The sequence below is a fragment of the Sceloporus occidentalis genome, unplaced genomic scaffold (assembly GCF_023333645.1).
Source record: "Sceloporus occidentalis isolate IW3139 unplaced genomic scaffold, rSceOcc1.0.p SCAF_7, whole genome shotgun sequence".
NCBI classification, from domain to species: domain Eukaryota; kingdom Metazoa; phylum Chordata; class Lepidosauria; order Squamata; family Phrynosomatidae; genus Sceloporus; species Sceloporus occidentalis.
Genome location: NW_028316987.1, coordinates 52,997,291 through 53,069,379, shown reverse-complemented (window position 1 = coordinate 53,069,379; position 72,089 = coordinate 52,997,291). Strand labels below are relative to the sequence as shown.

At 39.6% G+C, this 72,089-nt stretch overlaps 3 protein-coding genes across 5 annotated transcripts in view; 1 reads left to right on the top strand and 2 right to left on the bottom strand.

The window, feature by feature from the left end:
• EFHB (EF-hand domain family member B) overlaps positions 1 to 20,670 on the bottom strand; it is a 25,630-nt gene extending 4,960 nt beyond the window's left edge. The window contains exons 1-10 of the mRNA XM_089531333.1: positions 20,523 to 20,670; positions 17,506 to 17,568; positions 15,495 to 15,638; positions 12,465 to 12,645; positions 11,384 to 11,494; positions 9,445 to 9,574; positions 7,211 to 7,294; positions 4,842 to 4,909; positions 3,222 to 3,376; positions 1,361 to 1,568 (exon numbers count right to left, since the gene is read on the bottom strand). Coding sequence (XP_089387459.1) covers positions 1,361 to 1,568; positions 3,222 to 3,376; positions 4,842 to 4,909; positions 7,211 to 7,294; positions 9,445 to 9,574; positions 11,384 to 11,494; positions 12,465 to 12,645; positions 15,495 to 15,638; positions 17,506 to 17,568; positions 20,523 to 20,615 — 1,237 coding nt within the window. The 5' untranslated portion in view covers positions 20,616 to 20,670. The remainder of the gene's footprint in view (positions 1 to 1,360; positions 1,569 to 3,221; positions 3,377 to 4,841; positions 4,910 to 7,210; positions 7,295 to 9,444; positions 9,575 to 11,383; positions 11,495 to 12,464; positions 12,646 to 15,494; positions 15,639 to 17,505; positions 17,569 to 20,522) is intronic.
• An 11,386-nt stretch (positions 20,671 to 32,056) lies between these two features.
• Positions 32,057 to 55,710, top strand: RAB5A (RAB5A, member RAS oncogene family). Of its 2 annotated transcripts, none has more exons than XM_089532955.1 (6): positions 32,057 to 32,149; positions 45,412 to 45,660; positions 49,058 to 49,209; positions 52,076 to 52,198; positions 53,257 to 53,350; positions 54,250 to 55,710. In XM_089532955.1, exons 2-6 carry the CDS (start codon positions 45,498 to 45,500, stop codon positions 54,363 to 54,365), a joined length of 648 nt encoding a protein of 215 aa, XP_089389081.1. In that variant the 5' UTR covers positions 32,057 to 32,149; positions 45,412 to 45,497; the 3' UTR covers positions 54,366 to 55,710. The 2 variants fall into 2 exon arrangements, with proteins under 2 accessions (XP_089389081.1, XP_089389083.1); XM_089532957.1 differs by lacking the exon at positions 32,057 to 32,149 and adding an exon at positions 43,983 to 44,072.
• Positions 55,708 to 71,768, bottom strand: PP2D1 (protein phosphatase 2C like domain containing 1). Of its 2 annotated transcripts, none has more exons than XM_089532953.1 (3): positions 71,692 to 71,768; positions 59,712 to 61,468; positions 55,708 to 56,731 (listed from the first exon to the last, which is right to left on the bottom strand). In XM_089532953.1, exons 2-3 carry the CDS (start codon positions 61,465 to 61,467, stop codon positions 55,836 to 55,838), a joined length of 2,652 nt encoding a protein of 883 aa, XP_089389079.1. In that variant the 5' UTR covers position 61,468; positions 71,692 to 71,768; the 3' UTR covers positions 55,708 to 55,835. The 2 variants fall into 2 exon arrangements, with proteins under 2 accessions (XP_089389079.1, XP_089389080.1); XM_089532954.1 differs by lacking the exon at positions 71,692 to 71,768 and adding an exon at positions 66,343 to 66,359.
• Between the last annotated feature and the right edge of the window lie 321 nt (positions 71,769 to 72,089).

Below are 72,089 nucleotides of genomic sequence, written 5' to 3'. Positions count from 1 at the left end.
AACTAGATGTAGGTGTAGATGTCTATACTTGAACTGTCACTACTCATTTGTTTACTTTCTACCAAGCATCTGCTTCATCATAAAATCATGTTCTCTTTCTGGATTTCACTGAATCCAAGAGTAAAAATTAAAAATACATTTAAAACACTCATAACGATATGTTGGGATTAAGAGAACAAGCTATTAAAACAGGAGCCAACAGCCTTAGTAGGGGCCCATTTCTCCACACTGCCCATTTTTCAACCCAAAATTACAACTGAAAGTAATTTCTAGTTGTGGTTTTTACATATTCCAGGCAGTGTGGGGGAGACAGGAGGTATTTTAAGGAAATCTGTTATTCTAGGTGTGGTGATTGACCAGGGACAGTGTTATTTCACCTGAGGTTTTTTTGAAGATTCGGGAGCTTCTGGAAGTTTAGGAATTTAGGAATTTGGACAGCTGCAAAAAAAGTTTTGGGGGCCACATTCTGCCCACAGGCCATACATTTCATGACCCTATACTAAAAGATGCACATGTGGGAGGGCAGAAGCCATGTTAATGAATTATTAATTAAGGAGTAGCCAGGAGAAGCAGAAGCCATTGCAAATCACATGTGGATTAAGGGATTGCTGGTGCTTGGCCTTTGGCATGAACTAAATCCTACAGAAGATGAGGAGAAAGGAAAGGAAAGGAAAGGAAAGGAAAGGAAAGGAAAGGAAAGGAAAGGAAAGGGGGGGGGAGGCCTTTCTTAGGCAAAGAAGAGGCAGTGCTGATAAAGGTACTTTCCAGGATGGCTGGGAAATTGCCACCAGCCACTTTCCATTCTTGTCCCCTAGACCTTTCTATTACACTGGAGAAAAAAAAATGCAGTAAAGCAAGTCTAGTTGCTAAAAAAAGGACTCTGTTAGTATCTATTGGAAAACTAAAAGAGTGGGCATGAGTTCCCACCACCACTGAGACCTGGGTTTCTTTGCTTCCAAGACAAGGGAAGGCAGACACAATGGGGAATAGATCAGTGGGTGTTTTGGAGAGCTGAGGGCATTTTCAAATGCCTGATAATGTCAACCTCTGATATGAACTCTATCTATACACAACTTAGAATGAATCAAATTATTCAATATTGTCATGAACTCCAAATCTTCAGTTTACTTTAGAAAACATTCCCTGAATCATATCATCATGCTAGAATCAAAAGAGATGAGGGTTCTAACCTCAGTGGGTAACCTTGGACACATCACACTCTCTCAGCATCAGAGGAAAGCAACACCAGCCTTTCTCTTAATAAATCTTGTTTTAAAAAAAACTGTGATAGGTTTACTTTGGGATTGCCATAAATCAGAAATGACTCAAAAGCTCACAACAAAAAGCACTTACAACTTACCTTTAGTAATGATTTTTTCTTCACACTCCAGAAGGGGCATTTTTTCTTTCCAGTTAAGGAAGTTCACAAATTCCAGATAGTCTATAAAACCATCTTTATCCAAATCACAGTAATCAAATAAAGCATCCTGAAGTTCATCATCCAAGTTCAAGTTGAGCTGAAAGCAGGTCTTTTTCAAATCTTCCCTGTTTATTTTCCTATCACCATCCTAATTAAATAACATAACATATGTAAGAGAAATAAAGGCAGACTGTGCTAGTCAAAACCATGACTCTTGGTTTTCTAAACCAATGTTCAAATAATTTAAGAAATTACACCCTCAAGTTAAAAATATATATTATTTTTGACGAGAACATGAATTTGCAAGAATAAAGTGTAACCGTGGGTATATACAAACTGATTTTTTTAAAAAAACAAACCCAGAACATTCCAGATTTTGTTCCTGTTCTTTCTGATATTATTGAACTCTTTACACATTTTGTTTATTCCAGAATAAGGGAAAAGGGAAGAAGGCAAAGGGTGGAATATATACTCACAGATGCATGATTTGAAAAATTGGAAGCATGACAGCTCTATAGTGCTAGATAGTTTCAAGGCAAATTGAGTTCAAGGCATGTGGACGTGCCCCAGGTGCCTCTACCGAAAGCATAAAATTGTGCTTTTGGTGTGCTTGGAATTTGTTTTGGAATCCCTAGCTCACTGACTTACATAATGCCAGTAGGTCTAACCAATCCTGTTTTGCAGGTTAGTTTTGGGAGCTACAGCATGATGATATGCCCAGGGTTACAATGCAAGACATGGCCTCTTCCATAATTGCTACCAAACAAGCTGCATTCCATGGGTTATTGCCATGGCAAGTGAGTATTCATATCTGTGGGTGGAAACTGTTATCTGTACTTCTACAATCTTCAGTTGTTGTTAACTACCCTCATGTCATAGCGACCTTGTGGATAAGACATCTATCTCCACCACTCCCTATCTTCCACTGCTCTGATTAGGTCCTGTAAAGTCATGCCTGTGAGCTCCTTAATAAAGTCTATCTATCTAGCATATGGTCTTCCTCTCTTTCTACATCCCTCTACCTTTCCTAGCATTATTGTCTTTTCCAGTGAGTCATTCCCTCTCATGATGTGACCAAAGTATGACAACCTCAGCTTTATCATCTTGGCTTCCAGGGAGACCCATTTGTTTGTCTTTTGGGCTGTCCATGGTATCTTCAGCACTCTTCTCCAGCACTACATCTTAAATTAATTGGTTTTCCTCCTATCTGCTTTCCTCATTGTCAAACTCTTGCAACTGTACATGATAACAAGGAAAATAATGGCTTGTACAATTCTAACTTTTGTACACAATTGTATATAATTACATTTTTGAATTTTTTAACAAATTCTTTTATAGCTGCCCTTCTCATTCCTAGTCTTCTTCTGATTTTTTGACTGCATTCCCCATTCTGATTAATGTTTGATTCAAAATATGGGAACTATTTTACTATTTCAATTTCCTCATTGTCTAGGTTGAATCTGTTTAGATCTTCCATGGTCATTAATTTTGTTTTCTTTATGTTGAGCAGTAAGCTTGTCTTTGCACTTTCTTCTTTGATCTTTCTTAGTAGTTGTTCCAGGTCTGTGATATTTTCTCCTAGTAGTATGGTGTCATCTGCATATCCAAGATTACTCATATGCAATGAATAATCTATACATCTCTAATTATATTATCATTAAAAAACTTTATGTAGAAATAGCTATTTATGACACCAATATTTCTGTTCTTGAAGCACAGCACTCAGAGCTCACATGTATAAATACTGTATTTAACACAGCATTCTCAGGAGGTACACATGACATTTTGACACAACACAAACCTTATCATAATGCCTGAATGCTTGTAATAATGTGTCAAAGTTGTGGTAATTAACTTTCTTCAAATGCTGTCGAACTGCAGTGAAGACAGCTCGCTCTCTGTCTTTACCACGAAGGTATTCACTAGGAAGCCTGCAATGAAGAAGGTCCCCAACACCTATACAAGAAAGAAACTTAATCAAAACTTGGTTTGACCACATTTTACTTTATACTTCCACAAGATCCTTCACAATCTCAGCTGTTCCATATCACATCTGTATCAAATGGAGGCAGGAAATAACAAACTACTATCAGTTTGTTATAAGCTTTTACACCCATTTTTCCATCATCCCAAGCCATTTTTCAATAAAAAAAATACTGTGAGTTCTAACAACAAAAAATAAGTGGAAATCATAAGGTCCTCCAAATGCTGTTGGACTTCAACTTCCAGAATTCTTAACTTTGTATGCTGGCTAGGACTGATGGAACTTGCAGTCTAGCAACATTGGAAAGAGTTGCAGTTTCCATTACTGGAATAATATAACTGGTTAACAAATGTAAAAAAAAAAAAGCAGTAAGAGCTATTGGAAACAAATACACAGAAGCTGCATGAAAATGCACATCTCAAGATTAAATTTAAAAGTATTAAAAATTTAAAGGTCCAGGAGAAAATAAAAAAGGTATTAATTTGGAACAGAAAAGACATTAGAGCTGCTTGGAGAAGAGTTTCAACAAACAGTGCAACACCCCCCAAAAAGTCTTCTCTTCAATTGCTCCCTGCTTCTTCCCAGGAGAACCTATGGCAATAACTTTAACAGAAAAGGAGGTCTATGTGGAGGTAAAGCACCTCTTTAGGTACCTAGGGCTCTACCACTGAGAGCTTTAGAGGTATGCACCACCACCTTGAATAGACACATACCAGCTAGCAATTGTTGAAACTTGGGCTGTATCCGCACTGCAGAAATAATCCAGTTGACACCACTTTAACTGTCATGGCTCAATGCTATGGAATTCTAGGAAATGTAGTTTGTTGTGGTACCAGAGCTCTCTGACAAAGAAGGCTAGATGTCTTATGAAACTACAATTCCAGGATGTCTCATGAAATTACAATTGAGCTGTGGCAGTTAAAGTGGTGTCCACCTATACTATTTCTGCAGTGTGAATGCAGCCTAATTTGAGGTTGGTGAGATATATCTGGTATATGCTCATTGGATATACCAGACCCAATGATATACTTATACATCATATTGGAATTTTCTTCCCCTCCTCCTCCTGGCCTCCCAGAGCATGTTTTTAGGATATAGGCAATGGGAGCTGCAAGGGGGAAAGGATTCTGGTGCAATCTGGAGGATCCAATAAAAGTAAATCAAGGGATTCTGGCCAGTGATTCCTCCCTGCCACTCGGTGAGTAATTTTGCTGCTGTGTTTTGGAACTAGATGAGTTTTGGAGCAGTATTGCAAGGCAGCCCCATGTACTGTAACAGGCTTTTCTGGGGTTTACAAGAATACACATAACTTAGACCAATGTATCCCTTTTAAATTTAACTTGTGAGGCACATTGCCTGCATGCAGAAAAAAAAATGAAAAAGAGCAGTAACTCCTAAATTATAAAATGAAGTGAAACAAACAAAGATTGTACTTGCCATACTCGTCAGGACGAACAAGCACTCCAAAGGTATGATCTGGAGGAACGTTGAGCGTATCAGCTATTCTGAACATGAAAAGAATCTATTAGATAAATGTTTGATTTTTTCAACCAAGCATAATCTTTGTCATAGGCATGAAAGATATATTTGTCTGTCAGTTCACCTCCTGTATTTTATTTAAAAGATTAAAAGCAACTGATGAAAACATTTAGTAAGAGATCATCTGAAATGTGTTCACTGGGACTTTGCTACATAAATCAAAGCCAGCCCCACTGATCATCCTTTTCTTTTACAACCTCTTTTCTTTGAGTACACAGTAAGAACTGTCAAAAATATTTGCACAGCAGGCAATAAATGTCTTTGATCATGATGCTTAGATTTCTTGGGGGGGAGGGAGAGTTTGAGAGAAAGAATGAACCCCAACAGCCTAAATAAGCTATTTCTTATTTAACAGATATACATGTGCACATAGTTTTCTTCATATTTCTGCCAAGATAGAAATATTGTTTCTTCCCTAAAATATCAAGGCTGGGGAGTAAGAGTAGAAGTAAGGTGTAAAGGAGCAATAGGTTTTTACAGGATTAGGAGTAGGAGTGACATTTTTAAAAAAATCTCACTCCAGAGTTGCAATTGCAGCAGTAGGACAAGGGGTAACCCCCAAATCACCACTACTCCCCAGCCCTGTATTAATCAGGGCTGGGGCGTAAGAATAAGGAGTATAGTAAGAGGTTTTTACAGGAGTAACATTAAGAAAAAATATCTTACTCCAGAGTAAGACAAGGAGTAACCCCCAAATCACCACTACTTCCCAGCCCTGCCAAATATGTTAAACAAACATGGCAACTTAACAAAACTGGATATAGAAGGAAGGAAGGAAGGAAGGAAGGAAGGAAGGAAGGAAGGAAGAGAAATTTATTGGCTACAGCAGAAATAAGGTAGATATAATCCTCCAAATGTTATTTGATTGCAGCTCCCATCAGCCCTAGTCCACATGTTGAGCTATCATGGGAGTTACAGAAGAAGGATACCTGGAGGGTTACATGTTCTCCATCCCTGGAATAGATGTACACTATTCATTAGAAGTTTTACATATCTTATTTTGGTTCAGAAACTTGGTGGTACCAGTGGCTTGATATTAGAATCAATTGATAAAGAGGGGAAATTAAAATTTAAGCCTGCCATATCCTTTAAGTGGAATCATACAGTGCATTAGTGGGCAAATATTTGACAGTATCTAAATCAGACAGGGATGTAGCCAAGGGGGGGGGGGTTCTTGGAGTCCGGACCCCCCCTTCCATTAGAAAAATGAATGGTGTGTGCTGCTGTGCCGCCGCACCCAAGCCCCATTATAATGGTGGCACTTAGTCTGGACCCCCCCCTTCCTAAAATCCTAGCTATGTCCCTGAATCAGAGAGTTAATATGTCTACAAGCATTTTGCTGCATTGTCTTACTCAAGCCCAAATGATACCATGAACACATCATAGCTGCTGCCTCTCTTTGTCTCCTGATATCTTTGTTAACATTTGGTTAAGTATTCCATGTGGCCTAAAGCCACAAGACACTGGGCTTCCCTAACTACCCCTGCCTACAAATCAGGCTGAGAAGGGAAATGCTGAGTATGCTCCTGGCCTATTACACAGTTTCTTTAAATTATTGGGAAACAAAAGATGAGATATAAGTTTACAACACTGGGCCTAAGTTTTCCTGGTGCACCACAGTAAAAGTGTCATCCTGATTACCCCTTTAACTAGCAGTAAGACATAGCCAATGCTCAAACTTATTTTCTTTTCCAAACTATAAACAGATTTTGTAAATATAATGTGGTGGTTGCATTCGTAGGAAGAAAATTTTGAAACATTCTATGTTCACCCCAGAGGATTAAGTATGTAAAAGTGGCTAGTCTGGCACTTCCACACTCCAAAATATGACTACCTTCTATTTTCTGCTACACTGGCAAGACCATCATCATGGCTCAGATGACTGGCAAGCACCATAACAGCAGTAGAATTCTTAGGGCCAGATGCTAATTACATTAATCATGCACAAACTGTTGTGACAATCCGTAACTGCTGGCATCACACATGATATGGCAAAGTTTCACTGCAATCTGTCAGTTACTATCACCTCTTGCTATCTGAAGGAATATCTCAAAATGGGAGCCAAGGCAATATGAAACCAGGTGGCTTGTGACATAATAAAAAATACTAGTTGTCTGAATTTTTCAAGTAACTCATAGCCCCTTGCAAGGGACATGCAAGAAAGGAATAAAACTCCATCACATACAGCTAACTTATTTCTAAGGGATTCCTTCTCTATCCATTTCTGTTGTAGATTCCATTGTAAAAACTCCATCTTATTCACTTACGGATCTAACACCTTTCCAAGTTGAGGCTGAAATTTTTCCTTGAAATCATCACTTCTTTTAGACACAATTTTTGCTGACTTCTTCCTGGATAATTAAAAGGTAATTGAAAAACACAATTCCTATTGCATCTCAGTATTCTATATTCTGAGGAAATAAAATAGAAAGGCCTTTACAAAACTACTTTTTTAAGCCAATAAGGGTCCAGTTATACCACCCCTATGCTTTTTTAAAACCAAAAAAAGTCATATCCAATGTTTATCAACATTATTTAGGGTTGATTTTCAAGATCTTGGCCCTATTGCCCTATGTGTCATATTATGCACAGTACAGAATGAACTGATTTAAACAATACTGACAGGATGCTTCTAGAGGGATGCTCCAGTAGAATGACTTGACAAACCATCATATCCATTTAATGAAAGAATTAAAAGCTGAACTGAGCACTGGACTTGAATAAACTGGCTAACACAATTCCGTTCAGGTTACTCAGCTCTGGGGACTACCTTGTATAAAACATATGCTCAGCTTGGTTTTGCTGGACATACTATTTTATACTGGGCTGAACACTAAAACTGGTCTCTCACTATGACATATAAATGTAGAGGAATGTTTAGAATATAGAAAGCCGACATAAAGATTGTCAAATGAAGCCTGTAGAGGACTCAAAATGAGAGCCTTGAAAATCAAGGGATCTTACTCATTTTTGTCTCTGAGCGGGGAAACAGATGGGCAAAATAAAGCAGTTTCCAACCGCTTTGAAGGTGGGGTGTTTAGATGATGCACATGTTGAAAGTGGCTGGAAATCAGACCAAAGCCACACTCTGGGACTAAAAACAAGAGGAAAAGCCGGAGTAGTCCAACTTAAGGCAGAAAATGCACATCTTCGCACCTGCATATAATCACCCTGATGCAAGTGTGGAGCTACAGCAAAGCAAAGAAATGAAAGTCTGACAACTCCAACAGATGTAATGACAACATACACAAACCAGACAGTCCAGGGGGGTGGACAGAATGAAGGGGTGTGAAGGGGGCATATAGAGGAAGCTTCCATGATTGTGCTTTGCCAATGTATCACTCACACACCAATATACCAATGCCTTATACAGGCAAAGTATCGCAGGTGTGACTGTATGGCTGATCAAAGGGACAGCCATGCCATGGGATTCTATTTATGCAGACGTGCGAAGTACCTGGAGGTCACAGGCAGTGGGTGGATGTCACCGTGTGCATGTATGGTGGAGAGGCAACAAAAAAAATTACCCAGCGGCATGGCTTAACACTGCGCCACATGGTCTGTCCTTGGGTATTCGGCCCACCGTGGGAGTGGGCCATGAGGACAGCAGGGTTTCAAGTCGCTTTTTCCTGCCCATCTGTTCCAACCTGAGGCAGCTAGTCAGAAGGCACTGAAGGACATTCAAGACTGGAATTAAAAATCTCTGGGCAAAAGCTTTCTTGCCAGGGAGTCCAATAATCCAGAGTTGCTAAACATCATGCATAATTGCAATAAATGAAAACTGGATATGTTATAGATAACACTCAATTTGATAATAAAACCACGGGAACCTAGGCACCTGGGGCCTTCTCTCACAAAGCCTCAGGTCCGTGACGAAACCAGGAATTGGCAAAGGACCCAGAAAGTTGAAAATTCTAAGTTTTATTCTTTAAACCGGCAAAGAATAATGTCCTCAGTGGATTTCAAAATTCCAAAACAGAGAGACCCAGAACCACCACTACAGATAGAGCAAAACAAAACACTAGCTTTCTTCTTAGTTTTAATGCAATCTGATACCACATACACTGGAATCTTGGAATGTCCTATATTCTTGGAAGATGCAATATATTTGCTACTGGTCAGGCCATTATACACAGTGAGGTAACAGTCTCAGGTACCTGGTTTTGGCTCTCCTGAGAGGATAACATTTTTCTTAGTTATTTACTTTTCTATTTTCATTCCCAGGAAAGAAGAAAGGGGATTGAAGGATATTCTGGGACAGATGCAAAAACAGCTTTGCTTGATTTGAGTGCTACACCTTGACTTGAGGTGGTGGAAAGAAATATGTCCTGTTGCAAGCTGTACAGTATGTTATATTAATGTTGGCTGTCTGATTTAACATGATGACATATATGGGTGCCAGAAAAGGTGGAGATGTTGGCTATTATTGATTCAAATATGTGCCACCAGAAAAAAGTAACTATAGAAAAGCCAAGCACTGTCAACTGGCCTTGTAACTTACATTTGCAGATCATGGTGCCAGTGTAAAGTTCTACTAACATTTCGTCCATCATTATAGTGTGGTGTTTCTTTTCCATAAGTATTAAATCTATTGAATGTAGATGGGTCATATTTTCTATTCACTGGCTCCCCTGCAGAAAATAAGAGTCATCATTTTTTCTGTCCAACTGAGTTGTAAATTTAACAAAATATTCTGGAAGAAGATCAACTCCAAGCTAGTATGAAACTCATAAAGAATCATTCCAACGTATTATGTTGGTGCAGGGAAGATGTGTCCCTCCAAATGTTAGATTCCAACTATCTTTCCAACTAATAGGCACGGATCCTGAGAGTTTTCATCTAAGAACAAAGGAAATTTCCCTTATCTATGGCAGGGGAGAGAATTGCTAGTCACTAAATGTGAACCTTATCAGAAGTGGCATACTGGAAAATGTTGAAGTACAGAAGCTCTTCAGGACAGGTCTGATAGCCATAATTTCATGGACAGATTAGGCAGGGATGTTGATTCATCATATATGAAACCACAGAGAGCAGCATCACAGAGGATCAGTTGACAAATAGAATATCTACTAGAAAAGATTGTGTAGTGCAGTGATATCCAAACTCTGGCCCTCTGGGTGTTTTGGACTTCAGCTTCCAGCATCCCAAACCATTGGCCAAGGTGCTGAGGCTTCTGGGAGCTGAAGTTCAAAACACCTGGAGGACCAGAGTTTGGATATCGCTGGTGTAGTGGCTAGCATGTAGAATTTCAGCTGGGGAGACTTGAGTTCACACCCCTTATCAGTCATGGAGTTCAGCTACATGACCTTCAAGCCAACCTGGTCTCACAAGGCTATTATGTCAATAAAGTAGTGTAAAAATAAAAAATTACGGCCATATAAGTCACCCTGCGCTCATTGGAGGGTGAATACAAATGTGACCATTAAAATATGAAGTACACAGCCTGCCATTGTACATGCTGGGGAAGCATGTTGTTAACTGCTTATAAACATATTATAGACATATTATAAACATATTACATTTTAACTCCACATTAAATTAAAAGAGAAGACATCTCTATTTTTAAAATAATGCCTTCCAGGTAAAACAACAGGCTGTACAGTTCGGCAATTAAGGCTGGCACGGGGGTGGAGTGGGGGCATGGCATCTGCATAATCCAATTTTGCCCTCATGCCAGGATGACGTCGTGCACCACACCACATGGCCAGTGGCATCACGGTGCTCTTCTGGCGCTGTGTCCAAAGGAGAACCAAAAAGGTGTGTTGCCAACAGCTACGGTGACCTTTCTGTGGTACAAAAAGGAGCCGCTTTTTGTGGGTCCTTTTTACGCCACAGAAAGGCCAGATTGAGGCTGGAGCTTGTTGTTGCCGTGGCCCTAATCCAGCTCTGAAAGGGGCAGTCTGTTGAGCCCCAAAGTTTCTTACCAGGGACAATATGTCCGGTACTCCAAACCCTCACATTTACAATACTGACATACTGTTTGCAACACCCTTGGTCTTGCTCTGAAAAAAAGTATTAGAGCTGCACCTTGTCATCTTCCTGTTCTACTACATCACTGTTTATCAAATCTGTTGTTATTGGTATCAACACAACAGAATCCGTATTAGAAAAAAAAAGTCAGCCCTAAAGAACAGTACACTATCTATCTATCTATCTATCTATCTATCTATCTATCTATCTATCTATCTATCTATCTATGGCATTTATATATTACCTCTTAGCCCCCCCCCTCCAGCCCTCCAAGGTGATTCACAACGAACAAACACATTTTTAAATATATAAATAAAAAATTAAAAAACAAACTAAACATACTTCTTAAATAATTTTTACTTTTTATTATTCTGTATAGCAGGAAAAATATATGCACTCAAAATGATATATTTACACTACGGTTTATGTGTATAACTTTTACTTAATACTCACATGTTCTTCTTACTTACCAACATAATAATCATTGTGTGTAAGAACATACAAGTCATGTCCTTTTTCTGCTTCCGTCTGGACTTCATCAAAAGTCTTTGGTGGATTTATAACGTCTCCACCAGGACCCTCTGAAAATCAGCCAATATATGTAATGTAATAATCTAGTCAAGATAAAACTATTTTTAAACTCTCTATAGAAACAGAGTGATATATCTTGAGAGCCATTGGCATACTGGTTCCAGAGGCTCATGGATTAGGACTGTAGCATGCCATAGGATACATCAGAGTCATTTGTACATTCCAGTACACACAATTATATAATCATTCTATCACAGCAGACAGCATGTGCCTTAAATTTGCCCTTATTATAAAATATTCTATTAAAACCAACATAAAACAATATTGCCTTACCCAGAGACCCTTGTGTGCTTTTCCTGGCAATGGGTCTGACAAACACTGGAATACGGCCCTGAGAACTCCTCTGAAAGTTAAACTGAATTCAGCCTTTGGGCTGAAAACAGTTCCACACCCTTGTTCTGGGCATTTCTTGTCCCATGATCTCAAATGACAGAGAGAGATTCCACCATGCAAGTAGTTTCTTGTTATATTTTTTCTTTTGATACAGAATAATAAAGTCACTGCCCCAATTGGTTTCCTTATTTGTTCTCTCTGGCTCTTGCCTGTAGCTGAAAGGCAGAAAGGAGAGCAAATAAAAACTACTGCCATTAGAAATGAAAACATTTGGGGCAGTGACTTCTTCATTGCCTCTGGCAAGGAAAAACTGAACAATTGCTGAAATGCCATGTGGGCAGCCGTGAAGCATTTTTGAGTTCACATCAACTTTATTAAATATTTGTGCGATCGTTATTGATTTTTGAGGTCGTGCATATTTTATACATTGGCATTGGCTAGTGTAGCTTAACTGAAGTATCATAAATTGATCCAAGATTAGATAATTGCTTTTCAAGGAGAAGTTCATATCAGAATCTTGGTTTTAATTGGAACACAATTCCATTTTGAAGAATGCCATGCTCTTAAGGAATTCCATGTAAAGTTATAATACGCAGTGGCAATCCATTTGAGCACTATTTTGTTTACCTCTTATGGTTGCTACTCCAAATGGAGTATTATTCATATCCACTATTTTGGGTAATTTTAATGACTGATCATGGGATTTCCCAAGGGGAGCTTCACGAGTGCTTAAATAAATAGATTCTTTCTTCTCTTTCAGTTTTTGTTGAAAGCATGTTTTGGGAGGTGGATTTGCCAATGATGCTACCTAAAAAAAGAAAATCACAGTAGGTGATACATCAGTTTTGCCCTTCTGAGCACTCTTGTATCTAATACATTAATTTTATTACCTTTGTATGGTATGTTACCTCCCACTAATTTAATTTTAAAAAACAAATTAAGGTATACCTTACAGATAATGTCAGGTTGATGTAATGTAATATCCTGAAATTAATTACAAACATGCATCACTTAATTCCTATTTCTGACAATACATTATCCAGAAAACCTAACTGATACTGGTATTTAAATACAGTTCCTAAAATATGTAATAATCAAATTTCTATGGAATTACCATCTACTGCTACCATTTTTCTAATGACATTAATCTTTCTATTTATTATCATTTACTACCTCTAGCAATAATACTGATATGAACAAGCAAACTAAAATAAATTTGGCTAATATTTTCAAATCAATTTTATTATATTCAACAACAACAACAATTTATTGAGTAGCCCAAGGGCCGTTTCAAAATGCTAGTAACATAATAAAAAAACAGTATCACACAGCTATATATAAAATGTAAATGTAGTGCACTAGGTGCAATAAATCTCCATACAATATAAATACATATGCATAACCTAAGCGTGCATCAGGACCAGAACATGCACTACTTGTATACAGTTTATATATATCTAAAAGATATACAATATGTGCTAAAAGATATACTAATAAACAGATAAAATAAAATAGTTAACAATTAAACAGTAATCTGTAAGATAGTTACCATAGAAAGTAAAACAGAATTAAAATTAGAATTGAAATGGGAGGCAGAAGTAACATAAAATAACCGTCGACATACGTCAAATCTGTTCATCCCCCTTACAATTAACACCAATCATTCCCACATATCTAGATCTCAACAGCGATGCTTTATGAAGGAACCAAGCTGTGGCAATAGAGATTTTTGAATCTTGTCCACGTCAAAAACGTATACAAACTGATTTGATCTCCAGTGTTGTCTTTCCAATCACATAGACATAAAGACATCTTTTCTACAAACTGGTTGCCTTTTTGTCTTCTTTCTTAGGGTTCAATTAAATTTATTAGTTTTACTACTTATGCCACGCCTTATACTGTTTACCCATTCAGAGGTTACTGCCATATTTAACATATTTAACAGCCAAATTAACAGAGTTTAATGTTGTTTCAACTGTCATAACTCCATCCTATGAAATCCTGGGATTTATAGTTTGTTCTGGCACTGAGCCATGGCAGTTAAAGTGGTGTCAAACTGCATTAAATGGGCAGTGTAGGTGCAGTCTCATTCTTCTTTAGAGAGGATAGGTTTTTCCCCCTCAATTAGTAAGTGAAAGTACCTTTACTATAATCCATATTTTAACTGATTATTTACTTTTGAAATAGCAGTTCACAAATGAAGGACAAAAGGGGAAATCATCTCCAATCCTACCTTGGCTCCCTCAAATGAACAAAAAGTTGTCTCCAGAAAAAGAAGATGTATAATGGCTTGGATCCAGGTTATGCTTGTGGAAAAGCTGTGCTTGTAAATGTTTCCTCCATCTGGTTTGGGGGTATTCCCATAGCAGTCCACATGACAGTACCCCAGTGAGCAGGAATGCATTATCTGTGTACTATCTTTAGGGAACTGGAGCAGCTGTCTAATTGCACACATCTAAACCTGAAGCCAATCTGTTATATGTATGTTTGTCTTATAGATTTCTCTCATGCCTTTCAGAAAACTTGTATTACAAGCTAAAAAGAAAAAAAAGAACCCTCATTTCTGTGTGGGGCTACAAACTGAACAGGCACCAGGATGGGAAGCAGGTGAGTGACAAGTCAGAATACATGACAAAGAAAGATATGAGTAAGCCCAGTTTTCTCTTTCTTTTTCTGTGTTGTGCCTAGCCTAATCTCTTTCCTTCCTGCACAACATGGGGTTTGAACTGAGTAATTCTTACCTGGGCAAATCCAGCAAACAAGGTCTATACTGGATGTTCCTGCTCCCATCCCACACTTCAAATAGTCTACATGATTACTAGAAAGATTTTATTGAAATATGAACTATAAGATTATAATAAATAATAAAATAATAATAAATGTTTATTTATTAACCGCTTTTCCAACGATCAAAGCGGTGTACATGTCGTTAGCCGAGCAATAAGAACAGATTAAAAATCTACATCATAAGATACATGTTAAAATAGAATTAAATTCAGACGACATTAAAAACATACGATATAAACTGTTAAAAGCGTAACAATCCATAAAAACAGAGCTACAAAGACCATAGGGGAGGTAAAATCTTAGATGGAATTGGGAGGGTAGGCTTGTTGGAAGAGGTGAGTCTTTAAAGCCTTCTTAAAGGCTTCCACCGTTCTACTGTGGCGGATTTCTTCAGGAAGGGCGTTCCATAAAGAAGGCGCCACAGCTGAAAATGCTCGTTGTTGTGTTGTCTCCAATCTCACCTTAGGGTGGTCAAGTAAATTTTTTCCTGTGGATCTGAGCTTACGGGGAGGATTATGCAGGGAGAGGCGTTCCCTCAAGTATGTGAGAGAAATATCCCAGTCAGAACTTGGGGAGCTTTATTTATTTATTTATTTATTAGTTCATTTTTATGAAAAGGGGATCCAAGGAGGCTGACAAAATATGTCATATCTCTTTATATCGCATAGAATTTGTCAGCATAGATCCACTGGCCATGTAGCTCAGGGATCATCGAAGCTATAGTCCCAAAAAGTAATATTTCCCAGTCTTGGATTCCAATTTATGTCCAATGAACACCCACTCCTCAGAGCTAACTGGATTGTTGTTTCTGAACCATAAAATCACCAGACTGTGTCCTAAGAAGAAGAAAAAAGTCTCTGATGTTCTTACACTTTCCGAAGGGACAGATTTTATACCATGTGTCAAATGTGAGGCAATATCTGGATCGTTTGCTCGGCCATAAAATATTCTCTCTTTACCCGTAGGAGGATTGCTGGTGTTTCGAAATTTTTTTACAACAGGCGGAGTTATAGGCTGTCAAATAGAAGGAAAAAGGTTTTAGAATCCACATTACTGCAAATATCTTTCCTGAAGAAGTATACAAAGTTATGCCAATCCATCAGAACAGAAAACCAATATGACAAAAGATTCACACCTTTATTAGGACAAAACAAAATGTCACCAGTTAGTGAGCGAGTGTCTGGGTTATCCAGAACTCTTTTTCATGTTGCATGTTGAGTCAGAGCTTAGAAAAGTGAATACAACTCCCAGAATTGGCCAGCCAACAGTTCTACAAGCCCCAAGGGAGGTTTGCCCAAGCTTTGGCAGAAATTTGATATTGTTGCCCCAAGTTCTGTGTGTAGACACTTGTGGAATTCTGCTTACAAAACCATGAATTCTACAAGTGTAACCAATATGGACCAAAATCCTATTTTTAGTCCTGAGTAGAAAAAAAACAGTTAATCAAATGGATTTGCCTACATATTGACTCACAATTCAGCTGTTGGTTGAATCTATAGTAGTGAGGACTAATAAACAGGATTCCAGCCATTGAGTTGTGCATTCTTGGAATGGTGCATAACTATTTGTCAGTGCTTTCCATGTACCACTGTACTCACTAAGACTGCATTATACATTCTCTATTGCCCAATGGGACACTCAACAGGCACACTGGCAGATACATAATTGATTGCACGATGTCAGTATTCAGCAGGATAGTTATGTAGTACAGTCGCCCCCCTGTATTCACACGGATTCCTTATCTACAGAGGGAGCCCTGGTGGCGCAGTGGTTAAATGCCTGTACTGCAGCCATTCACTCAAAACCACAAGGTTGCAAGTTCAAGACCAGCATCCTTCCGAGGTCGCTAAAATGAGTACCCAGACTGTTGGGGGCAAAATTAGCTTACTTGCTAATTAGCTTACTTGCTGTTCACTGCTATGATCTTTGGAATAGCGGTATATAAATAAAACAAATTATTATTATTATTACAGAGTTAACTATCCATGGCTTGCAAATATTTTAAAATATGTATAAATCCCCAGAAGAAAACCTTGATTTTGCCATTTTATCTCATGGACACTATTTTACTATGATGTTGTAGTTTGTGGAATTTGAGCATCTATGGATTTTGGTATCCACGGGGCAGGGTCATGGTACCAAACCCCAGCAGATACCAAGGGCCCACTGTACACCCACTGTATTACTCCATGAGTACAGAGTTATACTATGCAAGCACAAGTTAGGATATCATCAATCATGTATCAGTAACTCAGTTCTGTTTCCAGAATCAGAATACATAGGTTCAACAAGAGTGAGAGAACATGACGTTGTCACGCCGTGCCAGGGCGAATAGTGCGCCCCTTCCCCGGCCGCAAAAGGAGCTCCGAAACGGAGCTCTTTTTCCATTTGCGTCGCTGGGTGCAGCCTTCAGACAGCTGCGCCCAGCGACGCAGAAGAGAAAGGGGCCAAGTGGCCCCTTTATCCTCCTCCCCGCTACCGCGGGTTGTCCTTGGCGCTTGAAGCCCCAAGGACACCCCTTTCCAGGCTGTGGGGAAGGGGCCTTTTGCCGCTTCCCCACAACCTGGAAAGCGGCGGATCGGGGCCTCAGCGGCTGCCGCTCTGGCCACTGATACCTCGATCTGGCTGGGAAAGCGGCGGCCTGCAACCTGCCTTGGTGTTTTTTGAAAGGCAGCTAAGCCTATAAAGACATGTATGATCTACTTAAATGTAATGATTTCTAAGGCCATCTTTGATATTATTTGAACATTTGGGAGTTAGTGTTTGGGTTTTTGAGAAATTAGCAGCACAAATCTGTATGTCTTTATTTGCAAGGAAATCACCTGCTCAGATGCTTACTTGAACTCATGATAATCACATAAGTAAGAAATATGGCACTTACCCGAGGGGAAATATCAGTGAGACAAGTGGCTGCTGTTTCTCCAATTGGTGATAGCTTTCCTGCCTATGAAAAGGATGCAAACGCAAACCACAAAGGCAAGAGAACAAGTAGGGAAAAGAAGAAGAAAATATTTAGATGACAGATCTGAAACTGTGTATGTATAGGTTTTGCTTTCATTTACAACAGAGTGACCGGATGTCCTCCTTTTCCTGGACATGTCCTATGTTCCAATCTTCTGTCTGGAAGGAATTCCAAAATGTCCTCCATTCTGAGCATGTTTGTAACCTGGTGTGGATCCTATGTGAAGTCGAAGGCTTTCATGGCCAACATCATAGTTTTTTGTGTTTTTTTCGAGCTATGTGGCCATGTTCCAGAAGAGTTTATTCCTGATGTTTCACCAGCATCTGTGACTGGCATCTTCAGAGAATGCTGACCTGGAAGAGAGTGGATATATATACACTATGTGATCCTGGGTAAGGAAGAGTGATTCCCATATTAATCTGTGTGTTGTTCTGTTGTTGATGGCTGAGCCTCAGGGTAGAAGGATATGCAAAAGAGGATTATTGTCTGCTAATTGGTGATCATTGTCTGCTGGGAAAGCCTCTGACCCTGAGTGGTTTCTCATTTGCATTAGCTGAGTCCTGGTTTTGGTGTTCTTCAGGACTGGTAGCCAAACTTTATTTACTTTGAGTGTTTCTTCTTCCCTAGTGAAGTTATCCAAATGTTTGGATTTTTCATCCAAACATGAATCAAGGAATATGAGAGACACTGTAGACTGGGTCAGCCAGAAAAATCAGCAGTAGCAGAACACATTATAAACCATCCTGGGCACAAAATGCTGTTTGAAAACACTGAAATTCTGGACCATGCCAACAACTATCAGGTCAGACTGCACAGGGAAGCCATTGAAATCCACAAACACTTGGACAACTTGTATAAAGTTTGGCACATCCTCTTTTGCATATCTTCCTATCCTGAGGCCTGGCCATCAACAATACACAGATTAACATGGTAATCACTCTTCCTTAAACAGGGTGACACAGTATATATATATATATACCCACTCTCTTCCAGGTGAGTATTCTCTGAAGATACCAGCCACAGATGCTGGCGAAATATCAGGAATAAACTCTTCTAGAAAATGGCCACATAGCCCGAAAAACCCACAAAAAACTCTGGTGTGGATCCTTTTTAACCCTCCCTTCTCCCCCTCAAATGAAAGGAAAAACCAGGAATGGGAAAAGGTAATTTTAACAAAGGTAAATTCATCAGAAAAATACAGCTTGGTACATAATAATATAATAATATATAATATAGCTGTAAATAAATCCTATGAAATGAATTTATATATTTATATTAGCATTTTTAGCTTTTATTTTGTTAAGTCCATGAGAAAAAATATGGTTGCATACATAATAAATACAACTAAGCAAAGCAGTAGAGGACAAAGAGTCTTGGAGATGTCTTATCCACTGGGGTCACTTGAGTCTCGAGGCCAATGCAAAGGCACTTAACAACAACAACAACAACATGTATGTAATATAGTTGTAAATAAACCATATAAAATGAATTCATATTTATATTACTATTTTAACTTTCATTTGGTAATGTCCTACTTTTTTCTTGAATGCCCTACATTTTTCAGTGCCTTGTCCTCCTTTGTGGCTATGACATCTCGTCACCCTGGTTTGCAAATATATTTCTATAGCAGCAGTTTCTTTGTGGTGAAGATATAGCATAATCAGTGAACACCTTTTCTCACTTTATAGCCATGTACAATCCCATCCCTCACACACTTTCTTCACTCACCAGTCCCCAAGAGCTGTGAGTTGACTCCCAGAATTAATTTCCAACTGCCAGGGCTCAGTGTAGCAAGTGCTTCTGAGCATGTTCAGAGTGCATTCCCACCCATCTGCCCCCACAGTTTCAAGGAGCTATTCCCAGACCTTGCAAACTGAGGCATTTCTGACAAGGAGCTCTGAGTGGTTTGAATGTTCCCAAACACACTGCAGAAGTAATCCAGTTTGAGACCACTTTAACAGGGGGCGCAGTGCTAGAGAATCCTGAGAAGTGTAGTTTATTGCGGCATCAGAGTTCTCTGACAGAGAAGGCTCAATGGCTCACAAAACTACACATCCCAGAATTCCCTAGCATTGAGCCAAGGCAGTTAAAGCAGTCTCAAACTGGATTATTTCTGCAGTGTGGAATTTTGTTTTGACTTGGTTTGGGGTTTTTTTTTGGTCCCATAACAAAAGTTTTTTTAGGACTTGAACCTATTAAGTTGACAATAGATTATTTCTACAGTGTGTGTCTTGGACCATGGTCAGCCTATCCTGGATAGAAGGTTGGAATAGAGAGCATGTCCTGGAAAAGGAGGACTCCTATGGGTCACCCTGTTTTTCAGAATATCAGGTTAGATTTCTGGAGCTTTTCCATCCAAGGGATGGTTTAGGAATGGCAGCCCTTTAGAAAAGATGAAGGAGCAACAGAGGCAGCATCCGCACTGGAGAAATAATGCAGTTTGATACCGCTTTAACTCCCATAGCTCAAGGCGATGGAATTCTGGGAGCTGGAGTTTCTTGTGGCACTGAGGTCTCTGACAGAGAAGGCTAGATGTTGTTGTTGTTATTATTATTATTATTATTAAGCTTTATTTATAGAGCACTGTAAACTTACACAGCGCTGTACATGCAACCAGTTAAAACAGAATAAAATAAACCTGCCTAAGGTGTACAGTCTACTAAAAATAATTTAACATAATACATATTGAGACACATTAACATTAAATTGTAATTGTAAGCCGCCTCGAGTGTCTTTCTGGCAGAGAGGCGGAGTAAAAATAAAGCTATTATTATTATTATTATTATTTATTAAATAATAAAATATAAAATATAGTCTCACAAAGCTGCACATCCCTTAATTCCATCGCCTTGAGCCATGGCAGCTAAAGCGGTATCAAACCGCATTATTTCTCCAATGTGGATGAGGAGAGGAATGGAAGGTGGGGGGGAACTCACTGCATGGATGTCAGGCAAGCGGTCAACAAATTTCCCCTTGTAGACTTGCCGGACAGCTCCATGCAGCCCTGGGGTGGGGATCCCTCCCACCATTTTGGCAGGAGGGATCCACTGGGATCAGAGCAGAAAGCTGAGCAGCAGCAACTGCAGGGAAGAGGCTGTTGACGGCGTTGCCTAGCAACAGGGATGCAGCTGCTGGAGATGATGAAGGTACCACCACCGCCCCCTGCAGGCAAGAGGCGGTGATACACACTCAGCCAACCTGTGCTTCTTGCTGTTGTGTGCCTTCCAAGTTGTTTCTGACTTATGGTGACCCTATGGCAAACCTATCCTGGGTTTTTCTTGGCAAGTTTCTTCAGAGGGGGGTTTGCCATTGCCGCCCACTGAGGCTGAGAGAGTGTGACTTGCCCAAGGATCCCCCAGTGGGTCTCCAGAGCAAAGGGGCCAGGTGTCTTCCCCGCAAAGGAGGACAAAGTGCCGCCAAATTATTATTATTATTATTATTATTATTATTATTATTATTATTATTATTATAGCACTGTAAATTTGTACAGTGCTGGACATGTAATTTAAATAGATAAAATAAACCTGCCCATGCGTACATTTGACAATGGAGCACCATCCAGAAAAATAAAATAGCCAAAGAAAAGCGTAACACCACTCAGAGAAACACAAATCCATGCTTCATACTAACTGTATTTGATTTTGTTTTATTCTTTTAACGTGTGATTTGTTTTAACATGGCAATATGGCAATACTTTTCATTCTCTTTCAATGTACCCTTTTTGTATGCTATTAATTTTAATTTATTCTTTCAACGTGTGATTTCTTTTAATATGGCCATATGACAATAATTTTAATTGTTTCAGTGTACCATTTTTGTATGCTATTGATTTTATTTTGTTTTTTTAACGTGTCATCTGTTTTAATATGGCAATATGGTAATAATTTTAATTCTGTTTTAATGTATCATTTTCGTATGCTATTAATTTTATTTTATTCTTTCAAAGTGTGATTTGTTTTAATATGGCAATAGGGCAATAATTTTAATTGCTTCATTGTACCATTTTTGTATGCTATTAATTTTGTTTTAGTCTTTTAACGTGTCGTTCTTAATAACATTGCAATTATAATTTAATATTCTTTATATTTTAAATTCTATTTAAAATATTTAAACATTTTAACATTTAAATTCTATTTCAATGTACCGTTTTTGTATGCTATTAATTTTATTTTATTCTTTCAACGTGTGATTTGTTTTAATATAGCAATATAGTAATGATTTAAATTCTGTTTCAATGTACCATTTTTGTATGCTATTAATTGTAATTATTTTTAATGTTGTGAGCCGCCCTGAGACCAAGTTTTGGGGAAAGGACAGGATATAAATATAATAATAATAATAATAATAATAATAATAATAATAATCTTGCTCAACATAGAGGATATTTTGGAATTCCTCCTGGAAAGAAGGATAAAATGGAGGACATGTCCTGGGAAAGGAGGATGCCTGGTCACCCTGCTCCAGAGTCATAGACCAACACTCAAACCACTCCAGCTGTTCTTCCTCACCTCAAATGACAAATCTTCAACAGGCAACATTTTCCCCTATCATCCCCATCCCTGTTTTCCCTTGAAAATGCAGGGACCAGGGGTCATTTGTTGGTGGACAACCTGAACCCCTTTTTTTATGCTTGACAGTTATGGGTGCCACCATGAAAACTAGTGAAGGCTCTGGTCCCTTGCAGTGGTTCCCAGAGTTTGGTCCACCAGGTGTTTTGGACTTCAGCTCCCAACATTCCTGACCATTGTCCAGGTTTTCTGGGGCATCTGGGACCTGAAGTCCAAAACACTTGGAGGGCCAAAGTCAATGGCTATATAAAAGCGGGACTTTCAGCAAGTGTTGCTTTTTAACTGGTTGCCAGGCAAGGTTTCCTGCATTCCCTCTTGTACACAACAAGATCTTGTGGCACATTTGAGATTAAGGCTGCTGCCACACTGAGGAATTAATTTGTTTTAAGACCACTTTAATTGCCATGGCTCCTTCTTATAGAATCTTGGGATCTGTAGTTTGTTGTGGCAAGAGCACTCTAACAGAGAAAACTAAATATCTCACAAAACTACAAACCCCAGAATTCCATAGGGCTTTCATAAATCAAAGTCTGCTTGAGGTCAGTTCACAACAACAACAACAACAACAACAAATCAATTCAGAATAGCCACCTTCCCTGCTTCTACACTGAATCTGTGCTGCAGAAATAATCCTGTTTGACACCACTTTAACTGCCATCGGTCAATGCTATGGAATTCTGGGCATTGTAGTTTGTGGTGGCACCAGAGCTCTCTGACAGAGAAGGCTAAATGTCTCACAAAGCTATAATTCCCAGAATTCCATAGCACTGAGCCGTGGCAATTAGAGTGGTGAAAATCTGGATTAGTCGTGCAGTGTGGATGCAGCCCGAGACAATCTTAATGCAGGTTAGAATCCTGCTGCTCACGTTCACAGTCAGCCTCAATTGTTTTATTCAATTGTTTTTTATTCTGTTACCCTGGGAGTAGTAAATTAAGCATTGTGTAGATTTAAATATTTTCCCAAAACATAAGATTAGAAAAAAAATTGCACATGTTTGGCAACAGGAAAAAAGTTACTTCTTGCTATATTCCTATCAGCACAAGTGAAACTTATTTAGCAAGTACATTTAGCAATAGCAAGTACATTTCTATACCGCTTATCAGTGCACTTAAGCACTTCCTAAGCCTGTGGTGGCAAACCTATGGTATGCATGCCAAAGATAGCATGCAAAGCCATTTTTCAGGGCACGTAGAGGATGGGGAACACCTGTTCCTCCTCTTCCCAACTGTCCCAGGCCTTCAGCTGTCTCTGGAGAGGCAGCTGAAGGCCCGGGAGGACAGGGGAAAGAAGTCTCACCTCATAAGTCCCATCTCTGGAGGGTGGAAATCCTGCCCTGGAGGGCAGAAGTCCTGCCCTGGAAGTCCCCCTCCCCAAAGTCCCAGCACCAGCAACATCCAGTGCTGGAATGCCTTTTAGTTTGGACACTCAGTGCCTAAAACGTTTTCATCACTGCACTAAGCAGTTTACAATGTGTAAGCCCATTGCCTCCAACAAGCTGGGTACTCATTTTAGTGATCTACAGAAAGATGCAAGGCTGAGTGGACCCTGGAGCCCTGCCAGGGTCCACTCAGGGATTGAACTCACAACCTTGTGGCTGTGAATGGCTGCAGTACCAGCATGTAACCACTGCACCACCAAGGTGCCTGGTTTTTTTTAATAAAATTTTTTAAAATTGTAAGCATTGATAATTGTTTTTAAAAAATAAAAACATATGTAATAAGGAACAATACACCAGAACTGTAACAAATTATCAGCTTCATTATTTCTATAATACAACACTTCCAATATATAGAGTACAATGAGCCCATGCCATATGTGGGCTCATTATAGGCGACGTTCAGCTTACGTGGAAGCTGCCTGGCAAAAGGGAGAATGGCGTGCATGCCCGTGGCACCTGCGCCCAGCCACACAACAAGCATGAGCCTCATTATATCCAATGGGGCTCAAACATACGCACTTTTTGCCTTACATGGGGGGGGGGGGTCCAGAACAGATCCCCTGTGTAAAGCAAGGACCCACTGTACTTCAATTCTAATCTCTGCAATGGTAATTGTCAAATGACATGTGAGTATAGTACAGGCTATCCTCAGCATAAATTTCTTTTAATGAAGCAATCACCTTATTCACGTGTTCTTATATCTGATCATGCTGTTCTGGTTTTATTTAATAATGCATAAACATGCACTGAGAAGCTTACCATTTCTTTCCCCCCCAGTGTTTAATAACCCTAATTGCATTTTAAAAGGAAAGTTAAAATATGTTCAGGGATAGCTGATTCACTTTAATGAGTTTTGATTGTACACCTTCGCTGCTCAAAATACCATGGGAAAGATGGTGTACACAAGGGAAGCATCCCAAGACACAGTGAGACTATTTGCATTTGTTTTGCATGCACAAAGTATAATTGACAGAATCACTCTCAGCTTTCTAACATCACTCCACCTTAGATTAATGTAAAAACACTGAAAACTCAAAAACAGTGAAATGTAAAGCTTATTGTTTAGAAGTGGAGTTAGAATCATGGTAAAATAATTAAATGTAACTTTATGCTGAGATATGATCACATTGGAAGGAAGAGAGAAAGAGATATGTAAACTATTTATAGAGGAATCACAAAACAATTCAGTGAAGTAACACTAGCTTTTATGAAGCATGTAAAGTCCCTTGTCATAGCCTTTATAGTAGGACTGGGCAGCTTTGGTAGGGCTGGTAGTTAAATTTGAATCCAATATGCACCATAGGTTGCACCTTGCTCCCCTTAAAACCATACAGGTGGAGTCTGAAATAGTTCCAAAACACAGTGCAGAAATCATCCAGTTTGAGACTACTTTAACTACCCTTGCTTAATGTTGGAAATTCTGAGAGCTATAGTTTTGTGAGACATTTAGCCTTCTCTGTCAGAGAGAGAGCTCTGGGGCCATAATAAACTACAATTCCAAGGATTCCTTAGCTGCACTGCAATGAGCCAGTGCAGTTAAAGCGGTTTCCAACTGGATTATTTCTGCAGTATGTTTTGGACCAGAGAAGGTATTGGACATCTAATTTTCAGGTGGCTTGAGTTGTAAAGACCATAAACTGAAACTTCTGCAGGTCTCCAGGAGAAGGAAAAGCCCAGTTTTGGTGTGAAGGCATGACAGGTAGGGCAGTTCACCAAAAAAAGGGCACTGGGTGTTGTATCTGGCTGAGAGGCTATACTCTGCCCATCCATACCCTCTAACTGTCCAAAGATGGCAGGAAAAGTCTGATTAATCCTTGGTCATCCCACTTTCTCAGCTGCTTTCAAAATGTCCCAGTTTCTCTCTCCTCCTCACACTTTTCCCCTTCATCCTGTCTTCAGTTGCTACAAACTGAGTTCAAAGTGCAGATGTAGTTTGTTTTGGTTGTTGTTTTTGTGTGCCTTCAAGTCATTTCCAATTTATGGTGACACTAAGGAGGCCCTAGCATGGGGTTTTCTTGGCAAGATTTGTTCAGAGGAGGTTTGCCATGGCTTTTCCCTGAGGCTGAGAGAATGTGATTTGCCCAAGGTCACCCATTGGGTTTCATGGCCAAGCTTTGAATTGAATCCAGGTCTCCAGAGTCATAGTCCAACACTCAAACCACTACGCATCTCTGCAAGGAGAAATTTTCCATGGCAATATCATGGGATTGGCACTTGAGGGAGAGACATTAAGAATTCTCTGGCTCCGGTGCCTCGCCAAACTACAGACCCCAGGATGCGTGGGTTTTGGGCTGCAGTTTGGGCACTCGGCCTCTAAAAGGTTCACCATCACTGCCATAGGATGTTACCATCGCAATTAAAATGAAATATAGTGCTATAAGACTGCATTCACACCAGAAATAATCCATTTTGACACTACTTTAACTGCCATGATTCAATGCTATGGAATTCAGGGAACTGTAGTTTGTCATGGCACCAGAGCTGCCTGACAGAGAAAACTACATGCCTCCCAAAACTACAGTTCCTAGAATTCCATAGCACTGAGTCATGGCAATTAAAGAGGTGCCAAACTGAACTATTTCTACAGTGCAGGTGCAGCCTAATAGTCTAATGTGAAGGGTTTATGTGTCACCCCTCATTTCAGAGTGACACTTATTCACAAATTATAGAATACTGCTGCTCACATTTGATTACTTCCGGCAGAAAAGCTACAGGAAACGTCTGACACCACTCACATAAACTAACAATGTATCCACACTGCAGAACTAAAGCAGTGTGACACTACTTCATCTGCCATGATTCCATCCTACAGAACATTGGGATTTGTAATTTGGCGAGGCACCAGAACCTCTCTGATAGACCAGGATCCCACAGGATGGAACCATGACAGTTAAAGTGGTGTCAAACTGCTTGAATTCTTCAGTGTGGATACATTGTTAGTTTATGTGAGTGGAGTCAAACGTTTCCTGTAGCTTTTCTGCTGGAACTAACCAAATGTGTGCAGCAGCATTCTATAATTTGTGAATGGGTGTCACTCTGAAATGAGGGGTGACACATAAACCATAAACTGCCACTGCTGCTTTCCATAGAAGTCTGGATGAACTTTTCTAATGGGTTTGAATAGGGCTAACATGTGATCAACCTCCTTTAGATCTGACCAAACATCAGTATATATGTCCCTGTCTATAGAGGCAGAGCTACATTTTCTCCTCCTAATATAGCTAAAGATGTGTGTCTGGGGATATTGATGGACTAGTGCCTAAATAAACTAAACCAAAATGAGGGTAGAATCCAAAGATTGAAAAAGTGAGTAATTTTTGGACTTCAGTTCCCAGAATCCCCCAAGCTGGTGGTGGATTCTGTGAATCATACCCCAAAAAGGGGAATTTTCTCATGCTCTGTAAATTTATAAGTGAGACCTATCCCATGTTTCAACTTGTCTTGTCCCCACTAGATGGCCTCATTTTCTCCAGGCTTGTCATGAAACACTGGAAATAAATTAAACAAGTAAAGTAGGAGAAAATATTGCTGAAGATGTGGTTCTAACTGGGACAAGGGATAGTAAAGAAGCTAATGTCAGATCATTCGAACATATTACTGAAAATATTTTTAATTCAACTAAACAGGTATCAACTTGTTCATATCTAGCAGCACTACATATTACAGCAATGCTTTTCAAGCTATGTGATGTGTGGGGGGGGAAATCAAGTGTCTCATTTGTAAACATGATTACAACTGTTTCTTTCTTTCTTGGAAATTTTTTCAGGGACCAACAGCTGTCTAGAGACCACTAGTCTGAAGCTGCATCCGCACTGCAGAAATAATCTGGCTTGTCACCACTTTGACTGCCATCATTCAATGCTATGGAATTCTGGGAATCTTAGTTTGTTGTGGCACCCGAGCTCTCCGACACAGAAGGGTAAATTTCTCATGAAATAATTCCCAGAATGCATAGCATTGAGTCATGGCAGTTAAAGCAGTGTGAAACTGGATTATTTACACAGTGTGGATGCAGCATAAGGAGCACTGCACTCAAGTGCATTTTCTATTATTATTTTTTAAAAGTTAATCCCACTGATCAAAAAATCCAGTTATTCTGTTTATACTATAAAGATGCTGCCTTTATATGTGGGGAAATGTGTCCTTTGTGTATAGGTTTATAATATCTGTGGGGGAAAATAGGTACCAATAAGTACAAAATAGCCATAGGAGAAAAAGAGCATTTTAAATTGAGGCTTGGTTCTGACAGGGATATATTTAAAAGTGGATGGATATTGGATGTTACCATCTTTTAAGTGCTAGAATCAGTGGTTATTAGATTCTTTTTAAGTGTTCATAGTGGCAGAGGGTTTGAACTGTACAGATCTGACTGGGGAGAGGATTGGGCACAATCTTGCCTTTCCCAGTAGGCTAAGGCAAAAACAAACTGCTGCAGTGTCTCCTGGCTTTGGTGTTCTTCCTCATTAATAACTTTTGCCATCTTGACTACACTCTGATGTTGCTTGGCCAAACGTGTCCAAGTTTTCTTCTGTGAAACTTTGCATCGTATGTTACAAGCACATCAAGTGAGCCAACTGATACATTGTGTTCAGCATAGGAGTGGGCAGATGAATGTTGGACACGTCAAAACAGGGTTTTTTTTGGGGGGGGGGCAGTTTTTTATTTAAAAAAACCAAAATCCCTTTATTTGGTTTAAACTTTTTTTTTTGCATAAATGTCTAAATGAAAAAAAATCCTGCTTATTATATTCATACTGTGAAACATTAGAAAGCTTGATCAATCATGTTTTGTTGCTTGCTAACAATAGTAATCCAAAGTTATTAAGCTTTTTTATGATTTACATTTTTCAATCAAACACCACTTTTTTACTGCTTATCATTCCACCAATCAGAAGGAAATGGGAAGACAAGTGATGCTGGCTGCCAGCACCTTCTTGAAACCAGATATTGTGTGAAAATGCACACAGCAGCCCCCTTCAGGAAGGTATTGGCAGCCCCAAACACTGTGAAGAAGATGGGGAGAAAGGAGAAGAGGAGCAGAATCATGCCCACTCTTACCACATGTCTGCCTGGAAAGCAGAACTACTGTGGAAGGGATCTATAGCATGAAGGCAGTCATGGAATATCAGGGAGCCTATTGACAGATTTTGCCAGTCAATGAAAAGGTGCACAACAGTAATGAATGTAATACAAGTCAGCGGCAGGATAGACATGACCTTGTGTGGTAACTACTGGCCCAAAACAACTTTTATTCTGTTCCGCTTTTTTAGCCTCATGTGATAATCTCCGAAGACACCATTGGATATAATCCTAAGGGAAGCTGCAGTGGTATCACTACGGTTGGCGTCACCTCCCCATTGACCTTCTCCCATTTCACACCATACAGAATCTTTAGTAAGACATTATTAGTTGGTATTTTCAAGTGCCAGCTGAGTCCTGAAGCCTTGAGGTCTATGATGAGAAAAGGGAGAAAGGCCAAGTTTAGGTCCCAGGCCAAAGCCCTATTTCAGCTGTTTGACCAGGGTGATGTGCTAAGATGACCACGCATCCTGACTTCCACTCGTCTGCTAGGGGTTTTTGGAGTAAATGGGAATCCCCACCTCTATTTAATTCACAGAATCCGTGACTGGCTATAAATGTCCAACAATAATTGATATCCCTCAAGAACATTAAACATTTCTAAATAGTACTGTCCAATCAAGGAACTGAGAAACCAATTAAGTCATTGTTTTCTTCTTGGTGTAAGCCTTCTGCGTCATCCTGTTTGCTCTGTACAGTACATTGTTTCCAATAATATTAAAGGGCTGATGAATGCGATCACAGTGTTGAGCAGGTAATTCCTGTTCTGACTGGGGAGCTACTCAACAAGCATCCCATTTCTAGTCCATTGCTTAGCTCATTATCTTTTGCACTGAGCTGTTAGCTTTTCCTGCCTTCCATCTTCTTGCTCCATCTTGATAAATATACCAATATTTGCTTCCATGCCGATGTGGCTCAAAGTCACCTTTAGTTTAGGCTCAGCGTATTTACTTTCAAAAGCTGCAGTGGGAATATTTTTTATCATAGGGTAGTATCATTGTAATTATAGTTACTACAATGGTATATGTGGCACAGTTCCAATCAAATGTTACCACAAAGGCTACCTGTCACTACGCTGGTTATTAATTGCGGCATTAATTGCTAACAGGAAGTGTGTAATTGTGAAACTTGTAGAGTAGCTTGCTTTTCACTCCTTCCCTTCTTCTGCAATCAGTTTTGTAAAATTATTATGTTGCTGCGAACCAAACAGTGAAGAAACCTATCTAGCATGAGGGCTAAATAGTAAAAACCAAGGGCAAATTGATTTGTAATTATTGGAAACGCAGGTGACTGCAATTTGTGAGACATAATACATATATGGAAAGTATGGTTGTTGTTGTTGTTTTAGATATGTGGAATTTAACATCAAGATGATAACATCTGGGGAATGACTTCAAATGTGGGTATCCAACTGAACAAATCTTCTCTTTTCTAGTGAAAATTTAGTGTGTCTCTAATTAATGATAATAATAATAATATTTATTTATATCCCGCCTCTATGTGCAGCACAACAGGGGCGGCTTACAAGTTAAAACAATACAAACCCATATCCCAATCTCCCAACACACACACCCTAAAATAACAATTGAACAATACAGAATTAAAACATACTTTAAACTAAGCATTCAGATCCAGCAGTGTATCACTACAATATGTGTTTTACACTGTGTAGTATTTTTCTTTTTAGACTACTAGAAAGGGCTTTAGTTAAGTCAGGATAAAGTTATTTGCAGTACTCAGATTCATGAACTTTTTCCCCCAGAGATGGCAATCGCAAATGCTTTCTGAAGAAAAAGATCACAAAACTACAAACCCCATGATAGGGTTGCATTAGGGCCAACATAAGTGGAAAGTGACCTGAAGGCACACAACAATAGAACAGCAAACAAGTAATCAAACTGGAATTCACAAGATATAGTGGCCACTGCCAACTTGGGTGGTTTTGAAGAGACAGGATAAACTGATGAAGAGGGCCATCATATACAGTAGTGTATCACTTCCAGTATTTGTTGCTGTGGATGGCAAGGTGGAGGTTGTGGTGGTATGTATGTCCTGCTGGAGGGCTTCCCATAGGCCACTGTGTGGACAGAATTAGGCTTTTGATACAATCCAGTAAGGCTCTTCTGTGTTCTTGCTCTGAGGAAGATGAAGCAAAAGCAGTGCAACTCAAAAGTCAAGAAAATCATTTTAGGAAAGAAAGAAATCAGTGTATCCATTGGGCACAAATATGGAACACCGGTCCCCAATCCAAAAGAATGCACTAACTGACCAAGGGTGCAGCCACACTGTAGAAATACTGCAGTTTGACACCACCTTAAGTGCGGTTGCTCCTTCCCACAGAATCATGAGATCTGTAGTTTCACAAGGGCTTTAGCCTTCTCAAAGAGTGCCTCACAAAACTACAAACCCCTGGGTTCTGTCGGATAGAGGCACGGCAGTCAAAGTGGTGCCAAACAGCATTATTTCTACAGTGTATGGTTTGAGTGCTGGATCGTGACTCTGGAGACCAAGGTTCGATTCCCTGCTCGGTTGTGGAAACCCACTGGGTGTCCTTGGGCCAAGTCACACTCTCTCAGCCTCCTCAGGGGAAGGCAGTGGCAAACCTGTTCTGAAGAAACCTTGCCAAGAAAGCCCCCTGACATGTTTGCCTTAGGGTCCCATTCACACTGGAAACAACTTGATGGCGCACAACAACAGAATCACAGCATTGGGACTGTGTGCACCTCCAGAGACCTGGGTTCGAATCCCAGCTCAGCCACTGGGGGACCCTGAGGAAGTCACACTCTCTCAGCCTCAGAGGATGGCAACGGCAAAACCCTTCCTGAAGAAACTTGCCAAGCAAAACCCATTGTAGGTTTGCTTTAGGGTCGCCATTAAGTCAAAAGTGACTTGGAGGCACACAACAATAACAACAACAACACACAACTGGCTGATACAGCTGTCTCTGGACTGTCCCCTCCAAACATGCATCTGAGAGGCAGAGGCCTCAGTTCTAGGAAAGCTCATGCTAGTATGCTGCCAACTCCTTCCTTTGATTTGCTCTCAAAAAAGCTGCCACAACCAAGGTCCCTTTCACACTCTATTAATACATTCTTGCGCGCGGGCCCTTTAAGACGACGAGGCCTCGCGCCGAACTCCCAAAGGGAGGGGGAAGAGGAGGTTCAGTGACTAGCGCCGCGCGCTCTCTCTCAAGCCCCGCCCACCAATCCCACAATCCTTAGCCCCGCCCACCGGGACCACCACGTGACAGCGGAAACGCGCGAGGGAGGCGACGCGGTGACGTGGCGGCGGAAGTGACGTCGCTTGTGTTTTGGTCTGGGAAAGGCGACGACGAGGAGGAGGAAAAGGAAGAGGAGGAAAGGACGGAAGTTGGAGGCCGCGTTTCCCCCGTTCGAGGTACGGCAGAGACAGCCCCGCTCCCTCAAGCGTCCGAGGGAAGGAAGAGGCGGAGAGGCCGCCGTGGTCGCTTCCCAGCCAGGTGAGGAGACGCCTGGGCGGGAGAAGGGAAGGGGAAGCGGAAGGCCCCGAGATGCCGCCGCCGCCGCCTCCATTTCGGCCGGCCTCGTCCCTCCCGGGCGCCACAGCGGAATGGGCCTGATTCCTTTCCACCACCCTCAAAATGGCGCCCCGAATGCTCCCACTTCCTCTTCTTCCTCGTCGGCGGAGAGAGGGATTATTATGTCCGTTGTTATGGCTGCTCTGCTAGGTAGAGTTAGGCTGCGTCCACACTGGAGAAATAACCCGGTTTGGAATCGCTTTCAGTCTTTGTCTCACTCTCTGCTATGGAATTCTGGGAGTTGGAGTATTTTTGTATTGTTGTTTTTGTTATTTCGAGTGCTTGTACCCTGCTTTTCACCCACAAATGCCGCCAGAGCGGCATCTCTCAAGGCTTGAGGTTTGCCTCAGACACCAGCCAGAAAGTTCATTGATTGATTATTAAAAAAGGGGCGTAACTCTTACTGAATTGGAAACATTTAGGCAAAAAGTTACACTTAATTTCAGTTATAACATTTATACCCCACTCACTCATCAGCCAAAAAGGGACTCAGAGTGGCTTACAGGTTATCAATTGGACCCTTCCTTAACAACACCTCAAATGTGCTTGTATGGTTGATATACCAGCAAGAACGTTTATTGATTGATTGGTTTTTTTTAAATGGTGCAACTGTTTCTCAGTTGGAAAGGTTTAGGGAAAAAGGGGGTATATTTCATTCCATTTAGAGTATTTATGTCCCATCCTACAGCCACAAAGGTTGTCAGAGCATATTACAGACTGTTAATTTCACCAATAACGTAGCACCACTTCCACTTTGCTTCCAATGAGGTTGTGGGTTAATTGATTGATTCAAAAAATAATAATGGTGTAACTGTTCTAGAGTTGGAAAGCTTAGGCAAAAAGGTATATTTCATTTAGAATATTTATACCCCACCCTTCAGCCACAAAGGGTCTCAGATTCTTGACTTGATAGTTCCCTGCCCTCAAAAGAATGGCACACAAGGAGAAGGGAATGGCAGTGGGGAAGGGATCAAGTCCATCAGATACTGCTGGTTCTTCTCTCCCTCCAAGGCCAAGGCAGTTAAGGTGGAGGGAGGCCCTTTCATCTTCCTCTAGGTCTAGCCATAGTGGAGCCATGTCTGCCTCTCATTCTCTCCTAGGATGGTAGCAGTTAAGCTGGAGTTAAGCCTCCCCCAATGAGACTCTCAAGGAAGGAGGTCAGGAGAGCTGTTTTTCACTTGGCCAAGAGAAGGGAGAGATCCATTTCAGGCCTCCAGCATTTGCTTTGGGGAAAGCTGTGGGAGGAGTGATAAAGGCAAATTGGAGCCTGTAGGATGATATATAGGTCACTAAAAGGCATGTAGCTAAGGAGAACTTGTTAGAAGTCATAGTCTGAAGCCTGTTGTTCAAAGCATAAAGATGCTGTTGTATCACTGGTAGCCTTTGAAAGGGGGTTGGTGGAATGGTGTTTTGCTATGCAGAAAGGCAATGTTGTCTGTTGGGCAGGTTTTTTATGTTCTGAAGATGCTCTTCATTTTTATACTTTTGCATCTTAAAGTACTCAGAACAATTTGGGTTTAAAAACATAGGGATAAAGTAGGCTTATTTCCATTTACTTTATATACTCATGTACAAGTCTTGACATTTTAGACAAATATTTGACTAAAAAAACATGAGTGGACTCATCCACTGGTCAGTGGACCATCCTGCAGTGAAAGGCAAGAACACAGTCTGTCTCGGAAGCACCGACCCCCCCCCCCCCCCACTCTTGCATCCATCTAGTCTTCAGTGTGAGCACAGTTATTCCTGCCAGAATTTTGTAAGTACTTTGGCATTGTTTTCCTTTGCTTCATCTTTTAAGTCCTTTTTAACATGCCCCTAGGTTTTACTCTCAGCTTATCTGCACATCATATCAAAATCCAAACTTTTGACCCCAAAAACCTGCCCACAACTTATACGTGAGGCTGACTTATAGTCTTAACATACATGATATATTAGTTCACTGCTTTTATTTAAAAGGTAATTAATTACCAGCTATTAGTTGAATAAAGGCAAGCTGTTCGACTCAAAACACTTCAGGATTAACGTTTGTCCTCTGTTACTTCAGGATTTTTTCCTAGTTGATCTTTCAGTGAAGTGTTTCAGGTTCTGATTGTTGAACCAGTTGAGGGCTGGAACAGACCAATAAGAAGCTACCCCCACCGAAGACGGATTGGGCTGTGGCAAACACACACTGTGGCCCTAATCCATCTTGAACCTGGCCCAAAAATCCGCTCCTATTTGGGCCTGGGAAAAGCCAGTGATCATCTGGGCTAAGACTACATTCGTTGCTAAAAACACTAGGAGGAAAGTCTTGTTATAAACAGCAAGACTTGCTAGTCCTATTGGATATCAGCAGGGAAGGCTATTTAATAACTACAAAGGATCATCTACACTGTAGAAATAATACAGTGACACCACTTTAGGTGCTGTAACTATCCTATGAAATCCTGGGATTTGTAGTTTTACGAGGTCTTTAGCCTTCTCTGCCAAAGAGTGCTGGTGCCTCAGATAACTACAGTGCACCTGCGTTTTATGCGGGCATGCCACACGTGGCTTTCATCACACGCTGAAAGCCGCACCAGAAGAACGTGCTCCAGAAGAACTAAAGGGGTGTGCGCCCATGGCACGCACACTGCCGCAAGCATGAGCCCCATTACTTCCAATGGGGCTACATCATATGCTGATTTCCCCTTATGCAGAGGGATCCAAAATGGATCCCTGTGTAAGGGGAGGGACCACTGTACAAATTCCATGATTCTGTGGGATGGAATGGCATCACTTAAAGTGGTGTCATACTGCATTATTTCTACAGTATGGATGCACCCTCAGTCAGCTTCTAAGTGAGCACAAGGCTGTGCCCAGTTAATCTGTCCTGCCAATGTAATGGGGTTTGCATCAGCCAAATGGGAAGAGGAAAACATTCCCCTTGTCAGTTGCGGTCTCTTGCATGATGTTAAAATATATTTCGGAGAGTTAGGGACACTGTAAAGCAGACTAGACCAAATTATTTCCACCACTGGTATTAAGCAACCAAAAATCTTGTGGTAACTTATTTTTAAGGTGCTACAGGGCACCTAGTTTTTGTTGTAACAAACTAATATGGCTACCTTACTAGACATATTATCAGAAAGTAAAAGTCACAAAACAACTCTTTCATTTTACAGAGGACTACAATTAAAGCAGCAGCAAAAGGTGGTAGTTGTGTTGATGCTGCCATTTTTTGCTAACAGGAAAGTTGGTTTATCTTGATCAAGGTGAATACAGTAATTGTGATCTTCAAGATAGTGAACTACAGCTGTCATAGTCCTTTATCAGTGGTTGTGCTGTACAGATCTTCTGGGAGTCACAGTTTATCAACATCTGAAAGGCTGTAGTTGCCAATTTCTGGTCTTTAATGCCTATATTTCAGGAAGCATAGGAAATTTCCGTAAACTGAGTTGAACCATTTGTCCAGCTAGCTCAGTAAAGTAAACTCTGACTGACAGTGAGTGTTCGGAATTCAGGAGGTAAACATTTAACATTTCTGGGTTACTTCTATGGATGTTAAAACATGGAATGTTTCAATGACCTTTCTTTACAATCATTCTTCACAACATTTTCTTGAAATTTCAATTGGTTTTAAAAACCTGTTTGCTATATGACTTAGTAGGGTCTTTTCTAATGTCCTGTTAGGCTTACAAAGCCAGTCAGTTATGTGACTTTTTGTATGGTAGTGATGTTTTATCTAGTATTCACAGGTCATAAGTGAAGTGATGATACAATGCACTGCAAAATAACCAGCCAGGGGAAAAGTTTAAGGACCTCTCCAAAAAAACATATACAAGCCTCCATTTTGGCAAAGCTGTGGACAAAGAGATTTCCACTCTTTGGGAATGATACTTTGTGTTTGTTCTGACCTTTTGTTGAGGTTAGGCTATAATGATGATCAAATGAGAGAAGGCATTCTTTAGGATACTTGGAATTTAAGCTCTGTATAATGCTTGAAGTAAAAAAAAAAACAATTGCAATAAGGGCTTGTGGAGATGATGGACTGCCCATCAAGAGGAGGGCTGCTGTGTTTTACACTTTCAGAATGGTTAGTAAGGGTAATAGTGTGTAGAGTACAGAGCCAGTGTAGTATAATGGTTTGAACATTGGACTATATTTCCAAAGACCAGGATTTCAATCCTGTATAAGGTGTTGGTTATTACCTTTAAAGCCCTACATGGCTTGGGCCCGAGTTACTTGCGGGAACCCCTCTCCCTACATAATCTGCCCCGCACACTCAGAATATCCAGGAAGAATTTATTGGAATATTATAACACTAGATTAACTACAACTTCCCATAGAAGTTCACTGCTGTGGCCCCTAAATTATGGCATAGTCTACCCAAAGATCTGTCTTATTACCACCTTAGATGCCTTTAAGAAGGCACTTAAGACGGATCTCTTCTGGCAGGCTTATCCACCTGATTCCATATAAGAGCTTATGGTAAATGCTCCACCCCTGATTGTATGATCATTTGATATTTTAAAGAACTAATGGGAATGCTGTAATTCAGTATTAGTATTTTATAGATTGTCTCTTTGTATTTGTATTGTATTATTTTAATGATGTAATCCCACTTCGCTCCTTGGAAGAGGTGGGAAATATAAATAAAAATTATTATTATCATTACTATTATTATTACTTGGACATGGCAACCCATTGGGTGATCTTGGGCAAATCACATTCTCTCAGCCTCAAAGGTAGATAAAGGCAAACCTCTTCTCAATAAATCCGACCAAGAAAATCCTGTAATGGGTTTACCTTAGGGTCACCTTAAGTCGGAAACAATTTGAAGACATGCAGCAGTAACAAAACTAACACACCTTGAGGTTTTGAGGCCATTGTTAAAATTTGTATTCTCCTTCTCCTTCCTACATAAAGTTTAACATAATAGTAATAATAATAATAATAATAATAATAATAAATTTTATTTATATATCCCGCCTCTCCCTACGGATCGAGGCAGGAGAACAGCACATACATAAAGTTACACATAGTTAAAATACATTCTCATTATACAAAGCAAAATTTTAAAAACACATTAAAATACTTGTACATGTGCAATATCAAAATCTGATTCCTCATCAAGACCGATCTCCTCTGACAAGCCATTCCACAATTTGGGAGCCATCACAGTGGAAGTAGATCTTAATCTAGTCTTCAGGCAATCCAATAGGTCTTCCCTGTAGTTCTGAGAGTGCGGGGTGGATTGTATAGGGAGAGGCGTTCTTTCAAGTAACTCAGGCCCAAGCCATATAGGGCTTTAAACATGGCAGTCTTTGTTATCACCTGCCCATTATTGACACAGTTGTCTCATATAAGTTTAATCACAGATCTGAGGATTTTTCCAGTACTAATCCAGCATTCTCTGTTACACTGAACTAGTTATGTTAGCTTTCTCCACATCCCTGGAGGGATTGTTTATTATCCATGAGGCAGAACGGGTAGAACATCCTTGGGCTGGCATGGACTGAAAAACACTTAAGGCTGAGAACCTATGTTACGGAAAGAGTTTAATGTCATTGGTTCCTATCCTTGGAAAGATTAATGTTCAGCAAGTACTGCAACCTGAGTTCTTTGAATTGTACCACTCAGGTTGCAGTATTTGCTGAATATCAGTCCTCCCAAGCATAAGTTTGTTTTGAAGAACTTGGAAAGAAAGAATGGATATGTCAACGTAGCGTTCTTAGATCTACAAAGGTCCTAATTGAAAGTCACAGCCACTAGCAATAGCGTTTCAGATGCCAGACAACAGGGATTTTCCCATATCTTTTCTTAGTGCTCAAGAAGTCTTCTGACAGATCGATTTAGGTCTAAATCCTATTGGTTAGTCCTGTCTAAACCTCTTGAATGATCTGTTGGATGTTAAGTCAATAGCTAGCTGAATCCCACTAATTAATTGGATTTACTCTATTTGGAGCTAACAATAGGATTTTAGCCATAGTTAACTGTTCCTTTGTTATTGTGTGCCTTCAAGTTGTTTCTGACTAATGACAACCTTAAGGCAAATCTGTTGCTGGGTTTTCTTAGCAAGTTTCTTCAAAGGGGGTTTGTCATTACCATCCTCTGAGGCTGAGAGAGTGTGACTTGCCTGAGGTCGTCCAGTGTGTTTACATGGCCAAGCCAGGATTCAAACCCTGGTCTCCAAAGTTATTGTTTAATGCTCAAACCACTACACAATGCAGGCTCAATTAACTGTTCCTAGTAGCGATTAATAATATTCTACAACATGGCCACATAGCCCAAAAAAGCCCAAAAACTATTAATGTTTTTCCTCCCAGTACAGTAGTTTTTAGTGTGGTCTGTGGAGAGTCACAATCCAAATAGAAATGTTCCTAGTTTATGCATGGAAAAATGTTCATTGTGTGAGAATTAGAGATTACCCAGATGAATTGGGTTTGGCAAACCTGATCAAGAATGATGAGAACTGACAGAACCTTTGCACAGGAGAACAGATTAAGGTTGAAAAAGCATTTTCATTCTTTCAAAATTGCATGTAGCCACTGTAATAAGTGGAGAAGCAACCAGAGTCTTGTTACACCCAGCTTTCAGTATAGTGTCAGTTTCATTTTACACAGGATGTAGACAGGTGGTGCTGAGCTGAGTAAGAACTGATTAATGCAGAACAGGATGTGAAATAGTTGCTGATCCAGTAAACAGTTCTGAGGAAGTTACGACTAAATGGTCTGACACTTCAACATTTCAGTTGGATTTACACTGCAGTATATCTGTTTGGGAGTAAGTCCCAATGGTTTCATTCAGGTTTTCTCCTTGGTAAATATGTGTGGGATTGCAGATTTGGCTGCAAGCTACACACTGCATTAAATGTGTGTGCACACTTATCGCCTGTATTTTTCAAAATCAATCCTTCAGCATCTGACATAAACCACAAGCATAGTAAAATACATGGAAAAGATACCTTGTTGATATGGTGACAGTGAGGGGAAAGGGAAGAGAAGGGAGACAAAATTGCAAACACATTCAAACAACAATGTAAAAGTCTCATTTATCTAGTGAAGTTTTCTTGCTTAAGTGGAATCTTGGGTGACAGAGGATGTGCATTGAACAGGGAAGACTGCGTATGTAAACACTGGTATTTTGCAAAGCATCTTTGAACACTTGATTTACATATATCCAAAGGTAGGAAAAGATTGAGGTCCTCCACTCATGGAATCCTGAGTCCACTAAAATATTCTCTTGCCTCTAGTGAAATGTAGTTATAATTAGTGGAAAAAATAAGCTTCATATCAGTAAGTGGTTCTGCCTTCCTAATGGGTCTTGATTTGTTACAGAAAAACAGACCAGTTCAAACTAATTGGGCATTCTGAAAGAAATGGGTTGAGAGGGTAAAGCTGAAATAAAACCAAGTACCTGTATATACTTGACTATAAGTTGACCTCATGTATTAATCGAGGACAGGTTTGGGGACCATAATTATGGATTTTGGCCCCAAGACCTGTGGATAAGTCAAAGGTAAAACTTAGGGGCATGTAATAAAGTATCTAAAGAATGAAGCAAAGTAAATCAATGCCAAAGAACTTATAAAATTTTATCAGGCATAACTGTTTGTGTTCACACTAAAGGTTGGATGGATGAAAGAGTAGATGGGGGGGGTTAGTGCTTCGAGGAGAGATTATACTCTTGCCTTTTACAAGGGGATGTTTCCTTTTCTTAATAAGGGTTAACGAACTGAAATTATATTGATTCATGGATAAGTCGACTCAGGCCTGTTACAGATTGCCAAAATAAAGCTGCTTCCGGTCTCTTTGGAGGTATGCTATTTAAATGATGCATGAGTCCTAAGAGTCCGGAGTTCGCGCCAAAGCCACACTCGAGTCCTAAGCACTGGAGTGCAGCTTTGGTGAAGCTTCCGGATTCTTAGGGTGCATGCATCATTTAAACAGCATACCTCCAAAGAGACCCGAAGCAGCTTTATTTTGGCAGTCTGTAACAGGCCTCAGGTTTTATGGGTCATTTTATTTGACTAAAAATTATAGACTTATACATGATTATATACAGTATGTGTCTCATTACAGTCCAAAGTTCCAGATGTTCTAAATGACAATTTAGGTTGGATTTGAAATAAAAGTATCTGTCACACTTGCTATGAGGGATAACTGTAGATACAGTATAACAACTAATATATCCTGTAACCATTAGTACTTATTCCACATTGATTTTTAAAGTATTTTTTTCTGTTTGTTCTAGTATTGATTCTTTAAAGTCAAGGGCAAGGAGCCAAAGACTCCATACATCAATGACTACGTCCACAGTGATATTTTTTCTCCTATATCTTTAAGTGACAGCCACACACACTTACAGAAAACTTGTTCTCAATGGCTAGGATGGTATTCTGTGCAGTATGAAGTGCTTTCGCTGGGAAGGACTGCTTAAGACACACAATCTTTCATGCACAGGTCCAATTTGGGTGAATGATGACATATAAATTAACACAATAATAAATGTTTGTAGAAGCATTTTTATGCACATATTTTTGCAACTGGATAAAAAGTACTTTTTTATCGATGATAATGCAGAAAAAAATGTTTTTATCACAATATTTTAAATTCAGAAATTACATTAAAATACTTTAGCTTTGAATTCAGTAATGTTTCTGAGTTTGATACAGGTTGAGTCTCCCTTATCCAAAATTCCAAAGTACCCCCAAATCGTTCATATGGGTAACTAAGATAGTGAAACTTTTGCTTTCTGATAGTTGAGTGAATGCAAACATGATTTCATACACAAAATTATTTAAAATATTGTGTAAAATTACCTTAGGCTATGCGTATAAGATGTACGTGAAACAAATTATTTTGGATAAGGGAGAGACAATTTGTAATGGACGTTGTGATTTAGGAACATTAGGAGGGTCACAGGTTCATTTATCCCTTGTTGTTGTTGCTGTTATTGTGTGCCTTAAAGTCATTTTCAGCTTATGGAAGCCCTCAGGTGAACCTATTGTGGGGTTTTCTTGGCAGGATTGGTGCAGAAGAGGTTTGCCATTGCGTTCCCCAAAGGCAGAGAGCATGTGACTTGCCTAAGGCAACTAGTGGGTTTCATGGCGAAGTGGGGAATTGAATCTCAAACTACTATGCACCCACTGCCCCTCTAGGGCATGTTTTAGAATGGAAGGTAGAGGGCTGGTAGTGATGGGGTTACACTGCATTTTATACTGTTGCCCACAAATAAGCCCCCCTCATCTTAATAGAAGTTCTGAGTCTACTTGTAAATAAAATGCTATGTGTGTACGATGTACACTAGAGTACGTATACTGCAATGTGAAGATTTAGTGAGTAGTAGTTGCTATATAAGGAAGGTAAAATTCAGAGGCAATTGTGATAAAGTAGCTGTACATCTGCAGTGAATTGCAGGAAAGTAGAAGGGATATGTTCAAGAATAATGAGATTTTCTACTTCTCTTCTTGTCAAGTCTCTTCTTCAGATGTGTCTGTTAACAGGGCCTTCTGTGAAAATGCACCAAGTGAGACTCCTCAGACCACAATCCCATTATCATAAATGAGGCTTATATCAAGAGATCCCAATGCAAACCATTACTTTTGCAAACTATTGTTATTGACACAATTTGCAGAGTCCTGACAGATGCTGAGGTATAATAACTGAGATTGATCTGTACATTTAGAGGTTGCAAGGAGGATTGACAGGTGATTTGTAGTCCCTCAGTCGCACCCTAAACATTACTGGTCCTATACAACGCATTGATTTGGAACATGATTTGTAGAGATACAGTGGGGGTTTTTGTTTTGTTTTGTTTTTTAAATGAGAATCAGCTTGTTTAAGAGATTTTCTTTCCATTTCCTAATAGAGCTCAATGCCTAGTTAGAGATGTATAAGTTCTGGGTCCTGGGAGATTATCGAACTAATGTAAAAACTGCTGGTCACAGTAGTAGAAGAGAGCTTGTGGGTTTTCCCACCCTCAGACAACAGCTGTTGCTTGCTGCACATGAATTAAATGGCTAAAAGATTTAACTGTGGAACTAAATAATTCACTGGTTTGCACAAGCTTGCAATGATGATGCACTGGATGCACTGAACTGGTGAACCATGGCTGCATCTACATCATTTTGACTTCAGGGCTGAGGAGGGTAGTGTACAACTGCTAGTGTACAATTGAGTATTATGTCTGAATATTGGTGGTGGGGGGTCCATGCTTTTCTGAACATTGCTAACATTAAGCATTCAGAATGCAAAAGCCGTTGATTTAGTAGTTAATACCAATGGCTATATTTTATTGCATTAGGTGATTAATACTGATGGCTATATTTTACTGCATTTACTTCAGTGAGCATCTAAGATATTTGTAAGCATCTTTAATGTCTGGGACAGAAAATACAAGTTTAAAATGCAAGTGAAGTATACATTCTTGTTGGCCATAGCTATGCTAAATAGAAGCAAAAATAAATCAGTGGACTTCTTCTTTTTTCAAACTTGGTGCCGTATAGTGAAATCATTCTTTAGTTCTACTGCATGTTATAAAGGCCTTCAAAGTGGAAGCAGGTTTCTGTATTTGTGCTCATCCCACAAGAACTTCACTGCCATTTAACTTGGAAGACCTTAAAAATCTATAGCCAAATAAACAGGACCAGCCAACCTTTTTGACTGTACATCTGTTTTGGTCACTGAGGCACCTAAAACCACTGACAATCCTGAGCCAGGTCCTTTCTACCCTTTCAAGCTTCAAATGTGATCCTGACATATGTGGAGGTTCTGGGACAACAGAACAGGGAAAGGGGCATGCTTCCAGAAACTGTACAATTGGGATTGGCCAGTTTGTCACATCCACCCAGAAATTCTGGACTCCTAAATAATAATAATAATAATAATAATAATAATAATAATAATAAAGATTTATTTATAGCCCGCCCAATCACGAAGAATCCAGGCGGGTTACAACAATAAAATACATCAATTACAATAGAGTTAAAAATCAAACCCTAGACCTACCGCCGCCCCCCCCCATACCCAGTACTAAAACAGAATTAAACAATAATAGTAAAAAAACATTAAAAGCATTTTAAAAAGGCAGAAACATAGGCGGGGAAGAATAGACAAATGAGGGGACAATATCTCTATATCTGGGGAGGGTAACTAAGTTGGAAAGGCCTGCCGGAAGAGATCCATCTTGAGTGCTTTCTTAAAAGCTGTCAGAGTGGAACTGTGACGGATCTCCTCCGGCAGGTGGTTCCATAGTTTAGGAGCAGTAGTAGAGAAGGCCCTCTGGGAAACTGATGCTAACCTAAATTTTTTTGGCTGTAGTAGATTTCTTCCAGAGGCCCTTAGTGTACGGGGCGGACAATAGAGAAGAAGGCGTTCCCTCAAGTACTCTGGGCCCAAGCCATGTACTGGGCCCAAGGTGATCACCAACACCTTGTACTTTGCCCGGAAACTAATAGGCAGCCAGTGCAGGGACTTCAAGACCGGTGCTATATGGTCATTCCTAGAAGTTCCCGTGATCAATCTGGCTGCCATATTCTGTACCAACTGAAGTTTCCGAACTTGGCACAAGGGTAGCCCCAAGTAGAGCGCATTACAGAAGTCCAATCGAGAGGTTACCAGTGCATGTACTACTGTTTCCAGGTTCCTCGGCTCCAGGAAGGGGCGCAGTTGGCGTATCAGACGAAGCTGATAGCAGGCGCTCTTGACTGTCACATCCACCTGAGCTGTCAGTTGGAGCGACGAGTCAAGGAGCACCCCCAAGCTGCGAACAGAATCCTTCAGGGGAAGTGTGACCCCATCCAGAACTGGCTGACACAACTCCATTCCTGGATTCAGGGTTCCTGTAGCGAGTACCTCCATCTTACCTGGATTCAGCTTGAGTAGGTTTTCCCTTATTCAGTCCATTACCGCCCCAAGACAGGCATTCAGAGGAGAAATGTCATCCTTAGTCACTGCTTCAGTCCAAGACATAGAGAAATATATTTGGGTGTCATCAGCATACTGATAACACCCCGCCCCGTGTCTCCGGATGATCTCACCCAGCGGCTTCATTTAAATGTTAAACAGCATTGGGGACAGAATCGCGCCTTGAGGGACGCCCGATTTGAGCTCCCTCTTGGCCGAACAACTGTCCCCAAGCAACACCATCTGGAACCTCCCCGAGAGGTAGGACCGGAACCACTGCAATGCAGTGCCTCCAATACCCAACTCTCAGGCGCTCCAGAAAGATACCATGGTCAATGGTATCGAAGGCGGCTGAGAGGTCCAAGAGCACCAGCAGGGTCACACTTTCCCTGTTGATGCCCAGACGGAGATCATCAACTAAGGCGACCATGGCAGTCTCAACTCCGTATCCCGTCCTGAATCCGGTTTGAAATGGATCCAGAAAATCCATTTTCTCCAAGACTGCTTGTAGTTGATTGGCGACTGCTCTCTCGATCACCTTGCTCAAAAATGGTAGTAGTGAGACTGGTCTATAGTTATTTCTATCCAGGGGGTCCAGGGAGGGCTTTTTAAAGAGTGGTTTAACTACTGCCTCCTTGAGACAAGGAGGCAGGGAGCCTTCCCTGAGGGATGCATTATGTTTTTCAGCATCACCATGATTTTTTTCTCTCCCCTGGATAGCCAGCCAGGTTGGGCAAGGGTCGAGAAGGCAAGTCGTCTTTTTCAAACTACTAAGAAGCTTGTCCACATCCTAACTGTGTTATTCATAATGAGAAATGATCTTAAACCCTCATAATATATTGTTGTGAAAGAAGGGAATGTAACAGTATTGCCCTTAGTACATGGCTGTCAGAGTAGTAGGTTTTGTAAGCAGTTTTGGGTTCCATTTTGGAAGAAAGTTCGGATATAAAATAAATAAATCTGCCACCAATGTCTTTCAGTTGTGAAGCTGCCATCATGTCCTTCTGAGTATCTCCACACTGTTTTTTGAATTGTGCCTAAAATTCTCTTTCAGCACACTGTAAAATTACACCTTGATTAGCTGAATCAGTAATTCCCAATCTTTGGTCCTCCAGGTGTTTTGGACTTTAGCTCCCAGAAGCCCCAGCCAGTTTGGCCAATAGTCAAGAATTCTGGGAAATTAAGTCTGAAACATTTGGAAAATCAAAGGTTAGGAACCACTGGGCTAAATCATAATCACTTTGAAAGATAATTAGAATCTTTAACACGTAACATATTTATGCCTGAAATATCCTCTTTTTTTTCCTGAAACAGCTTTGAGGTGAAGTCACATTGCGGTTCATATTCTGGAATCTTCATTTTAAGGATCTGAAAAAAAAGGACTCCTTTCTAGTTTGGACATGGCGAACCGGGGAGCAGCTAGACCCAATGGGCCCAATGCTGGGAATAAAATATGTCAGTTCAAGCTAGTTCTACTGGGAGAATCTGCAGTTGGAAAATCAAGTTTGGTGCTTCGTTTTGTAAAAGGGCAGTTCCATGAGTTTCAAGAGAGCACAATTGGAGGTGAGAAAATGTGGAGCACATAGTATTTTATATTTTAGCAGTAACATGTGTCATAATAAGTGAGTAAAACTGTTGCAGTCAGTCTCGTCTACCAGAGTCATTGGCTTTTATTTTTGTTAATTGAATATTTTATTGTTCTGCAGTTTTTGATTAGGCATTTCGTCCTCTTCTCCCTGGGAGAGTATTATGCATTTTGTCCTCTGTGCTGCTTGCTAGAGGCTACTGTAATGTGTGATGCAAACCTCTTTTAAGTCCTTTGTCGATGGTAAGTAGCAACAACTCCATACTCTAGCATAAAGCACAGAGAGAGCTGTGGCACAACCATCTTTGAATTCATTTAGCAATGTAGCTGGAAATGTGACTGTATATAGAGCATTACAGTTGCTGTAAGATGGTTGAAATTGATTTTACTAACTCATACATAGTTGGTAAGCTAGGAAACCTCTCAGCAAAGAAGTATGTATTGTACATGTATGTGTGCTTTTGTTGTAGCTTCATTGTCTTTCAAAAGGGGATGTCCCACTTGAGTTACATACTGAGCTCAGGCCCGTGACCTATGTTTCTTGTGTAGGATTTTTGAGATCATGCACTGTTAAAGTTCACCTCTTGTAAAGAGAGAAGTAAATAAAGGCTGGACAATGCCTGTATTGATAATAATTACAAGCCATTGAAACTACACATGTTGTATACATAGTTAGTTTGCCCAAATTATAGACAGAAATCAGTTGGTGTATGTGATGAGTGGCTTCATTTTCTTTGTTGTCTGGTAGCACCAGATCATTGCAGCTAGTAACCTATCAGAATACAATGGATTACCAATTGCAAATTTATTTTGGTAGACCAAGCATCTCTAAAAATTTGGTAACTTAATCGGGAGCTAATTGTAATTATTGGGCTAAAGGTTTTAAACTGTCTTTGTCAAAAAGTGCAAGAAGTTTTAATTCTACAAATGAATGGTAGCTTTTCTTAAACTGCAACTAATATTTTCCTTATATTTCCCTTCTTTCTCCCCCAGATGTAGCTGTATTGTGCAAATTTAACTGCTGTTAATAAACATGGTTAACTAAAAAAAGACATTACAGCCTTAAATTTATTAATATGGATACTGTAGCCTGAACTCTCATGATGAAACTGAAGTTTTAATACTTTGGCCACATCTTGAGAAGGCATGGTTCATTAGAAAAGACAATGATGCTAGGAAAGGTTGAAGGCAATAGAAAGAGAGGAAGACCATAAGACCTCAGCAGAGCAATGAAGGGAGATGTCTCATCTACAGGATCCCCATGAGTTAAAGTTGACTCGAGGGCTATTAACAACAACAAATTTGCCAAAGTATAGTGTAATCTATACTCTGGACAAGAGGCCACTGTCAGAATACAATATGGAGGAACACAGTGGTTTCCAGTAGGCAAGGGAATCAGATAGGCTTTCAGGCTGGTCTGAACAGGCCCCAAGACTTAGAAAGCAGCCATGAAGGAACTAGATATGATTCTTAAATGTAAAAACATATCTCCAAATACCCACTTGTAATGATCCAAGCCACAGTATTTCCGATTTCTCCGTATTGTTGTGAAAGCTCCTCAGTGAACAAAACTCACAGGTAGAAAATCAACTGATTTAAATGTGCTGGAAGAGACCTATATCAATACCATGGACTACTGAAAATACAAATGAAGGGGTCTTTGAGCAAATTAAGCCCAAACTGTCACTAGAGGTAAAGATTACTAAACTGAGGCTGTTGTACTTTGGACATATCATGAGATTACAAGACTCATTAGGAAAAAATGATACTTCATAAAGTGGAAGGCAGTAAGAAAAAAGGAAGGCTGCACTACAGGTGGATCAAGGAAGTCACGGCCCTGAATTTGCAAGATCTGAGCAGGACAGTTGAGGTCTGGTACTGTTAGAAGTCTCTCGTTCATGGAGTGGCCCTAAGTAAAAGTTGACATGATGTAACAACAACAACAAATTTGCCAGTTACGGCATAACAGTAGTTCCAGGGTTGATAAACCCTGTGATCCAGTTTTTGAACCCTGGAGCCTACTGCAGGTCACAGTTGTTCCCAGAGCAAAAGTAGAAGTGACCAGAAGTTTATTTCCAAATTTCTGAAAGCCACTCTTTGTAGTGGATGTTACGGAAAATACTGAAACTTGTTTTAAAGGAAAATTGCTGCTCCTGAAAGGTTTTTTTTTGCAGCCAGACGTTTTTTGTGTACACAGAAAATAGTCTCAGATGAGCTAGTAAAATGGAACAGGAGGAGCACAGAATTCCCTGCTTACAACTGTAGTGTATCAACTGTTAATTATTGGCACATGGCTTCTAAAAGGGTTTAAATCCAGAAGTGCAAGTACAGTGCACCTGCACCTTATGCAGACATGCCATATATGGCTTTCAGCTTATGCTGAAGCCTTGCCGTGGGGGGAACAACGGTGCATGTGCAATGCTGCATGCATGCACCCTATTGTTTTTAATAGAGCTCGAGCATACATATTTTTCCCTTACATGGGGGGTGGGTGGGGGGGGATGGTCCAGAACAGATCCCCTGCATAAAGGAAGGGCCCTCTATATACTTTTCTTTGGATCTCAGCCATTATGAAACAGGATTTACAAGTTTTACAACCTTACAAGTAATTCCTAAAGAATATAAACTCTTCAAGAAAAACTGGTCTGCTGCCAGAGACCATTGTGCATGTCAAAAGCTATGTCTTGGTCCATTGCATTTTATACAGCTTTCTGTTTCCTCATTACATACTGTGTAAAAGCAAGTATTGCTCTTTATCTTTACTTGTTTCTTCCTATTTGTATCTAAATAGTGAAACATTACCTATAGTGAAACATTACCTATAGTGAAACATTAAGACATTCTTTCCTAATCTAGTATCCTCCAAATGTTAGGACTGCAACTGTCTCGTTGCTGAGCAGGTTTCATAATGGATGGGGTTAATGGCATTGAAACTGAAAACACCTGGAAGGCATTGGGTTGGAGAAAGCTACATTAAGTTAATGAACGGCTTAACTAACACTTTTTGGCACAAGGGGTTTGTTTTTGTCTTCATAATTTCCTGAACAACTTTTCACTGTATTCCATTGGATTGGATTCAGCCTTAACCATTGTTAGCATAGACCTATTAAAAACAGCCATTGCCATAGTATAATAGCCAGAACTAACTCAGCCCTATTGGTTTCAGTAATCTGCTGTAAACTTAAGTATGGGTTCAACCCTGATTTGTTGTAAAAATACGTTTAATTTTGTGTAGTTAATAGAAAAAATGTTGTTTCTTATATTCAGAGAGTTTTTGGTGTATTCATCTCCTCATGGAAACAATAATCTTAAAGATTGATGAACATATTCAGAACTACAGTTCTCACTGATGTTTTGTTTTTGTTTTCTTTTTAGCTGCTTTTCTAACACAGACTGTATGTCTTGATGACACAACAGTAAAATTTGAAATTTGGGATACAGCTGGTCAAGAAAGATACCACAGTTTGGCACCAATGTATTATAGAGGAGCACAGGCAGCTATAGTTGTATATGATATTACCAATGAGGTAAGTACAGTTAGTGTAATAAAAGGGTTATATGTTCTAGAAGCAGTATGTTGCTATAACCTTCACATGTAAAGTTTGACAGATTGCTTACTGTTTCTATAGGGGAAGGAGCATTTTTGCTTGCTTTCTGGTGTTGTTTAAAATAATGAGTTTGCATGTTCTCAAGCAATTTACTGTGCTGCAATAGGAATGATATTCTAGTTTTCTGCCCACCCCTATCCAGACTTAAAGGAATTAATCCATGGGTCATATAGTGCTCCTTCACTTTTGTGGTCCTAAAATCATTGCTGCCTTTCAGATTTTGAATTGCCCAATGCTTTCAATTGTTTGCTTTGAGTTTAATAACTGTATTCAATTTTTTTTAAAAAAAAGGCATTGTTTAAAAAAGAATAATCACATGTAATCTTGTATCTTGCTGAAAGGTACAAGAGGTAGCTCTGTAACACAGTGTAGCAAAATTGTGTTTTGAGCTGCAAAGGATTTTCAGCAGGAAGAAAAAAAATCAAACTCTTGCAGATACATTGTAATGCAATGTATTTTTTTTTCTCAGAAGAGTCCTTGCTGATTGCAGCAATTTCATAATTGTCATAACAGTGCTTTCCCATCTCTGGTGTGTGTGCTTCCATATGTTTTGTTTTGTTAGTGCAACTGTGTTTGTCATACAAATGTATTTTATTTATTTATATCCCAACTTCCTACCAACATATGGCCCAAGGTGGCTTACAACGTAGATTGAAAGAAAGCTTGGGTTTTTAAAAAACATGCTTACAATAAAAAGCTAAAATGAATTTTAAATAAACTATCTCATTGATGCACTGGAAAGTTTTAAAGCATTTAAAACAACAGTGAAAATAGAGGTACGGAACACTCATATCCCAATAAACAAGCCTTTTGGATCATGGCTAATAGTTTAAAAAGGGTCTAAATAGAGGAAGGAGAGCAGGAAGACGGCTAGCGCTGAGAGCAGACTATTAGAAGATCTTCTCGTGTCTTCTCACCAGATGTACTTTTAATGGTGGGACCAAGCAAAAGCTGTTCACAGAAGGTATTAAAACCTGACTTATCTCATAGTAGGAGATGTATCTATTAGATAGTCTGGATCTGAGTTATAAAAGGCTTTACAAGTCATAACCAGTACTTCAACTTATGCTTGAGTATGAACTGAGCTATATGAAAGAGCCACTGTGGTGTAGTGGTTTGAGTGTTGGACTAGGATTCAGGGAGATTGAAATCCAAATCCCCACTCAGTCATGGGAACCACAGGGTGACCTTGGGAAAGTGCCACACTCAGACCTCAAGGAAGGCAGTGGCAAACATCAGGAAAACCTCATAGTAGGTTTTCCTAAGGGTTGCCATAAGTCAGAAACTACTTAGAGGCACACAACAACAAATGGACCAATAGCCAGTGAAGCTGTTGCCTTAAATATTTAAGACACATGATAGTTTTAAGTATCTGAAGGCAGCTTGCTATAGAGCACATTACGGTAAAAATGAGGTGTAACCAAGACATGTGTCAACATTGCTAGATCTGACTACAGGGATAGGTGAAGCTTCCATCCTAGTTTTGCTTTGCTGAAAATAGCAAGAAATGTACTCTCACACTGCCTATTAAAGTTTTATCTGAACAGTGCAAACTTCATTTAACTTTAGATGGTTATGAGAGAAGACTAGATAAGCTTTTTGTGGAAGAGATGTGCTAGAGTGAGGACCCTAACCAAAAAGTCTTCATGCAGTTTGGCACATGGGTAGGCAGGATCAGGGATGCAGTGGCTTAGTGGTTAAGACGATCAGAAGATCAGAAGGTTGGACGTTCGAGGCCCGGGTGCTGCATGATGCAATGAACTCCTATCATTAGTCAGCTTCTGCCTACCTAGCAGTTCAAAAGCATGCAGATGCAAGTAGATAGATAGGTACCAATTCTCAATGAGAAGGTAACATTGTTTGGTGCAGTCATGCTAGCCACATGAGCACCAGAGCAGTCCTCAGACAACGCTGGCTCTTCAGCTTAGAAACGGAGATGAGCACCACCACCTACAGTCAGTTGCAACTAGACATTCATGTCAAAGGACTACCTTTACCTTTAGGCAGGATCATGCAGGAGCAGGCAATCTTTGAATTCCTCAGTACCAAGTATTTAATGGTGAACTAGACTGGAGCTTTGGGTCAGGTTCAGAAACAGGAGGAGCAAATCCAGAACTAATTACATAATGCTGTATGCTCCAAATTGAGAGGCAGAGTCTAATCAGCAATCTAGCAGCAAAATTCTGGTCCTCTGCCCTTCAAAGAGGTGACAGGATTCTGGCCCTATGCTCTTCAGGAAGGTGACACAACGAGATGGTTTGATGGAGATTCAAATCTAAATGTTCATCAGTAATCCTGAGCAAATTTCCATTGATGTGATAAGTATCTTGTTCCAAGTCAGTGTTCCGTACCTCTATTTTCGCTGTTGTTTTAAATGCTTTAAAACTTTCCAGTGCATCAATGAGATAGTTTATTTAAAATTCATTTTAGCTTTTTATTGTAAGCATGTTTTTTAAAAACCCAAGCTTTCTTTCAATCTACGTTGTAAGCCACCTTGGGCCATATGTTGGTAGGAAGTTGGGATATAAATAAATAAAATACATTTGTATGACAAACACAGTTGCACTAACCAAGTCAGTTTACAGTTTTTACAGTATTTACAGTTTAGTGATTGGTAAATTTAGGAGTTTGTATAACAAAAGGGAGAAAAATGAATTATGTTAGAATGTAGTTTGTGGGCAATAGTTGCCCAGCTGTATTTTCCATAAAGTTTACTTAAGGTATTTAAATCATTGAAGCTGAAAAAGAATAAATAAGTCTTGTTCTTCTTTTTAAATGATACCAGGAATCTTTTGCAAGAGCAAAAAACTGGGTAAAAGAACTCCAGAGACAAGCAAGTCCTAACATTGTAATAGCTTTAGCCGGAAACAAAGCTGATCTAGCTAACAAAAGGGCTGTAGATTTTCAGGTGAGTTTTGACTCTTATATTTGGTCTGAAATTCTACCTCTGGAATAATATATAGATCTGTACAATTTGGTATTCTTTTGTTGTGGCTCTGAAATTTGTTCCTATTGTTTTGTAACTTGTTCCTTTCTGTCTAAAAATGCTACTACAGTATTTTTAAGAAATGTGTGACTTAAGCCATTTTGAGGGTTTATTCTGCCAGATCCTTGCTGTGAGACAAGCAGAATGACCCAGCTGCTTGCTGCCTTGAGAAGCTTATTTGTTACAAGTATCATTTATGGTATCTAACCATGCATTCAAGTTAGGGTTGAAGAAAGGCTCCCTCTATCCACAGACCCATTTCCTTGATCCCATTTGGATCATTGTTTTTTACAATTTAACTGATGGATTGGGATCTAGGATAGGTGGAACAAATCATATGGTCTGCAGGGTTGTTGTGCATTCTTGATTTAGAAAGCAAGGAAATACAGATTGTTAAAGAGGTATAAGCAGTATATTGGGAGGTGCAAGGTCATGACTACTTTAGATGTTTGTCAGATTTGTAACAACAGTAACTTATGAACTTTCTTGAAGTTAACATACAGCATGCTAGCATGCTTAAAATAAGATTTTGTGTTCTCAGGTGTTCATATGGACAACAGTTATTTTGCTTTGGAAAACAGTTCCTTTGCTTTGGACTTGCCTCTTTATTTATACCTGTCTGCAAAATTCTATGATGGTTTCACTGTTAAAATGTTGAATTCTCTTTGATCCTGCGTAAAGATCGATTTGGAGTGTAAATTTTTGATGGCAAAAGTTATACTCCCATTTTTCACTGCCACGTACTTTTTTCCAATGCCTTTTTAGTACAGCAAAACCTTAGATGAGTGATTTCTGAAAAATTTCTGTTGGTACTGTCTTAAACAGGAGGCTTTGCTGTATTTCAAGGAGGTTGACTTTTATATTAGTAACTGATCAAGCTAAGGTTATTAAATAGCCTTTTCATGGCAGCTGGCAGTAACAAAGTGCTATATAATCTGTTACTATAGGAAACAAAGTAAATCAGTTTGCTTAACTTACAGGATGCACAGTCTTATGCAGATGACAATAGCTTATTGTTCATGGAAACATCAGCTAAAACATCAATGAATGTAAATGAAATATTCATGGCAATTGGTAAGTAAATATTTGACAGAAGATAATGAAAAAACAAAATACACATTTTGGTGGTACTTCATTAGGCCAACCAAAAGGCACAAAATACAATGGGTTTAGTGTCTTCATCAGACACAGTAAAAATAATTTATGGTGGAAGTGCTGTGTCAGTGTCATAGATATGCATTTTGCTTGGAATGTTTCGTTGGCTGTTAAAATAGTCTTGCCATTGGTGCCTTCTGACGGGTTCTGCATGGGAAACACCCATATGCCAGCAACCTGTGCAGACCAGTTAACTTTATGAGCATCATGCTGAGGTAGAATATTTCAGTAGGGATATGAGAAATTAAAAGAACTAGAGAGTAACTAGAAGAATAAAGGGAACTGATGTGTATGTATATAAAGTAATCATCCATAGCTCAGTTAATGAAGGCTCTTACAACAAAGCCTCCTTTCATGAAGGCTTTTGGGCACACATGGCTAGGAATGGGTGTCTTCGATGGAACAGAAAAGCCTCCCAGTGGTGCCAGCCCACCCTCCAGGCTTGAAGCTGTAATGATGAATCAGCTGCTTATCTGTAGTGACAGATCAGATAGGAGAGCAACTCTTTAGGGTTGCTAACAAAGATATTTTTTTTATGGGAGAGAAACAGAGATGGAAGTGGCTGTAGGGGATTTCCAAAGCCCCCCTCCCAGCTTAACTGGGTACAGGCTAACCCTTTGTATACAGGTTTTCAGTGTCACAGCTTGAGTCCTTCAGCAGAGGACTTGGAAAAATGCACTCTTTAGATTGCTATAGGGAGATGCTATGTGCATGAACAAAATACATCATCTAACACAACAGACAGTGAAAATTAAATATAGATAGGAATTTTTAATACAAATCCTGAATACTAATTTTGGACTTTTGTTTTCTTGTAGCTAAAAAGTTGCCGAAGAATGAACCACAGAATGCAGGGGCCAATTCTGTTAGAGGAAGAGGGGTAGATCTTACTGAACCAACACAACCAACCAAGAGTCAATGCTGTAGCAACTAAAATTTCAGCTGCTTTAAACTGTCTTGAATATTCTTCTGCTTCCTAACTTGTTAATAACAATGGAATTTGGAGTGTTTAACCTGGCCCAATACAGCTTCCAAATCAAAGAGACTTACGAAATAGTCATTTCTAATACAGAATGATTTTGTCCTAATTTTTAATAACATGCATGTATCACTGGCTGTTATGTTTCAGCAAAAGAGGGAGGGGAAAGGAAGCTGGATAGACTTGGCTTCAGTTGAAAGGTTTATAAACTGTAATACTTGTCATTAGGGATAGAGACTGAATTACTCCATGGATCTGCAGCTAACCAGTTAGTTCCTTAAGCTATGAATATTGGTTACTGTAAAAGTGTAATGAACAGAATTGGGATTCTCCATTTATGATATGGAAAAACCCTAACTATAACACACCTGAAGATCCTATAAGCTTATTCACAGTATTTATGCAAAATGTTGTTTATGTGGGTATCTACCATTTAAATATACATTCCACATTTTCATAATTTAATGGAAAGATGTGCAGCATTAACAATTTTATTGATCCTGTGCTCGCAGAAACAATTGGTTTTTAGTTGTTACACTATATGTGAATTTGTCAACCCAGTTTAAAGTTTAAAAATCAAGTTTAATTCAGTTTTTCTGCTTATACAACAAGATGACCAATGAATTCAACTCGTAATGCAACAAAGATTCATTCTTTACAAACTGTCAAAATCTGTGTCCAGCGAAAACTAGGTATCTGATTTTGTTTTTAATCACTGTTGACCATAACACAATTATCTTTCCCCTAAGGATAAAATCGGTCAGTGCACTAACAATTATGTACATTCAACTTGATTTTAAATTGGGATATTAATGTACTGTAAATAGGGTACTGCATTGTAGTCTACATCTGTTTAATACTCTGTACTATTTAAGAGTTGCTTAAAAGTATACAATATGTACAGTTACTTTAAAGAGCTAACATTTCTTTTCCCCTGAACTTGAGGGGATTAAGTTCTTCCTTCATGGCTAGAACAGTAATAAATGATGCTCATGTACCTGTAACATAAGTACTACTGTCTGTCTGTAATGAATTCTGCAACTTTGTTTTCCAAAGTCCATTTTATTTTGATCTGTCCAGTATATTGCACTAATTCTTTAGTTATTTTCATTATATGAAATCTACCAAGTGTCAGAGAAGATGATTTAATCTATTTAAATGTTGAACTGCTAGCAGAAACTTACTTGTGCAGATTGTAAATTTGCAGTAATTTGGGCTTAGCAAGGAAAATGACAGTTCACCAGTGTTTAGTTTTATATTGAGGTGCTCAGGTTTGAATAAAGTGGTATAAAAAAAGAAATCCTTGTAATCAGTCTTCTTAGCATCATTTTTGTTTTTGTAAATTTATTATGGCAGTTTTTCGAAGCATAAGGGAGTTGACAAGTTTGTTTTTTCTATTGCAAGGACTGTCTGTTTTTAAACATGCTATACATGATAGACGTACGTGGGTATCTTATCACATCCATTTAAGAGTACAACCAAAACAGTAATATTATCTCTAGAACCAGCTTTTAGTGCAGCTTTTACTAGGTGCTTACTAATATACTTTGCTGCAAGGTCATAAAATGTCCAAGAATTTTCCCCCGAAGTTTCTGATGTTTGTGAAGTTTCATCGCTTTCATTGTCAAATCTTTGACTTGGAACACCTGGAATTCCAGATCCTTCTGTGCTCTCTTCTCTTTTTGTTGTATCTTCTGAAGATGTCTCAAAAGAGGGTGGTTCTAAAGAGCTTTCTGATTCTTCCTCTTCTGAATTGCTTCTAAAAGATCTTGCCTGACTTAGTGTTTCCTCTTTTGTGCCACTGTTTATCGGGGGCAATACCTGTGCATTATTATTTTCACCCAGATTTTTATCTTTGTCTGGGAAAAAATCTTGATTTGAATACCACAAATAGAATTCATCTTCTAAATCATTCAAAGAACACTTTGAATCTTTGGATGGGCAGTTTTTCTTTAGTTGGATGTAGTGATAGTTTTCCAGATAAGCTGAAAACATAGTTAATGCTAATAATACTACTTCCTTTTTATCTAGAACTTCCCAAAGTCCACTAGTAGCTAAAATAAGAAACTGACATGAATCATCAACAGGAAAGGAGATTGTATGTGGTACAGGAATAACTGTTTTCTTCAACTGTGGATTTCCATGGTGGCCTAGACCACGAGTATTTTTTATAAGTCCTTCTATCAGTCCTTTGGGTTCATTACTGCTGATCTGTCCACCATTCCGAATAACACGTAGCTTTTCTTTTCTGGAATAAGTGGTATGTTCCTTGGTAACCCAATAGCTCTTCCCATTTTTGCATAAAACTGCATGAACATTACCTAAATTTTTAAAAAATGGTAGAATAACAATGTTAAAATGCTTTGTCTTAGGGGATTTTTGCATTCACTTTCCCCCTCATATTGATATGGATTTTCTGCATGCATGCAAACTGCTCGCTCTCTCTCTCTCACACACACACATTCAAACTAACCATGTGATTTAGGTCACTCCCCCTTTGGGATTAACAGGCATTCTCTCTCAAAGACTGGTCCTCTATCTTCCTCCTCTCTCAACTTTTTTTGGAAAGATGGTGAGATAAAGATTTCTTTTTACCTGAACTATTCACTAGCTAGATTAGGGTGTAGGCTCTATGTAAATATATATTAAAGCCATTAGTAAACTTCTGTTTTAGACTACAGTGCACCCTTCCCTTACGCAGGGATCCATTCCGGACCACCACCACCCCTGTGTAAGGGAAAAACGTGTAAAGTCAAGGCCCGTTAGAAGTAATCGGGCTCGTGCCCGTGGTGCACTCCATTACCTCTTCTTGGCGCATCGAGGCTTCTTCTGATGCAGGCTTCCAGCACTGTACTTGTGTTGTTTTTTGGAGTCAGTGTCAGTTCTTAGGGAAGCATAGTTAGACAAGGACCCAGTACATACCTCCGTGAAGCAATGTCCTCAGGCCAATTCTAGGGTTCAGGAGCACACAGCAACCACATGCCTCTGAACCCTAGGACGTACAGGCGCCGCCATGACTGCATCTCCCTGCCCACATGGGGCGCGCATCCATGATGCAAGCGCTGCACCGCATCTGTTGCTGCGCTGCGCTTGTGCCACTGATGCACCACAGTGTGCTAATGGCACACTCGTGGCATTGGGCGCATGCTCCTAAAAGAACCCAGTGTTTGTGGGATCTTTTTGGGGTGGAGGGACGCTGTGCAGTTTGGCCAAGGGCACATTTCTGCTACTCTGCTAATTTAAAGTTAGACCCTAACAAGCTTGGCTTTGATATTTTTCATATTTAAATATTTTGGTTTAGTTTAAAAAGGCTGAAGCCTTAGGAAACTTAAATTACCCTAAAGGATCAAATGATAAACATTGCTTTTCCCTCCTAGGAATTAATTTGTATGGAATCCTGGATTTCATGATAGTACCCCTTTCTGCACATTAATGTGTTTAACTACATTGTATAATTACTAAACAGCAATGTGCAACTTTTATCTGGTGGTAATGTCTGTGCTCTGTCTAACTTATTTACTGTTCTGTGGTTCTGAATTACATACCATATTCAACATGCTTTGTAATATATTTCCCATAGGCTGGAACTGGAGTTTTGGGGGTCTACTGAGGTGTTGCTGAAGGTAGGGGGCCTTGGCTGCTGTCTTTCCTTTCTTTCTCTTGTACTTCACTTTAATAGAACATAGGTGGCTGGGTACTGGAGCCAAAACAACTGCTAAGAGAAAGGGAAGTAGCATGCTCAGATGACTACCTCCCCAGCTGTTTGATCCATACAGCCCAATGAGACATCTATGTGCCCAGTAGCCATTAGAAGGCACAGAATGCTCAGTGGAAAATTAGAACAGAAAAGTGCAGGAGATTTTTAGTTCTTGTTCAGCCCCTTTTAGCATCCAGGGATATAATGGTGGGCAGCAGCATTGTTATTAGAGGCAAAGATCTGTTCTAACATATTTTGGAAGTTCCGTTTGTAGTGTAGTATTACAAAATATGTGGGAGGGGAGAGAAAACCTGCAATATGGTAATACTGCATCACATTTTGTAAGACTAGGCCATGGTTGTTAGTTCAATACCAGCCAGGGGCTCTGGGTCGACTCAACCTGGCATCCTTCTGTAGGTCACTAAAATGAATACCCCACTTGTTGAGGGCAATTAGCTTACACTTTGTAAACCGCTTAGTACATCGGTAAATGGTATATAAATGTATTTGCTATTGCTTTTGCTATGGTTGGGCACTTTGCTTTAATGGCAATGGGGTAGGTTTTTGTTAATGAATTTTAGCAGTGCAGGAGTAGGGAGGGAAAGATGGTGGCCACAAGAGCAGGTGTTTATCTCCCTGTACTAGAACGTATGGTAATATGGATCTATGAGCTAAAAGAACATTGAGATCAAGTTGATCACATCCCATGCCTTGATAAATTATTTCTTTCATAATGGCGGTTGTATTATGGCAGTAGCAACATTGCTGTAGGAACTGGTCTAACTAATTCAGGACATGAGATAGTGGATAAAGTTCCTGCTGATGTGATAAAAAAGTTACATGAGCTACCTACAATTACATGAGCTACAACTGCAGTTACCTATCCTAAATAGATTGATATTTATTAAGATGCAAGTAATAGTGCTTTACCATGTGGACATTTCATCAAGGCATGTTCTTTCCACCTGGTGAACCATATAACCCAGTGCACATGCAACATTTTGTGCATCACTAGTCAGGAAGAGAAAACTGGAAACATGTGCTTTGGATTTACAGTGTTTGTGATTTGTTGTTTCTCAGCTGGTGTCTCTGCTTTGTTTAATGGGGTGGGTCATGGCATAAGGGCTTTCATGTGCCTTTCTCCAACCCTGCACTGGCCCTAGTTGCCCTTTTTATTCAAAACTGAAAGTAGATTGCTTCTAGTTTGGGAGGGATGTCATTTCAGTTCCCACCTCAGATTTACACTTTTGTCTAAACAAACCTGGCATTGAAACTATCCCAAAGTGAATTAATGACAAAGCTTCAGAAAGAGAAGCCTGTTGCTCAGAATAATAGAAAAATGTAACTTAGCATTTCTGATCTAGTCAAGGGTTGATTGAGAACAATCCCATTAAACTAAATCCCTCCTATATTTCAATTTATTTTATGCTATACAGAATTGCTGCTTCTCCACATTTAGTGCCTAGTACCGAAGTATAAACAAATGTATTTCATCTTGTAAACTTGCAATATTGAATTAAATTGTAAATAGCTACTGCATTTCTCAAGATGATAGGCCAAAATAGATAGGGCAGTGGAAGAATGTAGGGGAATTACATACATACCAATGTTAGCAATGTGTATTAGTCCAACACTCGCTTCATCTGAACTTTGATTGTTTTCAAACAGATCTTCTTGAATTCCATGTTCATCATTTATACTCTGCTCAGTTTCTCCTGTCTTTGTCATTTGATCATGTATTTCACATGGCTCTTCTTGTTTCTCTTCCATGGTACTTTTCTCCTTTCCTTCGACTGTCCATTCAGGCTGCTCAGTCTCCTCTTGTTCCTCCTGTGGGATGACATCCTGCTCCTCTTTGTTAGCATTTATTCTATCAATTGACTCGTTTCTAAGGTGGTCCACGATACTATTGCTTGTCTTGTCTTCCATTTTACTTATTTCTTGGATTATCTTTTCAGGAAGTTCTTTCTCCTGTTGTATGGCATTTTGTTCCTTTGTTTCCTCATTGATTCTTTCATTTAGTTCTTCTGTCTGATAATTTGTGATACTGTCTTGTCCTGTGATGCTTTTTATCTTTACACCGGTGATCCTTTCAGGCAGCAACTCCTCCTCCTTCTGTATGGCATTTTCATTCTTTTTGCCATTCATGTTTCCAAGTGGTTCTTCTCTCTGCTGTTCAATGATTTTACCCATTCCTTGTTCAATGCTGATTTTTTTGTCCTCTCTATTAATTTCTTCTGGCACCTGTTTCTCTTCTTCTTGTATGATGATCTGTTCTTCCTCCTCATCGCTTCTCTCAACTGGCTGTTCTGTAGTACTGTCTGTCTCTTCTTTTGTGTTGCTTTTTCTCTTTGCTCCAGTGATCATTTCAGACAATTCTTCCTGTTCGGTGGCATTTTGTAGCTTTTCAGTAGTTATGCTTCCAAATCTTTTCTTTCCCCCTTCATCTTGTTGTTGCTTTTCACTGCTTACTGTTTCCAGTAAACAAGTGACGGCTGTGCAACTGCTCCAACAAACTCTAGAAGTTTCATTTCTCCCAAGTCGTAAAAGCCTGTCCATTCGCCAAAAAGACTTTGCGTATGCTCTGTGAATCCATTCATGAGTCTTCGAGCCAAATCGCTTTCTTTTGACTCTCCTAGCAGTGAAAATATTCTCTCTTAATTTATAATCTGGTCTAAAGATGGTGCGAAATGAGTCCAGCACTTTTTTTTCAGATTGTCCGACTTCATAGGAAGAATCTCCCCGAGAAAGCTGGTCGAGTAGTAAGAGAGGAAGTTCAACTGAAGTTGTCTGAGCAGCAGAAATTCCATTGGCTCCATCAAAGAGTCCAATAAAACATGTGCCTTTCCTGTTTCCATAGTTGTCTGTCACAACAAAAACATCTTCCAAGTCTTGGTGCCAAAAGGCATTTTTGTCTTGACAAATTGCTATGGCTTTTATTAGTGGGTTGCTTACTACTTTAATTTGCACAGAACTTTGTGCAACACTCTTGATGCAAAAATACGGAGCAGTTTTAAGGGTTTCCTTAAGGAAATTAAATGAACAGTCAATTTTTTCTCTCTCTCTTTCAGGATACTTAGCAATCTTTCTCATTCTTGAGATTAGTTGCTTTCTCTGGAGGTCTATTTCCTGTATGTCTGTCGGATCCATCCATGCTCTCTGATAACCCAGTACAGCCTGAGCTTGGTGGGCTTTCTTATGATGGAAAAGATGTCTAATGTGCACTGGTTCATCGCATATGGAACAACATACTGTAATGTCAAGATGACCAACTTTTCTAAAATCAATATTAACCGCCTTTGTTAAATCTTCCTCAGCTTTGTACGGTTTAGAGTTCTGTGATCCTGTTTGATATGTCATTCTACCAAAACAAATTATATCATTAATGTGTTGAAATTAGCATTTTCTAACAAAAGCAATATTTTTCGACTTGCATTTCTCCAGTATTGGATTTTGACTTTATTTTTTCCAGTTTTCTCTATACCGTGGGAGGTCTAGGAACCTGTTATGATGGACTCCAACCGCCATCAGCCCCAACCAGCATGACCAGTGCTGAGGGACAATGGCAGCTGTAGTACAAAAACACAAACAACTACAAATTTCCCACCACTGCTGTATATAAAAATGTTTTTGTGACAGGAATTTCAAATACTTATGTCACATATATGGGTAGGGATTAAAAAACAAAGTAACACAACAAGGCTGCTTCGGCTCCCAGAAGGATTCAATTTATCCCTTTCAAAATACATTTAGAGTGAGTAACCAAAAACAATTTAAATGTAGCAAGATGTTACAGCTGCCACCTTTTTCAGTTGCTAATTATCAAGAAGTAGAAAATAACATTGTTAAGGAAGGCAGTGACAAACCTCTGAAATTGTGATGGCATCTTTATGGATGAAGGGGAAATGGCTAGAAAAGTTGTATTATACATAAGCTTTGTCAACCATGTTAATGCCTAGCAGTACAACCAAACCCACATCTACTTTTCTTCAGTGTCCTCACCAAGGAGAAACATAAAATTGTCAGTGGTCTTCATTATAACACCCCACACTATATCGTCCAGATTAGGTTGGCTTTATCAAGGATATTCCCATATTGACTACAACATCAAGAGAGAAACAGTCATTTCAAGAGAAGATCTTCCCCACAAAAGAGACGAGTTGAACAAAAATAATAAAATATTCCATTTGTAGTGAATTTCCACCTAACACCTCCTAAATACCATATTATAATTGTGTTGTTTTGCACCTTCAGGTCATTTCTGACTTACGGCGACCCTAAGCCAAACCTATCATGGGGTTTCTTTGGTAAGAGGAGGTTTGCCATTGCCTTTGGTGCTGAGAGGGTGTGATTGCCTAAGGTGGGTTTTATGGCCGAGCTGCGAGTCAAACCCTGGTCTCCAGAGTCATAACCCAACACTCAAATCACTCATCCCATTTATGAAAAGTTGCCTATCATTAGCAAAATGTGAATATTACCAAACATTCTGTTATGCTTTCCTTTCCAACAGCCACCAAATCTATGGAGACTGCTGGTAGGAGCTATTTTGAAAACACCAGTCACCTATCCTGGGTCATACCCATGTGATTCCAAATTATTCATTACTTGTACATATCTCAAGGAGACATTCACATAGGCCAGCAGGGCTTAGCTATGAGGCAAAATAGAAGGGCGGAAGGGGTGTCTTGAATCTCCCCCTTCCAACGACAGATTGGGGTCGTGGCGAACACATGCCATGGCCCCAATCCTTGAAACCGGCCAAAAATAGGAGCAGCAATGATCTACTCCTTTTTTGGCTAGGGAGAAGGCAGCTTTTCCCACCCCGCCACGGCCCCATGACAGTTTTCTGCCACTCCTGTGGCATGTATATAAACGCCATGCCACCAGAGCACCTTGAAGCTGCCCATGTCTTGGTGGCTGCCTGACTTCTGGGTGACTTCGGGGCAGCATGGAAGCGTGTGGCACAAATGCTGCACTCCCAAGGCACCCAGACAGCGGATTTAAAGGACCATCTGTTTTGACACCGCATGTTATGTGGTCTCAACCCTGGGGATTATATGTAACATCATTATCCACTTTGGAACACTATACCTTGTTCATTCTAAACTCCAACCTTAAATTTGTTGTTGTTGTGTGTCTCCAAGTCATTTTTGACTTGTGGTACCCAAAGGCAAACCTGTCATAGGTTTTTTTTAGCACGTTTCTTCAGAAGGGGTTTGCCATTGCAAACCTCAGGATGAGAAAGAGTGATTTGCTCAAAGTCACCCAGTGGGTTTTATGCTCAAGCGGGGAATTGAAGCCTGATTCCCAGATTTATAGTCCAACACTCAAACCACTACACCATGCTAGCTCTCCCTTACAGTTTATTTATTCTGAGCAGCTGAAGAAGATGAAAGCCATAACATCTTGATAGAACATTTAAGTAGTTGTAATCACTCAGAGAAAGAGAGAGAACACTACAGTATAATATAGTCATACACTGAAGCATGCATGGAAGTACAGGCTGAGTCATCCAAACTGCTTGAGAGCAGAAGTGTTTGAGATTTCAGAGTTTTTCAGATTTTGAAATATTTGCATATACATAATAGATATGTTATATTTCTTATACACCTTATATACATAGCCTGGAGGTAATTTCATACACAATATTTTTTATAAATTTTGTGTATGAAACAAAGCTTGCGCGCACTGAACCAATAGAAAATGAAGGTGCCACTTACTCATCCATCCATGTGGACAATTTTGGATTTTGATATATTTTGGAATTCAGATAAGGCAGACTCAACCTGTATATGCATTTACGTTGAACATTGATTGAGGATGCAAGACTTATGAATAATAACTACTACAACAGTTTTGTAAATCTTTAGTTTACATTGAAGTTTAAATATTTCTACAAATCACAACTCAGTGTTCTGAGTGCTATTCCAACCAGTTCTTAAAAGTTGCAGACAAAAGATTTCAGATGTACAAAAATTGGAAATAAGATTATTCTATGTAGAACATGTAAAGCACTTCACTAACAGCTCATTATATGTTTCATATATCAAAGAAACATTTTTATCATTATACTTAGGATCATAGGGTTAGTATATAATGTTTTAACATGATTTCACCATCCACAACATCTTTGCAAACTGAGGATGCAGTACATATACAGTTTTGCTGGAAACAAGCTAAGCCAAGCACTAGCTGAGTGGGGATTCACAGCAGTTCCTCTGTTTAAATTGTAGCTGTTATAAGATACCCACTATTTATACTTAATTTTGTTTCCCATTAATTACATGTGACCATAGCAAAAAGCAATCAGAGTGCAGCTAAATTTATTTTACTGCAGATATCCCCCTAATCCTTCTAGGTCTAATCTGCACTGCAGAAATAATGCAGTTTAACATCCCTTTAACTGCCATGGTTCAATGCTATGGAAATCTGGTCTTTGGAGGTTTCTGGGATATTTAGCCTGCTCTCTCAGAGAGCTCTGGTGCCACAACAAACTACAAATCCCCAAATTCCAGTAGCATTAAAGTGGTGTCAAACTGCATTAATTCTGCAGTGCAGATAAGACCCTGTCCTCATCTTTTAGTATTTCTTTAAAAGAAACAACAGAGTATGTTGAAAAGGTATGAAAGTTTTTTAAAAAGATATTAAAGAAAATATATGTATGTATATCACTTTTCCTCAGCTAATGTAAAATTGCTGTAGGGATTGGATGGCGCCTGTTATCTCTTCCAACTCTATATTTCTATGTTAATACTGATGAAATGGAAGGAATCCATGAAAGTTTGCGCCCCAAATTTCTTCTTCCCAGTTAGTTTCAAAGGCGCTACTGGATTCCATTCTGCCTTTTTGAGCTACTCTTTGAACAATATAATACTCTTAGCTTGGTGTGGATGGGTTGGTGGGTAGGTGCGGTATCTCTCACCACCTCTCAGGGATGTCATTGTGAACTCTTCACCACCAGAAAGCATCTATTTTGCAGCATGAAATATTAGTTCATAATCCCGTAAATGTAGATTATGTATGGACTGTCGGACGTCTCCAAAGGATGCCATTGTCTTCAGGGCAATCACATTGTTAACTGCTTTAGTTGGTGGTGATATTATTATGAATCTCACTAATTCCTAAGTTAGTAGCTAGCGGTATAACATGTGGCTAGAAATTCTTAGACAGCTTTAACTGTGTGAAGCATTTCATGTTTTGTCTGTCCTGAATCTACTGCCAAGTAATATTACATGGTGATCCTACATTCTGGTTATTATCAGAGTGGGAGAAAACTGTGTTTCTTTCCAGGCTTACAAACACCTACAAACCCCTAGTTGTGTTATTCAAAACTAAGGAGTGGCATAATTTTCCATTTCTCCAATAGGTCTAGTGAGATTAATTGCTATTATTATTATTGTTGTTGTTGTTGTTGTTGTTGTTATTTTATATAACACCATCAGTGTACTTGATGGAAGACCAACAACAGCAAAAACAAAAAAACCCTAGTTTCTAGCCCTCAAGTTTACAATCCATTTAAGACATGATACAAAGGGAGAAGGCATGCCAAAATGAGAAGGGTATGAACTGTACAAAGTATTGCAGATATGACCACACCATATTGTTATGTGCCTTCAAGTCCCTTCTGACTTGAGTTTTCATGGAGTTTTCTTGGCAAGATTTTTTCAGAGGAGGTTTTGCCCTTTCCCCTGAGGCTGACAGCATATCACTTGCCAAAGATAACCCAGTGGGTTTCATGGCCAAGCCGGGAATCGAACCCTGGTCTCCAGAGTCATAGTCCAGCACTCAAACCACTATACCACACTGGCTCTCACCACACCATAGATTTGCCTAAAAGTATTACTATACTGTGAATATTAACCCTCTTAAGAGTTCTTAGCATGGCATCTTCGTTGTCATCCCCACAATGATTTGACATTTTTACCTTCTCATTCAGCTGCCCACCATGATGCCACCATCCTGTTTTAGGCTTGTGACTACCAGTATAGCTACCATATGGACAGACAGACAGACAAAATTAGGATTTTTTTTTCACCCTCACACATCCCATCTACCAATGCTGTGCAGGAACCCCAGTTTTGTAAAGATGCTTTTGGAGGTCTTTGCTTTCTTGCCCTCTTCAGGGATGTTGGTTTCATCTTGAAACTTTAGTTCATCAACAAATCTGATCACCAACAAGAATCACTTTAACAGCAACAACCTTAGCACAGGTCTTTCAGAGGTTCTGTTGCTTACCTAGCAGTATGGTGAGTCTCCCATTAGATTTCTCTTGCAGGGACGAGCAACATACCTCCCCCTGGAATGTTGCAAATACTAATTGCTCTGCTGAAATCCATGGATCTTCTCCATGATCTGAAATTTGGTACAATTGAACAATCTCATTTTAAGATAGAATCAGCTGTTAGTATTGATTCAGAAAAGTAGAGGAATAACCTCTTTTTCTTTTCCCTTTGCCTCATCAAAGCTAGCAGAAGGCATCATGTGACATGTGAGTGTAATGTCCATTCTCATGGCTACACTATTAGCAGTTTTGTATGAATTGGAGACAACAAAATATATAAAGCCCACTACTGTATTATCAAAATATGCAAGGATTGGATTCCCTGACTTAACCAGGTAAAGGGATCAGCCTTTCCTCATGTCCTTGTGATGTTTGAGAATAGCACTTCCTCTATCTCCATCTCTCTTGAAAATACAGGATGGGGATATGGGAGTTGTAGTCCAAAACATCTGAAAGGCACCACTTTGGGGGAGACTGTGTTAGATGTTGCAAAGAATAGGGCAGGATGGAGAGATAGCATCATACATTTTTACCTCTCCAGTTTCCTCCTAGAAGCTAAGCATATTTTAACCCTCCTTTTGTCTTCACAACAACCCTCTAGTAGGCCCGCTGTCACCTAGTGAACTTTATGGAAGTGCAGAGGCTTGATCTGAGTATTGTCAGTTCTTAATCCTAGTTCAATGTTCATCACAAAGGCTTTTGCAACAAGAGCTTTTGAAAGGTATCCTCATATCAGCCAGTTAGTACACTCCCTGGCTTATGGAAGCTCTAGACAGCCAGTGTGGTGTAATGTTTTGAGTGTTGGACAATGACTCTAGAGACTAGGGTTCGAATCCATGCTCAGCCATGGAAACCCACTGGGTGAGCTTGGGCAAATCAAACTTTCTCATCCTCACAGGAAGGCAAAGGCAAACCCCTTCTGGAAAAAAACCTTAGCCAGAAAGCCCCATGATAGTTTCTCCTTAGGGTCACAGTAAGTAGGAAATGATGTGAAGGCACACAGCAACACACAACAGTACAAAAATGTAATTTCCAGAAGCTCTGATGGTAACATTTATTTCATATAGTTTTCCAGTAGCAAAAGACATATTCTGTTAAATAAATAGGGTTGGATCAAGATCTGCTATTCTGTGAACAGAAGGGCTTTTGATCTAGCAGAGTCCAGCTACTGACTCTAGTAGCTAGAGGACAGCAGGGGGGCAGTCCTTTTCCATTTCCCCGCATAGCCTCCAGATGCACCCCCATGTTATTCCAGAAGGTCCCCTAGCCCTTTGGAGCAAGTTTGTTGAGAAGCTGAATTGAGGAAGAGGAGAGAGAATTGCCCATATTCATCCCACTCATCCTTTTACTCACAGGTCCATCCAGTTTTTGGAATTCTGGTATGAGCAAATCGGAATGAAATCCACTCTTTGGTGAGGCACACATGTATTAAAACTTTTAATAGCAGCCACAGAGGGAAGGGGGCAATCCAGATTGGAACTGTGGTGCATGAATGTCTTGGTGAAGATTCCCCATCTCTATCCTGCAACACATAGACACCAACTGCTGTTTGATAAGGATAAAGAACCGCCATCATTGGCATCCAGTTTCCTCATACAATAAGCCAACAGTCACCATTGTCTACAAAAGTCTGCAAAGAAAAGAGGCAATGCTCTACAGAGATTATCAGCCTTGATTTTGTCACAGTGAGTCATGCACGCAAAACATCTTCCTGTTTTGTGGTAATGAGGCAGCCATTGGATATTCTACCCCTACCAGGAATACAACCAGTTTGCTAGCAATTTTTCATATTTTCATAGGGAAATACCTAAATTGTAGAAATCTATGAGTCCTCATTTACTTTGTATGTTTGAACACATTCTTACTTTTGAATCCATATTTGCCTTGAAGGCAACACCTCCCTTCTCTTGGTATTCAGGATCAATCCCTATTGTGAATCTGAGTCATCACAAGTCCTTTGAGCTTTTGTAAGTGTCTCAAGCACAGCAGAGCTGAAGACAGAGAGTGACGCCAGACAAGGCTTTTATTGGAAAATTGCACTGTTTTGATTACAGATCTTTAAGAGGGGTTCATGCATCACTGTAAACCTCTTGCACATTCCTGCTGTATGAAAGTATCTTTTTCTCTAAACAGTGGAAGAACTGAGGGGAAAAACCCCAGAAGAGGTTCCAAAATACCTTTTGATTGTTAGTGGCTTACTCTATCAGCAATATCCCACTGTCTGAATGCACCCTAATTTTATTTATTTATTGGGAAGTGTCACTATTGTCACCTTGCTCCTATTGAAATCCCAGTGTTTCTATTAAAAACACTGCATTGGTTTATCAAATAATCTGCAGGACTAGCTCAAGACATTTTGTCAACTGAGGTGAGGAACCACAAGAAGCTTCTTCTCTATGTCATGCTCATAAGCTAGATGGACTGTCTGATAAAAGTCACTTCAACACTTGCGATGGGTCAGTGTTGTCCATTGCAGCAGGTTTTAGCGGATCTGGGACAGGCTATATGGCCCAAAAAGTTTCATTCCCCAACAGATAGTAACAACTGGCAAGCTGACACCACTGTCCCAAGCCAGTGATGAGGGTTTTCCAGACAAAAGAGAACAGAAAATGAATATTATCTCATTTAGAACATTTCATTTAATTATTATATTCCAGTACATTCAAAGTTTTGAGTTTCCATGTTCCTTAAAATAGCCTACTGATTTATGGCGACCCCATTAATTTCATAGGCAAGGAATACTCAGAGGTGGTTTTATCTGTTCCTACCTCTGAAATACAGCTTACAGCTCTTAGTATTCATTGGTGGTTTCCCATCTGAATACTAGCCAGGGCTGACTCTGCTTAGCCTTCAAGATCAGATGGGATTTAGTGCCTATAGGATATTTCGATCCTCAATCAGAGCTTTACATGGACATTATTTTATTGGCTTATATGTACTAATGTAAAGAGAATATTATATATTTCTGTTGTATTTAACAACAGAATTGCTATAACTGAAGTAATCTAAAGACAGACGCACCTGGTATATCAACAGTTTAACTTTATTTTGCTGAGGTATAATTATGGTATCTTCAGCGTCACTTGCTTTCTCTCTATACAACCTTCCAGTTCCATTTGAAACAGAACTGAAAAAAATCCAAACAGATTCATTACAACTAGTTGAACATTATATTCGCTTAAAGTACAATGATGCACAGTGGGCCCTTGGGATCTGCTGGAGTTCAATTCCAGAACCCCACCCCCATGGATACCAAAATCTGTGGATGTTCAAGCCACAATGGCATAGTAAAATGGTGTTCCTAACACTATAAAACGGCAAATCCAAAGTTGGCTTTTTGGAAATATCTATCTATCTATCTATCTATCTATCTATCTATCTATCTATCTCAATATGGGTTTTTGGAACTTGTAGACCAGAATTATAACATTCTAAAGCTCAGATCTTGATTACTTATTTATAAAGCAGTAGTCAACTGACAGTCCTTGAGATGAACGTTTGGTAAAGAAAGTGGTCTCAAACTGGATTATTTCCAGGGAACCACTTTATTAAACACTGCATCCCTTGAGGAACCCAAGAGCAAGAGATAAAAGATTCTTGAAGCAGCAATAAAATAAATTTAAATAAAATAAATTTAAAATATGATGTGAATTTACAGCTCAGATTGCATTAAAAAAAAGCTTCAGCGGCAGGTTACTGATACTGAAACCCAACCACTGTGAAAATGAAAGGCATCATTACATTTTGCCAAAAAATACCAATAACTGGGGGGAAAAAAAGAAATGAAATAATTCCCTTCATTTTGCCAGAAAGTACATGATCTCATCCTCTGTTTAATAGTGTCATCAAAAAGTTAAGAAAATAAATATACTTCACTATGGTAGTGAAATAATAAAATATTTACTTCACATGTTCATATTCTTCCTCCAAGGAGCCCAGGGTACCGTATACGAGTGTTACAACCTGTAGAGTGATCTATAGGCTCAGGTCTGAAACACACTGCAGAAATAATCCATTTTGAGACCGCTTTAACTGCCCTGGCTCAATGGTAGGGAATTGTAGGAACTGTTGTTTTCTGAGACATTTAGCCTTCTCTGTCAGAGAGCTCTGGGGCCACAATAAAATACATTTCCCAAGATTTCCTAGCATTGAGCCAGGGCAGTTAAAACGCTGTTAAACTGGATTATTTCTCCAGTGTGTTTTGGACCTAAGTGTTTGGGTCTGGTTCTGTATCACCTAGTGACCATCACAGCAAAAAGGGATTCAAACTGAGTTCTCCCTGCCCAACCCAAACAGCCTAACCTCTATTTCTTCAATTAACTGATGTAGGCGACACTTTCCACCCTACATTTTAAAACTATATCCATGACAATACCTATATAATACACATTTCAGAGCAAGTATAGGTAATCTGGCACACTGCAGATGTTTGAAACTACTATCCCCATAATCGCTAAACTTTGGCCATGTTAACTAGGTCTTATGGGAGTTGGGAGTTCGAAAACATTGGCAGGCACTGGAGTTAAAGGAGTTTAGTGAAAGGAGTTTACTAACTATTAAAGATTAATAAACTACTCAGTTTTGCCATATGCAATACTATGTAGTCCTTACATACAAAATGTTAAATTATACACTTAAAAGCTTTTTTCAAAACCATGACTTAAAAAGAACACTAGACTTTTAGTACACTTTGCCTTCTCATGCTTTGTATTGCCCATTATTATGGTGAGTGAGACACATTATCTTGGCTTGTGTGTGTTGATTGCCTTCAAGTCATTTCCAACGTATGGCAAAACTAAGGTGAGCCAATCACAGGGTTTTCTTGGCAAGATTTATCACCATGCTCTGAGGTTGAGAGATTGTGACTTGCCCAAGGTCACCCAGTGGGTTTTCATGGCTGAGTGGGGATTCGAACCCTGCTCTCCAGAGTCATGGTCCAATGTGCAAACCACTATACAGTGGCTGTCTAGACTTATGGAAGTGTTATTTAAAAGACAGCAGGAATATGCCCTGTCTTCCCGTTCCATATCATGATGATTTTTAGCAACTCATCATGGGGAATTTGCACTAAGGCAGGGATTGGGGAATGTGAAGAATGTTGGATTGCAACTCCCAACAGCCCTTGCCAGAATACCCAATGATGAGGCATGATGGGAGTTGTACCTTGTGGTCCAAAGTTGTACCTTGTGGTACCACCATAATACTGTGTATGCTCTCAGTCACAACTATCCTTGCATCCCTTCCATTTTATGCTTTTTAAAACTTGGTGAAATCCTGGGGGGGGGGGAGGGGGGGACCCATACCTTTTGATTTCTAGAAAGTGATGTGTTCTTTGGGAGACATTTCTCTCTTCTGCTGGCACACACCAGCCCTGCCTGGATTTGTGATGAGATTCCAGTGTTTACAGCTATTACTATAGCAACTGTATTCTTAGCCACTAAAATAGTGTTCTGATTTGTGTTACGCAGTGAGATTAAAACTTGGGTCTGCGTTTTCTGTTGCTTCTGCACAGCTTCTGTATTTTCTTTGGCGATGTGACCAAGAAGTACACAGTGTTCTTTTCAGCTGTTATAGTGGTCTTGTCATGCTGAGTGCACAGCAATGGAAAGCTTTAGCATAGTTAAAGCCACCCACCAGTGTGGCTTTGTCATTTGTAGCAGCAAACCTGTACTGAAAATTGTCATGTCATGCTGAAGTGGCC

Excerpts from the sequence above, each read along its gene's own strand:
- PP2D1 (XM_089532953.1), bottom strand. The coding sequence starts at position 61,467 with ATGACATATCAAACAGGATCACAGAACTCTAAACCGTACAAAGCTGAG. Across the intron at positions 56,732-59,711 it reads AATACACATTGCTAACATTG|GTAATGTTCATGCAGTTTTA; the intron begins GTATGTATGTAA and ends TTAAAAATTTAG.
- RAB5A (XM_089532955.1), top strand. The coding sequence starts at position 45,498 with ATGGCGAACCGGGGAGCAGCTAGACCCAATGGGCCCAATGCTGGGAAT. Across the intron at positions 49,210-52,075 it reads TATATGATATTACCAATGAG|GAATCTTTTGCAAGAGCAAA; the intron begins GTAAGTACAGTT and ends AAATGATACCAG. Across the intron at positions 52,199-53,256 it reads AAAGGGCTGTAGATTTTCAG|GATGCACAGTCTTATGCAGA; the intron begins GTGAGTTTTGAC and ends CTTAACTTACAG.